The sequence below is a fragment of the Aulonocara stuartgranti genome, assembly GCF_965226115.1.
Source record: "Aulonocara stuartgranti genome assembly, chromosome: 7".
NCBI classification, from domain to species: domain Eukaryota; kingdom Metazoa; phylum Chordata; class Actinopteri; order Cichliformes; family Cichlidae; genus Aulonocara; species Aulonocara stuartgranti.
Window position 1 is genome coordinate 45,855,156 of NC_138945.1, and position 72,089 is coordinate 45,927,244.

Here is a 72,089-nt window from a genome sequence, read left to right on the forward strand (position 1 = left end):
GCTTGTTGGGGAGAGGAGAAAAGTACTGAAAATTTGTCTGGGATGATTAGACGTAGCTCAACAAATGAAAGTCTGTAAAACAGGCAGCTGTCTCTCTGCACTTTCACTCTAGAAGTTTAAAAATGCTTATGTTAACAGCCAATGATTACATATTAAAAGAAGGAACAAGAAAGCAGATCTTGTTCAGATGTATTACAGTCTCGAGGACCTTAAATCTAGTAAATGTGCACAAGTTACTGATGGGTTAAAAGATACACAACCAAAGGCAACAGAGGCAGCAGTGGCTATTCCCAGGCACAAGAATGTTTGATGTAAAAGGAGATCAAATCATCCAAGTCTATATTCTGTTGAGCAGTGTGTAATTTTGCTAACTTTGAAGTGGGCAGAGCAAATGTTTATGAGATACTTTCAGTCAAGGCAATCAAGGAAAACATAGTATTCATGTGGGTGCTAGCTCACAAAACATTCTACTGGTAATCTGTGTAACAAAATAATCAGTGGAGCATGTTTTGATTTGAAGCTTATGCTATGAGGAAGTCATTTGAGCATATTTTGATTTCATGCTTCTGGTATGAGGAAGAAAGAAGGTGGGATACACGTGGTTGGGTTAGAAAATGTCTTAGCAATGCATTCAGGTGTGGCGACCCAACAGATGACAGGAAAGTGTAGGTTTCTGAAAACTACTCGACTATTTCTGAAAATATAGTTACGTTGGACTGTTGAGAAACGTATGATTAGCTAATGTCACAGTTAATACCCAGAGAATATCCAACATTAAGCTTCAATAAACCACAAACCTGCCTTTAATGTATCATGTTACTGTTATCACAGAAGTATGCTACATGAAAGTGTTTTTTGGATTGCATGTTCTGACTTCTCTATATGAAGGAAAATATTTTTCCCTTCCATTTTGTCAATGAATTGCTGATATTTCTGTTTATACATAATTTGCTGAGCCATTGTTTTAAAAAAAAGACTTACAAGGTAAACTTTGGCTGCAAATGGCAAAGAGATTTGTGTTATTCACTTCTTTCATCACTGAGCAGTGACTGAAATGAGGAAGTGTTTCATTCAAATCATTAGTGTGGTAGAACTTTATAATGAATGATTAACGTCTCTCGAATTAACTTATTTTTCCTTTTGGCTTCTTTAATGGGCTTCAGATTATTGTTAAAATGTGAGTGTGATTCTGCACAAATGTTTATCCTTGAAATTTAAGAATATGGCATGGAGAAGCTCAACCCAAAGGTCCACTTACTAATGGCTTACCATGACCCAAAGAGGTCAGTAACCTTAACTGTCTCTACCTCCACAACATTATGTTTTTATATTCACATGAAAAAGAGTTGTCTGTTGGAAATATCAAACAAAAGCCTAGGGCGTGAAGGGGGAAATTGTACAGAGCTATCATCTGCATTTTTTGCACCTCCTAACTAGTTTACAAGCAAAAGATATGAGGCATTGCCTGCCAAAACTTGTATGAAACTTTCCACATGATATCTTTTTGTTCACTATGATGAACATAATCAAGCAGATAAATGTAAGCAATTTATTTCCCCCATTGTAAATTTATTTGAAATAACATGGGTAGTCTTACAGGTCATATTTTCCTCTGCAACAACAACGTCAAAATTGATGAACGATACAGAGTTTTGAAGTTTGAATGGTTGAAAACTTCTGAGGTACAGATGTCATTTTGTTTCTGAAACTGTTTTATGTTTGCTGTGCACTCAAGCTTGTTATTTACACTGACATTTTAAATGCTCTCCTAGAAAACTATTTATCTGTGGCATGTGTGCACCTTGTAAATTCCTTCATTCAGCGTGAACGCAAAAATGTAGCCACTGGTAGTGCTTATCTTTGATTTGATGGATTTCAAATTTTGAAAACTAATGAACTGTGAGTAAGTGGTATTTAGAGGCATTACCTGAGTAAAACAAAACAAGTATTGCTATCAAAATTAAAAAGATTACTGTGAAAAGTGAAATTAATCTCCTAAATATTCACTTTCAAAGCGGAAATTAATGGATTATATCATGACACCCTTTTACTTACTATCCCTTGCTATTTTACACTAATCTTAAAGACCTGTAAATAAATTAAATTATGTTACAGCAGCTTTACACTTTACTTTTGTAGCAGCAAAATCAGGTTTATATGAAAATTGGGATCTTTTCTGATCTTTTGCTTTCTGACATATTCTGTATGCCTCTCGACTAGATACTAGTTACTTGGTTTTATCTGAGACTAGCTCAGATAAAACCAAATTATCATAAAAAATGAAATGGAACTCAAGAAAGTTTATAGAGAATAATTAGCAAATGAGCCTCATTTAGCACATTAATTTGATTTGTATGACACATTTATGCAAAGATTCAGTCTCAGGTTCAGGTACATTAACTCTACAACATGATGACAGTGCAGGACTGTGTGTTTATGTGCTTTTTTCCCCTCATCAATATTAACCAAAAATCAATTAGTACAGTCTCCAGATTGCCCAGCCATTCCACAGAAGACTTCCTGTATTTCATAAATACAGGAAATCCTGTTTCTTGCAACTGTGGATTACATTTATTGACAAATATCCATGAAGTCATGGTATTTCACAGACAGATTACCAAAATAAGCACCTTATGTAATTATGCCTCTCAGACAGCCATTCAACACGAGAAGTAGGCGGGCTGAGTTTGTGGTTATTCAGCAAACAACAATGATTACTGATCCCATCGTATCCTTTTAATCCTCTCTGCTACTCAACATTCTGCATCTAAAAAAGATTTTGAAAGCTGACTGTGAAATATGTCTGCATTCAGTCAGTTCACAGAAGTCTCACACAGGCAGTGAAAGGGCTGAAAACTTTAAATGCGATTCTCAAGAACTGTCAGATTCTCCAGAACTGTCAAACCAGTTTGTTTATCCCTGAAGGCAGTCACCACACCTCCGACAGACTGACAGAAGTCCGTGTGCTTCAATTAGACCTTTCTCACTATGCACAATAAATATAATTTGTCACACCAGCTCGTTTAAAGATAAAATTGTCTTAACTTTTGCTTATCGTCAGAAGTGACCATATTTGGATGAAAGGGTAAAAGCTAAATTTTGGAGCTTGTATATGTGTTTATATGCTGTAAGAGTGCAGTACATGAACACTGATACTTGTTAGTTCCACCTAAAACTAGATTTGTTTTCTTCTGTTTTCTTTTGGTCCAGGAATAACCAACGGTAGCTTTTATAGACTGCAAACATTTATCGTATGAAGTAGGGCATTTTAAACATAGGAGTCTGTGGGACTTGATTCATTTTCTGGGCTCATCTTAAGTGGCCATTAGAGGAAGAGCAGTTTTTCACATGTCCACACTGGCTTAAAACATAGCTGCCTGGGCCTCCCTTTCCTCCAACAGAGCCCTTCCATGGGGCTAGCAAGGATTTTCCAGGCCAACCAGGAGACATAATCTCCCCAGGGTATCTTTTTTACATCCCATTTAAATCACAATTATTTTGGAAAAACGTTGTGCCTGCATTTGCCCCAGGGTCTTCCCTGTCTTTGTCATGCAGCATCTCTCCACATAGACATTCTGGCACACGTTTAGATGAACGTATTTAAGGAAAATGCAGTGCAACCTAAACAGACTGTTAGTGTTAGCCAAAATGTTAAGAATGAAGGCTCGAACTGATTTACCAGAGCACAGTTTTCCTCACCTCTCCAAATACCCTTCCTTTTCATTTGATTTTTTTTAAGCAATGCATTTCCACTGCAGAAAAAAACAACTGGGGAAATATTTTAAAATAAGAAGTACATATTTTTAACTGATATTTTCTTAAGTAAATTTCTCTGAAATGAGATGTCCTGGAGGGCACCACAGTGGACATGTGTCCAGTCTTTTTTTTAGAATACTTTTGTTTTTAATTAGGCAACTGATTTCAACTTTTAAAACAACCTGTGTCTTATTGTTTTATGTACTTTCTTGTCTGTCACCATGTAGGTCTAATTTTAATTACTCTGGTGTTTTTTTTTTAACTGGTTTTGGCACTTTACTTTTGGCAAGGACATAGCTCGACTGGCCATCGGGCATACCGAGCATTTGCCCGGTGGGCCGCTGGCGATTTTTTGTTTTTATGGGCCGATGATTTTAAGCAATCACGTGATTTTCGCGCATTGCATGCCGGGAACTAGTGGCAAAACAATCCAAGTACCGCATCAAATGCAAGCATTTGCAGCACCGCAAAACGTTCATTCTCCGGTTCCAATACCTTCTTGTTTTTCTTTGCCGCACAAAAAAGGAATGTACAAAACAAAAGGAGAACAATGCCGGTCCGTACAAAGACAGACTCGACGAAAAGACAAAGAAAAGATACGAGGAAAAATCAAAGGAGTGAAAGGGTCAGACCTTTACGAGCACACAGAGTGGACCAAAGACGTTAGCGTGCTGCCCAACTTTCACCACGCTCAGATTTATAATTATATGGTTCTTGGAGTGAGTGCATGCACTCATGAAGTTTAGTAACTTCAGGTCACTGCAACAAGCCCAGGTACAGTTTACCGAGGGATGGGTACAGGACCTTGAAATGCACCGTGTAGAAAGTAAAGACCATCGTACGAACAAAGGTAAGTTTACCAGTCTAGTTCACCAGTCTACCAATTAGTGATACAAAACAACTGTTTTATCCTGTGAATAAAAGTATATGGTTTCTTTTTATCGCTGTGTAACTGAGTTCAATTGAAAGCCTGCGTGCGCTAGCTAGTACCTCTTGCCACAAGTTCCCAGAATCCTTTGCGGTTTTACCCCTGAATGGGTCGTTCTAAAATCACACTTAAAACAATGTAAGTAACTTTGCAAAAGATCCCACCCTTGCTAATTACACAACCAATTGTACACATAAGTTTCTTATCAGACAAATCTATGTAACAAAAGCTAGACTTTCAGTTTGACTCACTGATAAATCTCTACACAGCCATTTGGCTATTGACATTTTGATAGGCATGGCAGATAAAGAAACATACTCTAACAAAGCTTTGCTTTAAAGTACCAGCAGTAACTATTTAGAATTCCATCCTCAGTGTCATAAACATGTCATACTAAAACCAAGTGAAAGCTGCAATGCCCTAATTGCTCACTCTGTTGATTGCTTGAGAAAATACTTTTTTTTGGCACAGTCCAGTGACAATATTCCAGAGAACCCATGACAAACACTTTGACTCATTCTTGAACTGAGTCACTCCACTCATCACAGAAGGGAGAAGACTGAATTAATATGTCAAAGAGATTTTTTTTTGTTACAACGCCCATGCTTTCACTTTACAGTCTAACAGTCTGATTGATTAAACGTGTGTCTGCTACATATAACGATGCGACGTCTGCATAGCATATGACATAGTCGAGAGCAGGAGGTAGGCTTAAGTAATAAAACCGCATAGAAAAAAACGTATTAAAGCTTTCCAATAATAATTACTATTGCCATTATATTATCAACACTGAACAGGCCAAGCACGGCTTCAAGCGTAAAAATAATTGCCATTTAGTACTCAAGAAACGCACTATTAGGAAAACACCTTACAGAAGCGCCGAGACTGTTTTCATAGCAGATATGTTTAAAGTGGCAGTAGTGGTTTGGAGAGCACCTCTTCACACTGTAACTCGTCAGAGGGCGGCTCTTGGACTGTTTTTTTTACGTATCATTATAAAGGCTTAACTCCCTCCCTCTGCGCGTTGTCCCGCTCCTGTGCTGCAAGCGCTCAGTGTCTGGATCTATGTTGTAGATAGCTGGGCTATATGCCACACATTATTAGCCTAGAGGCTGCACATTTTAAAAGTTAAATATCACGTTTTTTTGCCGATCTTCTCCTTTTGGGCTTTTCCTTTTCTCCTCCACTTGGATACTGCTGACTTGGGCATTGGATATGTGCACACAGGATGATGACAACCCCTTTCCTCCCCGTAGAAGTAAAATAAAATAGGCTTTCGGACACACTGGATTTGCTCCTGTCATTCCATATGAAGAAGTCAAAAGTAAGTAGATGTTTTTGTTTGTCTGTTCGTTGGTTTTGCGGAATAAATAGTTTAATCTGCGGCTTACGCAGCGGGACTTGTTTCTCCTGCTCTCGAGTAACCGGAAAACCGTATAGATCGGGCACGATTTTTATTTTTAACAAGTTTGCGTTGTATTTGAATAAACCGACGGGACATGTTTCCGACTAATTACAGGATATAAGTGACAGCGGGATCAAGTCGTCTGGGTCCCGCTTCCTTCCTTCCTTTGACGCTGTGATGTGGCTTGATTTGGTTGCCAAATGGCAAACCTGATTTCCTCCTTAAAGTTATGTTTGCTAAAAATGTTCCACCTGTGCACACTGTATGATGACTGTGGCACATTTGCGTCTTCCTTATTTCGCTGGAGGAGCAGCGTCCTCACTGCACCCCGATTAGTAAGTTTAACCACGCCGCCCTGTCACTTCAGCCTTCACTTCTGAGAACGGTTTGCGCCGTGCGTAACTATTCAGCGCTAATTGTTAAAATGATTGCACTTATGCGTGAAGCGCATGGTGGTTAAGTAATTTTCAACCTGTAGGTTAGAGTTTATGATTGCTGCATGCACACCTTCGTAAATGGACGGTGTTTCCGTTTGAGTTGTAGTTTAAAGAGTAAAACTACTTTACTCAGTGAGAATGGTGATGCTTGCAGAATTACACGGCTTGATGTTGAGGCCATATTTTATCCACCTCGCCAGGCTGACACAAATCACTAGTAGGTAAATTAAGCCCAGGTTATTAAGGTGCAGTGTAGGACAGCGTGTCACTGTATTTCTTTATGTGTGCATATGTCAGTGGCTCTTTGTTTGTTTTCTGGTAATTGATATGCTCTTTTATCTGCCGTTTTTCCATGTACTGCAGGTTATTCATCAGCCTGCTTTATGTGCGCTGCAGGTCCACTTCGAGCTCCGTCTGTGAGCCTTGACACTGTAATCTCTGACCTATGACCTGGCTGATTGAAAACTGTAGGCTACAAGCAGAAGACTAAATGCACAGTTTAACATCACCATTACTTTTGGCAAATCAGTGAATTTCTATTTAATTTTGGCATTTTACCAATCTGTCATTTTTATTCCCGCCATGAAAGATTTGAGCCTCCAAATCTATACCGGCAGGTCCTCATCTGAGCACAAGCAACTGCTTTATACAAAATTTTAACATTTCATCTAAATTGAAGCCCGTTTACATTGTTAGAAACCATGACTATATCTTGATGTTAGGAAGTCTGCTGCATGAAATGGAAAGCATTTAGTTTGGGTATCTGCGTGCTGCGCCTGTTGGCTAAACTAAACATAGGAAGGTTTAAACTAAATCTCATCTCCAGGCTGTGTAACTGAACCCTGTGCATTTCAGGTTTTTGACTAATCTCAGCCTCACTCTGCTTGGCAGTTTAAGCCCATATTAATGACTAAATCAGATTAAAAAATAAATAAATCAAAGGACATGAAACATGTCAATATGGATATACCAGGGTGTGTACGTGTATGTCCATGCATAAGGGACGTCTTTGAAGTTTCGCAGACTAAGGCTGGGCATGTCTGCCACAGTTAATCTCATTCTGAGCAGTTTCCTTTATTCTTTTTTTTTAATGAAGTTATACAGTAAGTTGTGCTGTGTGGTTGGACACCTTCCATCTTTTCTTCATGCACTGATATTGCAGCAGTTTGAGGTGTGCTCCTCTGTTATCAGAAGTAGAAAATAAAATAAACATTTTATTTATTTTATTTATATGTATCAAATCTGTTGAAAAAACTGAAATATTTCTGGTATTCCTTGGCGATGGAGAGCTCCTTGTTTATTCCTCTCATAATTTTTACGAATGTTAGGGCATGTAGCAGTAGATTAGTATATGTTTCAAATGCACTTTAATAAAGGTGTCATTTGTCAGAGAGTTTTGAATAAACTCGAGCATTCATAAAAACAAGCTATGGCACACAAATGTGGGGAAACAAGCATGAGTACTGGCTTGTTGCATCACACCACAGAACATTTGGCACCAGTAGGGAGCGCTAGTTTTCTGATGCTAGCCACGCGGGGCTTTGAGCTGTGTGAGGTTTAGAGAGACATTGTGTATCTGGTCTCCTGTGCCCTTCCTGACACACTAAGGAATTTAGCTTTTTATTGTTAATTCAGCAGAAAGATTGAAAGATTAAAGCCAAATATTCAGACAGCTAACATTTCGACAAGTCATCTTGTCAGCTCCAGATAAGATAAGATAAGATAAGATAGAACTTTATTAATCCCTCGGGTGGGTTCCTCTGGGAAATTCGATTTCCAAAAAAGCACAGCACCGACAGAAGTTACAGAGTTATACACACACACATATATATAAATACAGAGACAATATAAATAAAATATACGAAGGGGATAAATAGAATAAATAGGAATAAAAATAAAAATACAAGTGAATTGCACATTTCAAGTATTGAGTCTATTGCACCGTTGACTATTTACAAAAGTATTGCACAAAAGGTATTGCACAGTAGCTCCCTGCTCCTCCAAAGATCCCTGCGATGTTTTACAGTCTCCTCCTGTATACTGACTGTGTTGTTTGCCCAGATTAAACATTTCAATCCAAATAAAGTGACACAAGGCAGGTGAAGAGGCACTGGAGTATTTCAGCACCAGGATAATTTAGACGCACACATGGTTTGGCTTTTGGAGCCAAGTCCAGCACAGGCTGTAAATCCAAAGGCCCACAGCTCACATAATCCAGGCTCAGTTTCCTTCTACTTTATTGTTGTGGCCTCTGGCCTGCTGAGGACCAGCATGCAATCGAATCCCTCAAGTAAACTAAATTTCTCTATCTCTATCTTTGTTTTTTTTTGTTTTTTTTGATGTGCAGGAAATATAAACTTGAAGGTTCTGACTTGAAGACAAATCACAAAATCGAATGACAGGCCTCTGAATAATTAGATTTACTGTGTCATGTTCCAGAAGGCATGCTGCAGGTAGGCGTTGTAGCAAAGTGGGTGTTAATGTGTCAGAATTACACTCTCCAGTAATCACAGCTGAATGAATTAGTTAACAATGAGATTATATTAGCAGCAGGAAAGGAAACACAAAGCATTAAATTAGAGCCCGCATGCTGGGCTGTGTGAAATCCATTCAATGCATAACGAGGTGTTGCTGCTGTTGCATGACATATTTAGTGCTTTGAGATGCTTATGGCTTTTTAGAAACCGCACCAGACTATATTAAAGTCAACACTAGTTTCCACTGGCTCTTTCACATTCATTAACATCAGCAGCCCAAGGGAATTTATGCCACCTATGAAGATAAAGCATTAAATCACTGAAATTCCCAGGTAGGCTGCCAGTTATGTTAGCTAATGTCTTGTTTAACACATGAGTAGCTCACGCTACTGATGAGTGTCTGTTTGTCAGTGCTGCATATCAAGTCGACCCTATGACTCACATTTTAATCACAGCCCATGCATCACTGCATATCTATCCACATATTATTTGCTTTGTTGTGAATGACACTCATCACTGCTGAACTTTTGTTTGGCATTTTAACTGAACGTATCTAAATGCTTGCATAGTTTTTCAGATAGTCGTCCTGTCAGGTTTATTTTTTAACTGTTGCGCCATTACATTGATTAGATTTATCGTCAATCATTTCCCACCTGCTCTTCTGTAACACAATCTGAATGCCTTTAAGTTTAGAATAAAGTTCTGTGTGCTGTGGTTTATTTGACAGCAAGAATTAACTAGTTTATGAGCACGCTGGTCTCTGCAGTAACTTGTGATGATTGAGCCACCTAACTCGAGGTTGCATGGGATTGGAGAGGTTTATTTATCTTAAGGATCACATGTTATTGATGAAAATGAAAATGAATCCGCTTTGGTTGTTATTTTGTTTTTAGGCCCTGTGGGAAATGCTTGAATAATTGACTCTGAGTATAACTGAAATTGCTTCATATCAGAGTATTAGTGGTTAAAGACTGATATTGCAAACATGTTTAATCTCATCATAGCCCAATGAAGTGAAACCTCAATCAGGGGACATTCATAGAACTGAAGGACCAATTTGAAGGTCTTTTGTGAAGAAGATGAAATAGCCAAAAGCAATGTTTTAGCAGACAAAGCTTGCACAGTTCAGCAACTGTGAAAATTAAAGAAGACAGAGCTGATGTTCAGTTGCAAAATGCTCACCCCATATGCACCATCCAGGTCCAAACAGGAGGAATTCAGTACTTCCTAGAATTTAAGCCTTTTTTCAAGAACCAAAAACTGCTGGAGCCAAAAAAGAAATGCTTGTTCTCTCAAAATGATTTTTTCCACCTATAAAAACCATTCAGAACATCAGCAATATTGAAGGGAATGTACAGGAGCTAAACCTACAGCTATTAGATGACTACCAAACCTATGTTTTATTAGCGTGTGAGTGTGTGTGATTTTTCTTTGTTTGCAAAGTGCTATATTTTGCTCTACAGCTCTGTGTAATTATGGTCTTAAATGGTGACTTTGCCCTTGTTGAAAAAGATTTGTAAAGCAACACCATAAAAGCAACGCTGCAAACCTGGATTGATTTACAGGATTTTCTTCTGTCACAGAGCCCAGGCCTCGTGTCTGAGCGTTTGATGTCTTATTTCTGCAGGAACAAGACGTCCTGTCCCAGATTCACCAAAGGCCTTGTTTTTATCCCCTGTCTAACCTAACGCTCCCATGAAGGGCACATGTCTTTGAGTGCAATATTTTGCTAGAAAGGTGCCTGTGTCTATACCTGCTTGAAAATCATTCTTGACTTCAGTGAGGTTTGGGATACAGAACCGCTGAGCTCCTCTCTTCCAGTCATCTTTTATGTGTCAGATGACCTTAAGTATGTTTGTCTTTATGCAAGAGTGTAGAAGACCTTTCACAAGGTGCTCATACAGCCAGCAAGGAGAAAGAAAACATGATTGAAGCAATTCCTGAGAGTTTAAAATCAATGTTTATAGAACTCTGATCCATTAACCACTTCATGCTGAGGTCTGTCAGTTAGGAATTCCTGCAGGCTTTTTCTAACTGATGTGCAAGCCTGAAATGACTGGTTGGATCAGTTCAACGATTTATCAAACCTGGGTTTGGTCTCTATACAAAAGGCGCCGTGACTTGATGTCATGTGAATGCAAACATTATTGGGGAAATTACCGTCACAAGGAAGAGGGTACATGACCAGAGCCAAGCAGATGGGTCTGTTCTGTAGATTGGCAAAATATTTTGAGCAGAAACCATAGGGATCTATTTGTCAGAAGCAATTAGTAGCAGCAATTAGTAGCAGCCCTTTTTCATTTTCCCTCTTTAAAAGTCCAAAAATCTGTCTCAAATGATCCCTTATTTGCTGTTTAGTATAATGTACTGGACTGGTAAGTGTAGACTTGATGCACTGTGTGTGGCCTTGCAGGATTTATTAGTCTCAGAACTTTATTTCTCAACGAGAAGTTGAGTTTAAACAACTGCTTGGAGAGACATTTCTGCATCTCATTTTCTTATTTTAATGACTGCATGACTAATTTATAAACACAACCAATAAAGAGCAAGACAAAAGGTAAACAGTTGCAGCTTCCCAAAGTGGATTTTATGGTTTTTGCTGTGCTTTATCTCATTAAATATGTCAAAGATTTGGTTTTGGAGTGTTTGGAGCAGAGAAATTGCAATTGAAATTTGAAAGTATTCCACAAAGTTTTAAAACAGCAATCGATTTCTTTTGAAATATTAATAAATGATGGAAGCTTCTGCTCTCACCACCACAGACTCTGTAATTCTGTTGAAATGTATGCCTGTTCCCACAGGGCAAAGTGTTTCAGAGTGGTTTCTTCTTTAGCCAAGAGACATATGTGCACAGTGTGAATCAGCTATGGACCCACAGTGCTTCTTAATAAAGGAACCTCTCCTTTCTTCACCTTCTTTAATCTGCTTGTTACAGTCTACAGTCAGGCAAAGTCAAAATCTGGTTGAGCTGGCGCTTTAAAGGTTTACATTTAGGGATTAAGGTTTCTCAAAGAGTATCTATAACATCATTTTAAGTACCTCCATGAGCTTTGGATTTAACTCTTGTGCAATTTCTTTTGAAAGTAGTGAACTCCTGCTGTCAGGTCACAACACCTCACAATTGTGAAGCTTATAATCTGTTGCCTTTAAACTAGAGTTTGTGTGTGGATTTAGTTGTTGCTGCGTCAAAGCAGGATTTTTAGTTAATATGGTTTCTGGGTTGTTTTTTTCTGTTTTGTTTGTTTTTTGTTGTTGTTTTTTTGGAAAAAGCTTTCGCAGAATAAGTGAAAACACATCATCTGTTTTGTGGATTAGTTCATCTTTTCTCTGAAGAAATATCTCATATAATTAACACACTATTCATACTGTGGTTGCACATGTGTGTCCATTCTCTTTTAAGGACCTTCTTTCTTCATTTGAGAATGGCATCTTGCCTTGAACTCTTATAATTCAGTGTCCCTTGTGAATACAGGCCCTTCAGATATTTTTACGAGCGCAAATTATCCCATCACTGAGCATCTGTGGTATACATCTGATTCAGAACAGTTGCTAGGGGGTATTAAGATGATGCTGCTTTTTTCCTCCCTCGTGTTTCCAATCCATTAGCTTGCAAGTTGAAGTTTCCACATGATCAGTTAGGACAACTGTCATAGAATTTAAAGTCAGTGTTAGTCATCTGGGCTGTTTAAGAAACATGAATGAAATGTGTGTGGGTTTTGTCATATCCATTTTACTTTAAGGCTGACATGTTCTGTGGTGAACTTAAATTGTGGTTCAGGGAATGTCACTTTCAATTGCTGTCAGCTTTAATGTGACTAGTTTTATGAATTTAATATTACATCCAGAACCCTTTTAAACCCCAAACTATTTGTAAAATTCCCACTTACCAAAGCTCAGTTTCTTTATTCTAAGGACTAAAATTAACAACCTTGAAAATATACAGTGACACCTAACATTTATACTTCTCCCATAAAATACTGTAAGTTGGAGAATAAAGAAATCTTTTGAAGTCAAAAACCAACTGTTACTGATCCTGCCCTAAAGATCTGCAACTTCAACTCTGTTGAATGTAATCTAACATAAATAAAGTATAAAACTGCTGATATCCATTAAGTGGTAGCTTAAATCTTTAATGAATTAATTTGTCCTATCCTTCCTATCCTATCCTTATCCTTCTCTCCTCATCCCATGGGAGATGGATTCTCCTCCCTTAGCCTAATTCTGCCTGTTTTTCCTGTTAAAAGGGAGTTTTTCCTTCTCACTGTCACCAAGTGCTTGCTCATAGAGGGCAATCTGATTGTTTGTTCTTTCTCTGTATTATTGTAGGATCTTTTCCTTACAATATAAGGCGCCTTGAGGCAACTGTTGTAGTGATTTTGGTTATATAAAATGAATTTAACCAAACTTAATACACCCTCAACGGGTTGCGATTTACCAATACATTCAGTCTGGACCAGGTTCAGCAGCCCCCAAGGAAAACAGTAGCAACAAGATATCGATATGGCAAATATTCTGTTTTGAAGTCCAATTTTTAACTTTAATCTTAACTTTAAAGTTGCATTTCTGGTCATTAAGCATGTAAATAAAAATATCTGGTTTCACCTCTTGTTTAGCAAAATGAGATACAGTTGTGCAATCTCCAAGAAAGTTTATAATTTTTCAAGTTTTTGCCGAAATTTATTTCTGCAATTTCTCTACTATCGGGAAATTCTATGTTCGTACAACACAGACCCTTGCCTCCAGCTCATTTGCATTTGTGGTATTTGCCACTAGATTGCCAGTGCGTTAACACTGAAAGATGCATGAGCAGCCCAATGCAGACGCCCAGCCACAAGGAGATCATTTTTTGGCACGTTGTGTTCAGTGGTTAGCAACAAAACCAAAAGCTAAACTACACTGGAATTTTTTTTAAAAAACAAAAGGAGGCAACATACTTTCCCACTTTCCCAAACAATAAAGTAAGAGTAAACTACAATTGGAAACCTAAATCTTTTGTTAAAAATCTATTTCTTTTAATTGAAGAATTGTATACTGTCTGTAATTCATACTGTCAGCTGAACATTTCTGTCTGTGCAGTTCAGTATGCAACAGAAAATGATTTTTGATGTCTGAGGAGAGAGCATTTGTTATCTTTTAGTCACTGGAAAATATGTCTGTACCTCTATCTCAGTCAGGGTTGAATTCTCTGCTTCACACTGTAATCAAATTATACTTCCTTGTTCCTGTTAGACTGCTTTTTAACAGCATCAAGTACAGGGCGCCCTTCAACGAAGCTGTTGATCTACTTGTCTGAAAGTATCTGAAAGTATATGAATCTGATAAACTGATCTACTATAAACCGGTTACCATAAAACTGACAACTATGGACCACCAATTCACATATTCGAGAATGAATCACAAGTTCAAAATATTATGATTGTTTTTGTTATGAGGAAAATGTTGTACAAATTTAGTCAAGCTTTTGGTGAGAAGGTGTAAAATATATCACCTACATCTGTAAGATGATCTGAAAAAATGCACAGTTGCACAACTCAAGATTCCTTGTTGGCCAGGAAAAATTCCCCTTCTTCAGTAAGTGCATATTAACCAGATCTGTCTAACCCCTTATTTGTTGATAAGCGGCTATATAAAGGGATTGTAAGAGTATCATAAAACACATTTTTTCCCACTCTTTTCCTTTCCAACAAAAACATTGTAGAGTACACAGCACCATTTTATCCTTTTCCTCCCTTTTTGAATTTTTTTTCACAGTAGCAAGATGCGATTTCCTGCTGTACACAAACGGTGCACTATAATTGCAATTAAAAGTATGCATTGTTTAGTTCAACATCTCCTCTATTAAGGATGTAGCATTCAAGGGATGTCCTATTTGGTCAAATAACAAGCTTGTTTTGACATTTAAAATTATAGCTTTGACTGTAAAATAAATAAACAATAAATAAATTGTGTGCTCAGTAAGTTACCATAATGGGAGCCTTAATTCTTCATGCACATGCTCATATGTTTGGACAAGTCTTAGCGACAGTAGTCTGATTTGACCACTGCTCTGTCGTGTCATACAGCAATAAGTCTGGATTGACTTTTGCCCTAAAGATGACATTAACAGCAGACACTTCACTGTCTCCAAAAGACACCTGCAGATTGGCTTCTTCTCTGTATTACCCTTTAATTTCCTAGCAAGATCATTATTTGTGTTTTCATCATTAAAGCCTTTAATCTGCTCCAGATCAATCATACGTTGATGCTATTTGGTTAAAAGGACTGAAACATTTGGTGCTCTCTCATCTCTGAAACCTATTGTTTTACGCAGCAGGGGTTGTCTAACTTCTACCTAAATGTTGGCAAGGTCTGATCTCATTAGGTTTGTTTGTTTCCTGTTTTTCTCAACAACATATGCTTAATGGCACACACACAACAAAACGAATTGTTTTCATCATTTATTAAATGAGCGATTTCTCTGAAAATCTGTCATTAGCTATCACTACTTGTGGCCATAGTAGTTTAATTGATCTCAGCTGCTGGTAATAAATTGGCCTCTGGAGACCACCTTTCTGTGTGACGTTATTGTACGTTTTTAATTAAAAAGTAAGCCATCAGACCTAGTTAACAGATCAAGTAATTTTTATCTTCTAAGCCATTCAAAGTATTTAACTGTTAGCTGTTAGCTGTTTATTTGTAGGGCTACACCAGTCGGTTCAAGCCAACTGGGTTAATAGCCCCATATAACAAATTAGGTTTGTTATAGATCCACATTAAATCAACCTCAATGAAATTCACTGTTTACTCAACAAGTTATGTCTCTTCGTTTATAGGATACAGTTTAATTTTGTGACAAAATAGCTATACTTTTTTTAGCGGATTGTGCACTTGCTATAATCTTTGATATATTTTTCTTTTTCTTTTTAAATTTAATCTTTAAATCGTTCTGCTTCTCATTTCAACAGTGTAGCTGATATGTAATTATAGGAAAAGAGTTTATCTGAATGGGTACTGAGACAAAATTGTAGAGTACTTTGGGCTGTCAAGTTGAACAGGAAGCAAAATATTCCCCGAAACCCAGATGTCTGACAGTTATCATCTCAAGACAAATGTCGCTTGTAAATGTGTCAGACATAGTTGAGGAAATGGTTTTTACGGTTTATACCTTAAGGTAAATTTATAAAATTATTATTTCCATTTGTACAGCAGTTAGAATTTCTCAATCAGTCTCTAAAGTCTTATCTGTTTTTTGAGGTAAAAAAAAAAAAAAAAAACAGAGCTCCAGAATAAAAATTTGACTACACTACTTCCTGATGAGTTGAATCAGGAAGAGAACGAGCTGGTAGTAATTAACATATTCTTTGACAAAAAGAAAAGAAAAAAAACACAAAACACATTTAAAGGTTTTAAAAAAATTCCAGGGTATTCATTGGAAACCCTCGGATAACTTGAACCTGAATCAACTCAAGAACATCTAGACAGAAACGGCAGCCTGGTGTTTTCCCTCCCCATCTTTCATCATCTGGTCTGTTTTAATCCTCATTTCAAAACATGGGAACTAATGACTAATGGCAAAATTCAAAACAGTGATGTAGGCAAAAGATTATGAGAAATGTCCATCTATCTGACACAACAGGCTGCATGTTGCCATGGTAGACTAATGTCATGCAAGGTACTGTGCTCTGCTTTTATGAGATTACGTGGATAACAGGGCCACGAGCCCAGCAGTCTGGAGAGCCTGTTCAGCTAATTAGGCATCGGGTTCAAAGTGGTGATGGAAAATCAGACGGGATAATCATTATCTGCATCATTATAATGAAAACAGAAAACAGGCTTTCAGCAGGCCTCAAGAACTGTGATGCACCTGATGATGGAGAACAGGGCTTTATTTTGGAGGCTTGTGAATTAATATTCAATGATTTTGGTTCTGATAATACTACTATTACTACTACTACTTCTGATACTGTTAAAACAAAAAGTGGTTGTAAAGTGTCCGACAGAAAAATGCAATTTTGTGCATGGGAGATACTTTCATCTCCTGTTAGTGCAGCTGTGTCTTCTGTCTGAAAGTCAATCAGAAAGCATCAGGGAAATGTTCAGATGACCGAGTTCAAGTAAGTCAAAGTGCTGTCGGTACTGAAGCCTTGTTGTTTATTGATATGTTTGGCCTGAGCTGTGTTGGGAATTCCGGAGCCTTTCTGGAACTTTTAGAAACAAGATCTGTTTGTTTTTTCGGTGTGTATTATTTTAACAAGATAGTTCCCATATATTTTTATTGTTGAAATTAGACCGCTCACGATAAGATACAGTTGTGTAAAAATATGGTGTATATGCTATGGACTACGTGACAATATGATACTATTACATTTTACATGTATGTCAGATTACACTGATAGTCTTAGGAATGGTTCCACTATCGTGCACTGTAAAAATAACTTTTGGTCAGAGTGCATAAATTACAGTCACTCTCTTTGCAAATTGTACATTTAGAGGACTTAGATTTCCATGACCGTACCGTCTTCAAGTAAAATAGAACTTATTGCAGCAGTATCGTGCACCAACTGATTTCTACACACAGCTTTACAAATTCCCAGTATCTTTATATTATTTTCTTCAAAGTAGCCACATAGTAGCAATAGTTGTTGCAATGTTGTCCCACACAGTTGCTACTTGGTGAAATAAATTGTTTTACAAAACAAGGTTTTAACAGTGAAAATTGTTGAAAAGTGAAGCTAAATCTCAGTGTTGTTCTTGTTGCACAGCATTTCTTCAACAGTGTTTTTTTTTTTAACATTGTGTCCTTGCGTAAGTCTGTACCTCCTTCCTATGTTGCCAACACACAAAAGTAAGTCAACAGCTGTTTTGATCCAACAGCAGAAATTTAAGCAGGTTTGCGTCCGTTGTTATTTTTTGTTTGAAATGTTTAATGGTAGGTCTGCTCTTAAACCTCTGCTGAATAAAAATCAAAATGATAGAGAGTTGTACTATAAATATGAATGGGAATTGTAAACTACAATTTGGGTTATTTTTTTCTTCTGTCAGCACATAAGTAACACATGAATGGTTTTCCTAATCCAGGAAGACAGCTCAGCCTTGGAGCAAAGAAACAATTAATTATACTTTGGTAGTAATCCAGATCTAGGAGTCCTACCATTTGATTTTTTTCTTCTTTTTTTTCTTTTTTCCTTTTAACCAATTACATAATCTGATTTTATTGACTCGGGCAATAAAAGAAAACGTTAAATTATGTTTTGTTTTAATACTTAAATTCTGTATTTTCTGGTCACTCTCAAAAGGCCATCATCATATTCTATTTCAAGTATTCAATTTCCATTTTAAGTAAACCTTTTCATAGAATAATATGATGTAAAACTAAAAACCTCTTGGATAGTGATAGGATCTGCATTAATTATACAGAAATGTCAGGTCTCTACCACCATCATAATTGAAGCAGTTGTCCTAGTCCCCTCATCAGCCCAATCTAACCATAAATCTTATGAAGATTTGTTTCAGAAAGACACTTAACTTTCCAGCACCAAGAGGTTAATCGAGTTCTTTAACATGTTACACCCAGTCTAACATTCGTTGATTGGTTGTGCTTAGCTAATTTATTTCATGGGTTATGAATCTGTCTCATAAGGATCCTGGAATGGTGACTACATCCCCACCTGATGTGTTTGCTGATGTTTTGTTTGTTTGTTTTCTTTTTGTTGTTGTTGTATTTATTTATTTATTATTATTTAGTTTTATTTGTTAGTATATTTACATTTGCAAACATTCAGAAATTATAATGTTGATAATAGCAAACCAGTCACAGGAGGTCCACATGTGCACAACAGTTAGCTGTTTACTAGCTTGATAGTGAAATGATAACATGTCTTCTGAATGTCCTTAATGACCAAACATAATTAGCAAATTTTTCTTAATAATCTTTTCACTGACTTAAATTTGATGGGATGCTTTCTAGTCTGTGTGAAGTTTTAGGGTTTTTTTTTTATTACAGCATGAGCAACAACTGCACACTTGACACACTGAATCATCTTTTAAAAAAAATGTTTCTATATAGTGAGCATGTCCATTAAGCTATGTAAGCTTAAGCTATGTAAGAAATGTAAACAGATGGATATTGTGGCTTGAAGAGGAATTTTAAGGATTCTAGCCTGCTGAATTCACTATAAGCCTGTAACTCCATACACTCAGGTACTGTAGCAAGTTTCTGCATGTAATCCATACTAAAGAAATTACGGGCAGCCTGGACACTGGACATTAACCTAAAGGAGACAACAGATACACTTGTTTCTCGTTCATGAGCATCACTGTGCACACATTCTGTACAGACAGTATGTTAAAGACAAAAAACAAGAGTATTGGAGTGGTTTGAGATGTTGTGTGATAAACATCAGGTTTTGCTTTGCTGAAAAATCCCAACATTGTACTTTAGTTGTAGATAGGGAACTCTGTTTTTATTATCCCTCATTTGTTATACAAATATGGTTAGAGGTTAAAGATTGAGGCATAACTCATGAATTTAAGTGTCCAACAAACTTGCTTGTTTTTCAACCCCGACTTCCATTTAAAGACAATAGTTGGATGATACAAGCTACAAGGAATTGAATTACATTCCGTCTTTTCCTTTAGCATTTCCTGATGTAGATGGATCATTGTTCCACTGGCTTCCTGTTGTGGCTTATTGTGACTTACATATAGCAACAGGAGGAACACTGGTGGGTTTGAAGATTTGAAAATTACTGATCTCACCCCCAGGCTGGCAGGGAAATGTAGATGGTCCAGGTCTGTGCCGCAGTTAGTTGTTGCAAAATAGTATGATCATCATTAACAATAGAACAAAATCTTGTTATAAAGGTTGCCAGATTAGATGTGGCATAGTTCCCTTTGTGAAACACTTAAAATTTTATCCACCAAACAGCAAGTTCACATTGAAGGTTACTAATGTGTTTTTGGGCTCTCCTTCTTTTTGGCCCCATCTTTACTGAGAGGAGAATTAGGGATCCATTGCATAAGAAGCAGGTCAGCCAAAAGACTGCAAGCTGTCTCTTCATGAGCCTGAGAGTAACTTTAAGAAGCTATGTTTACATTATTGTTCTTACTGCGAGACATATGTTTTTAAGAACAAATATCTCATTTAAATGGCAGCACTCTGTTTCCAATCACTTTAACACTTGGCAAGTAGCAATATTACAAAAAGGGATATTATCCAAAGGATGTAAATTTTAAAAGGTTAACGTTTGGCATCTGATATCTTCTATTTAAGTACACAAATTTAAAATAATTAATCACAGTCGGACCTGATATAAGTATGCTGATACTTGATGGGGTTTTTTGGGTTGTGTGTGTAAAACTTCAAGACTTTTAAAGTAGCTCTTTCTCTCTTTTCTGGCTACCCATATGATCTACCCCGACCTGACAAGACCATAAAAACATTAAAACATGTAAGACAATGACAACAAAAATCCCTTGTCATTGAAAAATAAAAATAACATCTAGTACTGTGTCATTACCCAACTCTGTTCCAGCATGGCAGAGAATCTATTTCTTTTTTCACTTCGCTAGAAGTTAAAGAAGAGCCAGGAACTAAAATACTATTATAACTAAAGCAACTGCCAGTTAAAACAGAAGGCAAGTGAAAATTGAAAGCAGTCCTCTGAGTAAGAATTCTGTTAGTCATCTTATCAGACTCTTTATTGCATTCTTTAAGACCTTTGCATAGATTTAAGACATAACTTGAATTGGTTTTCCAGAACAAAGACAGTAATTTATCCAACATTGCAGGTGTGACATTACACGTCCTTGTAAAATGCTTTGATGTGTCTCCACCATAAAGACTAGCCAGTAAGAATAGTACTCAACACAGCATTGGCAATACACATTTATTATATGGCTGTAAAATTGTCATATTTCATTGCCAATTGTATTTCTTGGTGACTTCTATAAGAGAAAACACATCTTTGTGCAAGTAATGGCCAAAGGCTTGGGAGGCCGAGTTGTTAAGCATGGAAACACCAACAACTCTAAATCTTGGAAAGTTGCAGGAACAGCTGCAAAACCCACTCTTTTTGTTCTTAATCTGATTTAGTGTGACTTTTTTTGCTTTTGCTTTTTAGGTACAGTGAAACTCTAATCTAATGTCTCACATGAGATTCTGATCATAAATGGCTTTTTATGTTGAAGATGTAACTAATTGCCAAAACATGTTTGTCCCTTCTGACCTGCAGAGTTGGATACACGTCTGTGTCCATTTCCTGCTGTTCATTACGCTTGGGGTGCATTCAGATAGACTTAACGTCAACCCAGTGACCAATGACATCGCTAAACTCTCCACTTTGGTAAGAGAAACACTCCAATTAAATTGTATTTGAGAAATTCTAAACTAAATGTCTATTCTGGTATGTTATACATGGCAGGCTACCACTGAACAATCTAAAGCTATTATAGCTATTAAAATATAGTCAAATGAACACACAAAGCACAATGCAAAGGCATTAGAACTGTATTCAAACCAGTGGCAGATCTTGAAAGTCTTTGGTCAAACAGCTGCAAACACTGTATTTCTCCAGAGAACCATATTTGATCACTGCCATCACTTAACCGTGTAATGTAAAAACTACCTGTTTATCTTTCTAGAATATATATTTTAAATAACTACTCGTCAACAGAGGAGAAAAAAGAAAGTTAGCACCTGAACAGGAACAGGAACAAAAAAGAAAGCTGTGTAGTTGTTTCACCAAGTCTTTGTGTTCATGGTTTCAATAATAGTAAATTCACAAATTTTCAAACTGAATGAAAATTCATGTTTTTATGATGTTGCCTGCAGTTTAATGTTAATGTACTTTCTTTTTTTTACAGAGACAAAATATTCCTAAAGATTACCTAATTCCTCTAGAGTACATTCCTAAAGAAGAGGTAAGATATTGTGACATCTTTCAATGAACAGGCAGTAACCAAATTTATGACAAATCTAGCAAATTGATAAGCACAAAAAAAATGCTTTAATTGTCCTTGCATTTGACGTTGTTACTTCAAAGAGGTGAACCAGGTTTATGGCCACTCTGAGTCATTTGGCATATTTGGATTGATTTGGGTGTGTCAGGATGGTAATAAATCAGCAATAAGATGAAACCAGTCTGCTACCAATTTGCAATTGGATTGGTTCAAATTGTTAATAACATAGAATCTGTTGTGATAATACAGCAATTAACTTTTATAGGTGAACAAAAGTGCAAAGTCAAGTCCCCTATTGCCACAGACTGCACTCAACGCCACACATAGACTCAGACTAATTGCAGTGCGTTAACAATCTGTGTTTATAAATTAGGCAGCAATTATTGGCAAACCTTCAACAGTCTGTCTGAGAATGATTCGAGTCAGTTGGACCACAAATGTTTTGACACTGGTTGCTTCTTACCTATGTAATTACCTTGCCTTTGAAAGTGGTTACTCAGAGATTGAACGTGACGCATGCTCAACCTCTGGGTGACCAGCTGGTCACCGCAACTGCCACTTTTCCCTAGTTCCAAGGCTGCCATTTACTCTAGTATGACTGAGCCATAAGACGATGAACTCACTGACAATGATTACCTTTTTTGAGCTACATCCCCATGTCAAACTATCAGTAAACACATCAGCTATGCTGCTATCTTATACCATGTATGTATCACACAGTTCATACATCTCATGTTACATATGTGTTCCTTTTTTTCCAGGCTGGGATGTGTTGGATGAAATTAAATATCTTCTATTTGGAGGAAAGCTTAGTAAGGTTATCAGAAAAGTTTGGAAACGTTTCATCCAATAAAGAGAACATTAGCATATTCATTCAGATTCTCCAAGAACAAAGGGTCCATATGCAGGATCTGGTAAGTTCATTGTTTACTGGTTATCTTTTACCGCTTTTATTACAGATCCAGCATCCACGACAAACAGTGTTGAAATGTGCATTATATATAATTGGATAATGTATATGAAAAACACATAATCAAAATATATAGTGGCCTAATTATTTAAATTGAATGATTTTGGATGAAGTTTTTTTGGACTGCAAAAAAAAAAGAAAGAACGAAAGCATGCAAGCTTCAGGTATGCATTTAGTCACATGATTTTCATTTAATATGGGTAGAAATGGGTTTTCAACATTTTGAAAGAGTTACCCATTCTCACAAGTATTACGCAGCATATAGTCTGTTTCAAATACATGGTCGCTACTGGTTTAGGTTCAGAAAGTAGGAGTCATGATGCTTACTCTGTTAATTCACAAGTTATTCTCACACCAGCTTTGCAAGCGAGACATGAAAGGCTGCAGAACACTGAATGTCTGAAATACATGAAGCATTTGCACAGTCATGCATTTTCATGTGATAATATGTAGAAAAGCGCAAGATTGCATGTGTGTAGAAAAATTAGAGATTTTTTTGGAAGGAAAAAAGAAATGAAATAAATGTATTTAATGAAAATTGTGTCTCTGTATTTCCAGAATGACATCATGCTTGATTTTGAGTGCCACTATAGGGAAGAGAGGTTTGACACCAACCAATACTTTGACTTCATCGAAGATTTACTCAGAGCTGCACAGAATAAAGAAGATGCACACGACTGTGATGTTCCTCCCTGTCCCACCTCACCATACCCACCATTAATAGACGAGTATTCAGAAGGTGAGTACTCTATATAACACTTTTATGTTGTTAGACATGTTTGTGTAATTTCATTAGTTTAATAAATGAAGAAAAACTAAATGGTTAATTGAGGTGTGAGATTTGTTGCTTTATTGCTGAATTCGTGTGCAAAGTTTGTATTGATTGCAGCATGTTTGTAGCTACTGTGCACTGGGTTTTGCAGAAAATTTACTATAAGGCCATTTGTGATATATAAATGTTTGCTCATTTGTGTTTGCCTTTAATTCATGTTACAAAAAAAGGGTAGATCTTTTTTTGAGCCAGTGGTCAAATGCTAAGTCAGCATTTCCTCTTACAGATTCTTATTGATTAAAATAAAACAAAGGATAAAAAAAAAGCACTGGGTCGAACTATTTGAACTAATATATCTCAGGTGTTTCTGCAAAAGTTCAGTTGTAACGCCTCCACAACAAGCTGCATGTTGCACACTCGTGTTCACTCCATCTGGAGTGTGATGCTTTAAGCCAAAGCACACTACAATAAATGACAAGACTGGCAAAATATCTATCAGTCAGTCCAGCTTTTCTTGGACGAAGCTGATGTTTTTAAGGTAGTCTGGATTTCGCAATCTGAATTTGAATTCATCTTTTTTCATTCTGCATGAAAAGAGTCAGCAAGGAAACAAAAAACAAAAAAATGTCAGAAGAGGATAATCATATTTTTCACATTTTAGTTTCACAGTTAAGATCACTTTGTAATGCACCTGATATTCTACATGTGCCCTTAAAGATATGAATTTAAGATTTGCACAACATTTTTCATTTTATGAAGTTACCACTTTCTCTGTATCAACAATTTGCATTCATTAATGTTGAGAAAAATTGAAGAAGGTATAATCACTTGAAAGTAAAGAACACTGTTTAGTACTCATAAGTCAGATAACAATAATAAAGAATAACTGAATAGGATTACTTTTAATGATGATCAGTAACAAGCAGAAAGATTGTTTAATCACATTTTCATATGTGATATATTACAGTATATCATGATATAATTTGAAGTCAGTTTAATACTTAGCAACCAAAGGGCTACACAGCACGAGCGCGTCTAATACCTAATACCAGATTACCCAGAGAAGTTTGCACAAAATTAAAACTAAGCCTTGTCAAAACCACAGTTGGAAAGGAAACTTTAAAACTCAGAGAAATGTATAATCCCCCCAAAAAAAAATGTTATAACTATACTAACAAGAATATAAATTTGCAAAAGAATCTAAACTAAGGACTGAGAACAATAAAACACACAAACCCGAGGCATAAGTTAAAGGTGTGGGAAAGCAGGCAGCGTTCAGAAACTAACCTTAACTCTTGAAAACGCCCTCCCAAAAAATAAATTTAAACCCTGAACATTTCCGTCACAAGTTCATTCCTGCTTGTAAAACTACAGCCACCCTCTTAGGAATATAGTGAAAAGGCTTTATTTAGGACAGACCTCTTGTGGCTGTTTGGAGAAGCTTTTAATCCACAAACCATTATTTCTTCACAAGAACTTTGCAAGATAAGAGCTGAAAAATGTTCTCAGCGGTCAGATGGCCCATAGAGACACGGCTGAGTCACAGGACCGAGGGAAGATGTCCCAAGGTAGCACATGTGAAAAGGAAGAAAAGAGCCGAAACCTGATTGTCTACACGTTGAATACAGAGCAATCTTCCCAAGCGCTTGGCTTTTCTTTTGCGGAGTGGTTGGATGAGCTCTATTGTGCGTGTTTGAGGGGAGAGTAGAAAAAGTGGTGTTGAGGTGCCTTTTTAACACCTGACAATAAAATGTTGACACTCCTCTCTTCCCTTAATTTCCATCCCTTTATGTCACTTTTTCATTTGTCTTGTTGTGTTTTCTGGTAACTCTGAATCCATCTCTTTTGTGTTTTTCTGTTTATCCTTCAGAGTCCCCCACTACCAGCCCACCGTGTCCAAATGACTGCAACACAAGTAAGTCTGTGGATATTTGCAAGAAAAAAAAAAGAGCTGCAAAACCAGTCCAGCTGGTGTACCAAATGGGCAGCAGTGTTTTTCCACTTTTGATATCAAGTAAGCCAGTGCCCTCAGAATGCTGTCACTGATGAGCAGTGCTCTTCGGGGCAAATTCCTCATCATGTGCCTCGCCTTGTCCTTTTAAGTGTTTACCTGCCTACTCAGTTAAAACCCCTGCAGGGCTTTGCATCTTCACAAGTTGTCAGTGTTTTGATTAACTGCACGTGGAAATGCAGACAGAATGTACATTTCATTAAATACTGATTCATAAACATTTGTTACAGTGTGAAGTGTAAGTGCGTTGCAGAGTGGTTGTAGTAACACAACAGAAACACTGAAGGGGGAGATCAAGAACATGGTGATATAATAAGTTTCTTTTTGTTTACTGTTGCTTTCCTGATAACCACATTAACCTCCAGAGAGATTAAATTTCAGTATTTTATTTGAATGGATGCCAAGAAAATCTTTGCACATTATCAGTAGTTTGTGCCGCAAAATGCTCTTTATGTTAAAGAGAGTAAGAACTAAGAAATAAGGTACGGTATAATATTTATTTGGTGATGCTCTTTACTTTTCACGGTAAAAACAAAGAAAATTTAATTATTAAAAAAACAGAAATCACTGAAGAAAAAGTTTATTTATTAATATTTAATCATAGTTTAAGTAATTTTTAAGAGAATTTGTCCTTTTAATCCTAGGTGAGCAACAAAGACTCCTGCCTGAGGTGGTGGAGAGAAGCCTTCTCTCCTTACTCTTCATTCCACTTTTAGCCATCGTGTTCTTGCTTGTATGGAAGGTGAGCCAACCTTTGACCTCAAACACTAAGCTGAAGTACCTAAGAGATTTGAAAATGTCGAGAGATACAGTCGTGCTTTGTTCCATTGAATTTATGAGAGCTGGCGGCAGCCTTTCAACTTTGTGCCATTGTTCTACACACCTCGTTGATCCTTGTGGTGAACTTTGGAATTAAGAGGAATTTTCTAACCTGGCACAGGTCAGATCACGGAGGAACCAGGACGATGTTCAACAGAATCCTGCAGAAGAAGGACTCACAGGAACAGAAGGGACTGCACCTCCACTAGATACTGAAATATCAGAAAAGTGAGCTTTTTTTGTTTGTTTGTTTTTAATTTACAGGCAATGCAAATTTGCAGCAGTAAAATAATGCTCTGACTTCTTACTGCAGCTGGATTAGTTGCTTAAAACTGATTGAGCAAGCAGTCTGTTAATTATGTACTATTTATTCACAAAAAATATAAACAGAGATCAAAGGTATTACTTCAGGCATGAAAACTCTAAAATAGCAAATTTGCAGTGAAATATTGGAGGTGTGGGTTTTGTTAAAATTGTGAATTTAGTAGTAGAAAATGTTTTGTGTGTTTATTATTACACTATTTTTAGGCCTAGGCTTTGGACTCGTATCAAATTCTGCTGCTACTTTACTTTTTACATTTCCTTCATATTCACTCTTTTGTAAGTCCCCTGATTTCATAGAAATATTTCATAGAATATCATCACTGTGTAGTCAAGACTCTTTAAAGAAGGTCAATAGCCTAACTGTTGCACAATGGCAAGAAACAAAAAATAATAAGTCATTATTTTAAATTAAAAAGTATATGCACAAAATAAATAAAAAAATAAATAAAAAGGTAATTTTTCACCTAACTGTAGGGTGTCGCTCATATATATAACCCTCATATTGCCACCCATATTAAAAAGTTTAGGAGACACCTCTGTGCTAGTCCATCACAACAATGTACTAAACATTCCACAGAGATTTTGGCTGAAGATAGCACTGACATGACTGACACAGCACTGTTACTGCAAATATCCTGATTGCAATCCCATGATGAAAATCTCCACATCTCAAAGGTGCTCTATTGGATTGAGATCTGGTGGATATTGAGGCCATTTGAGTGCACTGAACTCAGTTTCATGTTCATGCAACCAGCTTGAGACAATCTGAGCTTTGTGACATGGCGCATTATCCTGTTGGAAGCAAGCATCACAAGATGGGCACACTGTGGTTATAAAGGGTTGAACATGGTCGCCAACAACACTCATTTAGGCCGTTGTGTTTGAACAATGCTTAGTTGATACTAAGGGGCTCAAAGTGTGACAAGGAAATATGCTCCACACCAGCAGTCCCCAACCTTTTTTGCGCGACGAACCGGTTTATGTCAATATTTTGGCGGCCTTTAAGGTATCAGGGATAAATACAACAAAATAAAACCAGTACCGGTACCAAAATAAAGATTTATTCATAATACACAGGAAAAGACCCAGGGAAACCGAGTTAACGATAAAAATGATTTTTAAAAAATCAATAAAAATTAATAAGACCCCCAAAAACCATAAATTTCACACCCAAGCCTCAACTCTTGCGACCCGGTTCAAACGACTCCGGTACGGGTCCGTGACCTGGGGTTTGGGGACCGCTCGCTGCTCCGCACCATTGCACCGACACTCTGAAATGCTCATACAAAGTCGGATGGATGCACACTTTTATGGTGATGAACCCAACTTCTGACTCTACCATCTGATTGTCTTATTGCCAAACCATCAGACAAAGAAACAATTTTCCTTGCGCTTTCCGGTTTCTGCCAGTGTGAATTGCAACAGTTTGTTGTTCTTATCTGACAGAAGATACGATCTTTGCGGGCCTCTACTGCTGTAGCCATCTTCTTCAAATATGATGCTTCCTTGTTGTAACCTACCAAGCAACTGAATGCAATCAGACCAATCTCCTCTGACTTCAACAAAACATTTTAACCAAGAGGACTGCCACTCACTGCATATTTTCTTTTCTCTTATTTTTGGACCATTTTCTGTAAACCCTAGAAGTGGTGGTTGTGTGGGGAAAATCCCAGCCAGCATGGCACCAACAAACATTCCACTTTCAAACTCATTTAAATCACCTTTTATTCTTATGCTTGGTTTAAATTTCAGCAGGTCACCGTGACTGTGTCTAAATGCTTAAATGCATTAATTTGCTTCCATGTGATTGATTAATTTCCATTAGTTAATTTTGCCTGATAAAGTAGCTAGGAGGGGTATATATTCACATCATAGAAAAAGGTTTGAAGATATATATTTACTGCCAGGACTAGTAAAAAAAAAATGACAAAAGTAGTTTTCCTACACTTTTCAAGCGTCTTGACTGCATTGCTCACGTTGTCCTACTGTACCAACCTTGACTCCTGTCATGTGAAAGCCATCTCTGTTGTTCTTGATGTCTTTTCTTGTTTGTTCTTCTGCTTCTTCTTTTTCTTTCACTGAAAGATAATGTCTGTCTGTTCAACTGCAGGAACATGCTGAACGTCATTGAAATAGTGTAAGGCTTCTGCATTTGGTGTTCTTCGGTGTATTTGGTAAGATTTTTGACATTGCTGTAAATAAGAGCAAATACATTTCAAAAAGCTCTAAAACCTCATCTCACTCTCCTTTCTCACAGGGTTCTACCCTTTTCTTCTGTTGGTGTCTAAGGGTGAAAAGAAAACACGAAGCTGAATTCCATTGTGAGACCGTAGAGGCGAAAGGCCTGTTCATGACTGCTCTCCAGATTCACGATGGCATATTACATCACCGAGACTGTTCTGGTTTAATCACACACTTATATCATGCGGATAAGCTTGCCTTTCTTCTAAGACTGCATGCTTTTGAGAAAAAAAAGTGAGATATTTGCTGTTATAAACTCCTGTTCCACACTCATCCTGGGACTCTATGACTCCGACTAATCATTCATCAGAATCTGCTGGATCGACAGATCTTTGGGGGAAAGCTATGTCTTTTTACCAGCGTGTCATTCAGTCTGGCTGTGTTTTTGGGCCTGCCGCTTCATTTTCAAGGAACATACCACAAGGTGACCAGTGTTATGCTGGTTATGTCTTGTATGAACTTAAGCCTGAATTACTACCTCCGGTGACCCTCATGTTAACCACACCTTCAGCAGCTCCACAGTTTCCTCTGCCTCCAAGGTTTCCTTAAGATTAATAATGTTAATCTTTGTTGTTCCAAGATGTAGTCACATTATCTGCTTTAAGTACAGTATGTACCCAATGGGGATATATGATGTATTTATTTATTGGTGGCAGCACTCAGTGGCTGCTGTTCATGCAACTATAATGTCTGAAGTTAAGTCATTTAACAGCACCATTACTAAAGGGCCACACATTTAAAAAAAAAAAAAGAAGAAGAAGAAAAAAAGGTTCTGTATACTAACACATCGCAAACCCCAAAACATATTCCTCCTAAACAAGTGTCATTTTCTTATTGGTGTTGTTGTTGTTGTGCGTATATGTAATTCGGGTGATTTAGAATGTGTGAGAACACATGTATACAGAATATGCTGCTTTGACTAACTTAGATCTAGACTGTTAAAATCTGCAATGACATTCTGCTAACAAGTATCAGGGATGACGTCTGTGGATTCATATCTTTTTTATTTTATTTTATTTTATTTAAAGGTGAGTTTTTCAGAACATAGAAGACAGGCACATATAAGACAGCAACCGGCTTCCCTTAGCAAATGTTTTAGTTCGACAATGCCTTTATTTTTTACTTTACACACATCTATGTTTGCAAGGCAAAAACTGTTACATAAGAGATTTCTTGATGGCCATTCCTCAAAGGAAAAAACACTAAATTGTTTGAGACAGAAACAGAAATATTCAACAAAGACCTTAGCATTTAGATTTTTATGATAAACTATCTTTCTTTTAAACTGTTTGTTCAAAAACCAAATGTAATCGTAAATCAGGCTCATCAAGTGTAGACTGTTCACTCATAAGGTTTCGTCTGTTCTTGCTTACTTTGCCTTTCAATACTGCCAGAATTAGTGTTGCACAGGAAAAGCACTCGTAGAAAATCTGATGAAATAGTAAGTGCATTTATCAAAATTAAAATGCTAATAAAGGTCAACAGATGATATGAGTTTTTAAAAATTGACAAAAATGCCCCTTACCTTTATAATCCACAAAGTTCTCCACATATTGAATTTTTTGCCTTAAAGTTGCGCCAACTTATCACAGTATTGAGGAAACGGGCAGCAGGGTTAAACTATTTAAAAAGGAAACTAATCTTCACAGCCTTGCCCAAAGACAAAGTAGGGAATCCAATAAATTATGATGGGTTGTAGTCAAGTAATTATGAATATTTTTAATGACAATCAAGAGGTAGCAGTGTGATTAGGACACACTGACTGTGACCTTTCCCATCAGACACATACCTGACAATGACATAACTGGCAGGACACAAACATCAGTATCTATATCTAGTTTGAGTGTTTCTCTTACATATGTGGTCTTACATTGTACCATGTCCATTCATGTTTTTGTGCCTTGTTTAGTTGGTGTGAGTGACTCGTGTGGAAATGTAAAAGCCCTTCCATGTTTCCGTGTTTTAGCAGAGTGGCGAGATCATTACAGGGCAGACAAAAATAACAGACAGGAGTTCCAGTCTCTCTTCTTCTTTTATTTTTAACTGAGAGTTAAGTTCGTTTGACTTGTGCCCAGTAAAGATTTGGATCTAGTAAAGCAGTGTTTCAGAATGTGAAAACTAAAATGGCTGAACAAACTGCAGTGGTTTTAACTTTTCTGTCCACGTTACATTTTCTCCTTTATATCCTATAGGAAACTTTTAATCTGGTAACTGCTTGTTTCCTGTGTATTTGGGACTATATGTTGGGAATTTTTTCATATAGGAGTAAAGAGTATATTGTGCAAAATTAAATATATGTTTTGTTTTGCTTTTTTTGTTTTTGTTTTTTTATGTATACCACATTGGTGTTCATATAGTTCAGATCAACTTTACCTTTCAGCATCAATAGCTGGAATTTTTTCGTGTGGTATTGTTTTTAGTGTTGAACTGCAAGAAAATGTTCAAAAATGCATTTTTGAGGAACGCTTTTGATCATGACAAATTTCCTGTGACATGTTCTTTATGGCGAGCCGAGTCTGTGTTAGGAAAAAGTATAACACTTTGTTGTCCGTGTAGTCTACACCAACAGTACTTTTAGAGGAAATATCTAAACGTGTGGTATGACAAAGTATTGCAATTTCAAAGTTTTCAGTCAGTTGCTTCCTTTCAAGGATGCATTTTTGAACCGTATTGAAGTATAATATCTATGGCAGTTAAGACCTGAGACTTTCTCTACAGTTACCTTTAGGTTGTGCTTCTCCACATGAAGACTATTACACGCAGTTTCCAATATTCTGACAGAGATACGGGCTTCTCTAGCCACAAATGAGCAAACAAGGTATACTATGTCAAAAGTTGCTTTTATACATGGTCTTTGAATATAATGAGCTGCAACAGGTCTAAGCTGTGAACAAAAAAATAGAAAAAAAAAACATGGTCTCCCATTTTCCTGTCTATGCAAGAGCCATAAGCAGCAGTATGTCTAATGCGGGGAAGCCAGAAAGTAAGCAATTTCTTGCATTAGTCAAGAGAATGACTGCCCTTTAATACTGTTCCTATGTGAGTCGTAATGTGTTCTGATGCATCCTGAACAGTGCTTTTGAGTGTGCGAGTCATTCAGTCCATCTATCTTCAGTGAGTGAGTCAAATGGCTCTAGGCAGGAAATAAGTCTGGGTGCCAAAAAGCAAATGTTATTAATGCCTGGTTGGTATTCTGGGTGAAAACTCTACTGTATTCTGTATTTTTGTATAATTGTAAACAAACATATATGAAATATGAATAAAGTACATGTACCCAGCTGTTATCTGTTGTTTGTTCAAGAATTTTAATTTAGAATCTGCTTGATTAGGAATCCACATGTCATGTGAATCCACACATCACATTTTGAGTACTTGCGTGAAAGAGCTTTAGGTACTTTGGAAGAAAGTACATTTTTCTAAAATTTCTAAAATATTCTTGAAGAAAAGCTTGGACAATTAGATTTTTATGGCAATTTTCTATACTTCCATACTGTTTGCATTTGTGTTATTATGCTGTAAAATGTTATTGTCTGATTTAAACTGTGTTCCAATGATAACTTGAGAAAAAGCCTACAATAATGTGTTATGAATCCAGCTGATAAGATAAAACAAACTATGTCCTCACTTAAAACCTAGTAAATCACCTCTCTTGTCTTGCAAGACATTTCTCCCAGAAGACTACAAGCATAAAATAGTTAAACACATTTTTTTCCTGCTCCTTTTCTCCATATTCTATTTCATTAACGCAATTACACAAGAGGGAGTACTTGGCCTTCAGCCTTCTGTCTATATATATGCTTCAGTGTTCCAATATCTCGTGGTTTAACATGGTCTTGAGAACATTCACTGTAGCACACTCCACAGAGACAAACATGACAGCTTTCCTTTGATAGTCTGTTTTCGCTATTAAAGAGAGATTATTTGTGTTGCACCCTCAGAGAGACATGACTCCATTCTCCTTTTTCTTGCAACTTTATTCTCCTCAGTTCAGGTTTGGAGTTTACAGGCAGAATAGCGTATCATCAGCAAAACATCGCTCCCTCACGTCTCAGACACTGTTTTTTTTCTGCCCTTACTGATGACATCACACATCTGAACTCTGACCTCCTGGAGCCAGTAAACTACAAAAATTAACTAGAAATGTGTCCAAAAACAAAACACAATTAAATAAGAATAGTCTTTAAAGATTTTCCCCACAATTCAGAAAAATTTAAGTTTTATAACTACTTTTAGAGCGCAACATTTGCACATTCATAAAAGTACAAATGTCAAAATGCTTTTCTAAGTCTAATCTACTTAAACCATGTGATTTGCAAAATTACTTCTCAATTAATTAATTAATTATAAAAAAAGAGTGCATATCAGGAAAAGAACTTCAGAAAGAATGATTCTACTTTCTGATATAAAGTGGTATTATTCAGTGTATCACACAGTGAAACATGATGATGGAAATATTTAAGTCTTAGAGTGTTTTACCAACTTCAGAGGTAGATGCCGTCATCAAATCAACATTTTCCTGGTGTTATGCAGGTTTTCTCCATCGTACCATGTGAGTTTAAGGTCTACCACTATAGCAAATGACTTGTTCACATAATACTTCGATTTCTGTGACTGCATTTTGTTTGCAAACTTCAAGTTTTTCCCATGTCTGATTGCTGATTCTGATTAGGATTTGAACTACTTTCAAGTACAGACAAGCAATGTTCCCTCTAATTTTTCATGTGTCTGAGCAAACACACAAACTCTCTGAGCGATCCCTTGGACCTCTGTGAGCGACAGCAGACGTGTGTACTGTGGTCACGCCGGCATCGAATCCATCCAAGTTACATGGTTTATTAAAATAATCAAATTACAGCATTTACATTTATGTCAGACTACTTTTAATTAACCGCTTTAGCCCACTTACAGTGAAAATTTAAAAAATCTTGTTCATGACCTGTGTAGTACGTTAACACTATTGGAAGTAAAAATAACTTGAACTCCAATTTTGGAAACACAACTTTCTTTTTTCTTTTTCTTCTTTTTTTTTATAAGGCTCTGACTGATATTATGAGTCTGTGGTCTGGGAGAGAGTCCTGTAACTCTCTGTCTGCAAAATACAGTATATAATGACCAATGTTGGGTAATTAATTATATAGTCACTTCTTCAAAAAAGTAACTAAGTTATGCAAACAACAAAGTTTTTTGCAGCTGTTTACCTAAAAATGCAGTCAAGGCAGTTTTTTAAATAAACATTTCAAATCAATCAGCTGTTCTGCATCAAATTTGATGCCACACAAATTATTTGTGCCACTCAAAAAATAAATTTCTATCCACTATGAGATAAAGGAGAACAACAGCCTGATACCTGCAGGCCTGACAACAGGAGATGTATCACTCCTGTAACACCTGTAACATTCAGCAGTTGCCTCATTGTTCTGACACACACGACTACACTACACACTAACTACACAAGATTTGTGCTAAACGTCGCAAATCTCTCACATCTCAAAACATCGCACTCACTCCTAAAACTTCCCCATTCCTAAACAACTAAATACCATGTTGCCATATCATTTTTTGATCGGTCGACATGGTACATTTTTCGGGGGGACAAGAATTTTTGATGACATTTGTGATTAAATGAATGTCGGTGTCCAGAATATGCTTGTGCAATATTTTAATACTTGGTACTACTGGGTTGACTTACCAGAATGCATGTTTCTTTTTTTCTTTTACTTTGAGGTGCTGTTTAGTCAACTTCCTGCATGTCTGACCAGGCATTATCTGACTATGCACTTTGCTCCCTCTGTCCTCTTTCACATCAACAATAAACATCATGCCAGTGAATGCACTATCAGATTCAAGATTCAAGAACTTTATTGTCAGTACAACAGTATTGTTAGGATGCCTGGGTCGTTGACCCAGGGTTTTTGAGTTTACGATATTATTTATACTGTCTAGTTTTTGGTTTCTTTGAGTTCTGTCTTATGGCTTATGTCTCTGTCTTCTTTAGTTGCTCTGTCTCCCCTATCACCTGCATCCCCTTGTCTAGTTCGCGTCTATGTGTATCTTAAGTTCCTATATCCCCGTGTTCAGTCAGTGTTTGTGTCTGCCCTGTTCCCACGTCTCTGTTCCCTCTGTAGTGCCTGCATGTGAGTCTGTCTTTGTTCAGTCTGTGTTATGTGTTTCCTGTTTTACTTTGAAGGTCTCTGTCTTTTCTCAGTGTGTTCAGTTTACGCTTCTTTGGTCTCGTCAGTTCTGATTTGTCCCAGCTGTGTTTCCCTCCTGTTACTCATTCCCTGATTGCTCCCTCTGTGTATTTAAGCCCTGTGTTTCTCTGTGTCCGTGTCGCGATCTACCGTTTTCTTAGCTGTGTGTTCTGTCATTCCTCTGGTTTAAGTTTGTTTTGAGTTTTTTCAGTTATGTTATATTTTTGAGTACCTAATTAAAGCCTTTTTGAGTTCACGTCTGTCTCCGGAGTCTGCACCTTGGGTCCTATTCCTGCCTGCACACAGCCACACCCAACAAGTATACACAGTATACAGAGTACCAAAATGCTGTTTCACCCCAGACCCCCATGGTGCATTTATAAGAATATAAAAGATATATCTCCAAGAGATATAAAACTAGGAGTTACAAATAAATAACTTTGGGTAAAATTAAGGGATAAAAAGGCACTAATTACTAACTATACAATACTATAATAATAACTATACAATACCAGCTGTACAATAAAGAAAGACAGGACAGAGACAATATGAAGTGGATTGTGTTGTAGGTATTGAATACCAGGTTAAAGTTATGATCAGGATTTTGTGGACAAGACAGAACGAAGACGTGCAAGATGCAAAATGTGCAAATATAGTATAAATACAGTATAATTTTGATGTGTGTTCAATAACTATGTGACTGAGTGTGCAAATAAGCATATTGTTCCCAGGTCCGGTTTGTAGTGGGTTTGTGGCCGTTTTTGTTGTTTTTGAGTCTTTTGGTGAGTATTGTAAGGTGCTAGTAAAAGTGTTTGTGCATATCAGCCTTTTATGTTGCACCCCAAAAACATGTGTTTTAGAGGTGGCATATTTCTGTGGTGTATTGCAAGTGATTTCAAGCCCATTTTACACATCTTTGTCATCATACCCCATTCTGGTGGCTCTTAGTTGAATCTGTCAGAGCAGACATATAAACATACTTTGTCTTATGAAGTTTTCACTTTATAGTAGATATAAGAATGTCTACCTGCTAAATGTGTTGAAAAGATATAAGGAGAGGAGCTCAAGTATGTAGAAATTAAAAGCAAGACTTTTTACTTGATTCATTGCTCAGTTCTGGTAAAAGAATTGCTCTAAGCAAATTAAATGTCCATGTAGATCTCGGAAGTCTTTGAGATCTTGACAGCCTCAAAAATTCATTTCATTTTTTATTAGACTAAGTTAGCTTCTCTAAAAAAAAGTAACCACAGTTTAATACTCTGAGTCTTGTCCTGACATAGAGCATAGAAACTGAACATTTAACAGTATTTCCTCTTTTGTCAGACTTTTTTATTACATTTAATTGTACGGTAGTTGATTACAGATCACTGATTACTGTAGGTCCTCTGAAACAGGAGGCAGCAAATTAGAGGCATAACGCTATGACATTTACTTCAAAGCAGATAGCATGTAATGAAAATAAAATGGCGGTGCAGCCATTAAGCAGATCTGCATTTGGTCTGGAAAGAGAGTTTGTTACTCTGTACAAAAAGCTCTTTTGAAATCTATGGCATCTTTCTACTGCATTCAGCACACACAAAGGAAAACAGGAACAACCCCAGATTTCTTTTCAGTACTGTAACCAGGCTTACAAAGAGTCAGAGCTCAGTTGAGACGTATTTCTTTAACCATAACTAATAATGACTTTGTGAATTTTTCACAAGTAAATTTCTAACTATTAGAGAAAAGAATAGCTACCCCAGTTAATCCCAAACATTGTCCAAGCTTTTCTTCTCAGCCCTCCCACAGATGTGCTATAGAGCACTGCAGCATCTCTGATCTTCAGTATTTTCTTCCTCCAAACCATTAATGTGCCTTTTAAACCCCATTCTAAGAATCCTTCACTTTTAAATGAGATTAAGCAATCTTTGCTGGTGGGCTATGTGAATTTTAAAAGTGGCACTATGTGACCTTAGGCAATGCATACATTTTTATTACTCTGCAGATGATGCCCAGTTTTATTCATCCAATTGACAGAAATCTGCAGGCATTTTGAAAAGATGTTAAGGCCTAAATAAACTCTAATTTTCTAGTTCTAAGTAAAAAAAGAGGTTCCTAAAGTTGTAGAAACATGTCTAACTAGATAGTTACTCTATATTACATTACTCTGGCCTCACAGTAACACTGTGAGGAATATTTAAGTCATTTTTGATCAGGGTATGTCATTCAGTTAGTACATTAAACAAATGTGTGGGATTACCTTTAGTCATTTGCGCAGTATCACTAAAATGAGAAACATCCTGTCTCAGAGTGCTGCTGAGTTCATGCATTTATTACTTCTAGGAGGTTTTTTACTGTGAAAAGCAAAATGTTCCTTCCCAGAGTCATCAAATGCTAGCTCATAGGGGGTTATGTTATTTGTTTCTTTCTAAAATGTAGCTTCTTTTCATTACAATTGAAAGCATCTTGTGACAACTGTTGTTGTAAATCAGTGCTATATAAATTGAATTGAACTGGACCACAGGCTTCTGTTACAGAATATACTTCCTCTTCACAATCATCCAATTTACTGACTCCTCTGCAACACTCACTAGTGAAGCTGCTTTGGCCTGCACAAGTCTGACTGGTTACAGGATGTTTGTTTTGAGAGTGTTGATAAAGAAGTACAGAGAAGGGCAAAAGGAGTTGCATTGTGTCCTTGTAGATTGAGAGAAAGCATACGATAGAGTGCCAAGAGAAGAACTGTGATGCTGCATGACGAAGCAAAGAGTGGCAGAGAAGTATGTGAGGCTTGTGCAGGACATGTACAAGAGCACCGAGACAGTGGTAGGTGTACAGTAGGAGTCACCCCTCCCTCAGCCAGGTGGGAGGGTGTCCATCTGCCAGGACTGGTTAGGGTTAGGGGAGGAAGACAGGACAAAAGACACACCGTGGAACAGATAGTGGTGAAGAGGTAATGACTAATAAGCAAGATGGAAGAGTAAAAGGGAAAGTTTGCTAGATAGTTGTGAGACCGGCTACTGTGATGTATGGTATGGAATGGTGAGTCTGACAAAAAGGCAGACTGAGCTGTACAGAGGGCATATTGAATACAGAGCTGCCAGGCAGGAGGAAAATAGGAAGACAGCAGAGAATATTCCTGGATATAGTGACAGTGGACATGCAGATGGTTGGTGTGAGATTCCTAGGAATAGGCTGAGACGCAGGCAGATGATCTGTGGCAGCCACTTAAAGGGAGCAGCTGAAAGAAGAAGTGTCTACCTCCTGCAGAGTGTTCGGCACTTGGTTAGATATTGTGAAAGGATTTTCTCTAACATGGGAAGGGTTCTGCGAACATACACTATTTTGCCATCAATGGACTTGGCTGGGTCTTTCATTTTCACTTTTTCCCTTCCGAAGTCCATTGTGGTGGCTCACAGAGCCCAGTATATGAAAATTGTGTCACTGTTGGAATTTCTGGGTCGACTTGTAAAGACTGAGGCCAATGCTTCCATGAAGAAAATAAACTTATTCCACAGACGACTCCTGTGAAAATAGTTTTCCCATTTCTCAACACTAGCTTTCATAACCTCACTGATTTCTGCCTCACTGCCAGGAGCTTCCGCTTTCCCATCCTTCCACTTAGATGACTCCCAGATGCACGAATGGAAGAAGGAAGTGCATTTAGCAATGAGAACTTTTCTTTTTTTTTTTCTTTTGTGACTGTAAGCCAGCTGAACTTGGACCACAGTGTGCTGGCTCTTTGTGTGAGCACACTTGATGGATCAGTCCCTTATGCACCCTTCAATGGGACTTGGATACATGTTCAATTTTTTTATTTTTATTTATTTTTGTCTTCGGTTGTGTTTGGTCTCAGGAAAAGATAGATGTGAGTCAGTGTTTCTCCACAAGTTCTGGTTTAATAACAGTTCTGAAAAACAACTGAGCGCAAATGACTATGACGAACAGCGTTTAAGTGGATGCACTTTGGAGAGGGCTATAGCTGTGGGACTTATCCAAAAATAACAGTGCTTGCAACTGTACTGTGGTAGCAACAGCTTGAAACCCTTCACAGCCAACACTCTGAGCCAGTGCAGAGTAAACACAATAAAAACATCATGCTGTTCAGCTTCGGCTCAAATACACAGTAGATGTGTTCCTGGAATACTCACATGATATCAAAGTGATTACTGAGTAAAAGGATTTATATGACAAAATGACAAAATCTGGGATAATATGTTACAGTCTGTCAGTATTTGTCTGTGTGATTTTTATATTGAGTGGCTATGAAAGTCACATGAGTCTTTTTCAGACTTGAAAACTTGTCACTTAAATCCAGAGTCTAGCACAATTGGATGGGTAATCATTCAAAACTGAACAAAACAAACCCACATGGGTTTAGCAAAGAATTCATTCAGTGTAAATAAATGTTTTGTTTAAGAGCAATTATTCCCATTTAGCCATGAAATAGCCATGATGTGAGGACAAAGTTATATATTTCAAGTATTTTTTTCCCAGGACTTTAAGATTTGTGCCACAATGCAGTAACAGTACAATCCTACAAATTATTATGCTTCTTTTGAACAGTATAAAAGTTCATTAAATTCTACCAAAGAAAACAAATCTAACTTACACTTAGTAAGTTAGATTTTTTTTCTTTGCACTAAATAGTTCTTGCTTGGTATAAATCTTTCTGGATATCTGCCACCTAAAGTAAATTCATTTGACAAGGTAAGGTTAAAAATATTTAAACAAGCTTGACAGGCTACGACATGCCACTAAAAGGAACTTGTGATGCGGTTACAGGTTTAACATGTTCACTTTTGGGAACGCTTTTTCAAAAGTCACACAAAAGATATAGCTTTCTTTTTGATTAGGAACAAACATGATTATCATCAATCTTTATGTGTAAGGTCACCAAACAGACAAATCTGATATGAGTAAATATCAGGCATACCGACCGCCGAGCCTCACCAAAATCTCCCTGACAGGATTATTCAAAGTTATTTGATGTAAGACAGTGTGATTTGTCATATGTGTTCTTCAGTCGAGAAAAAATGCAAAGTAAATATGTGAAGAGCTAGGAAGGTTTTCTTTTATTCTGATTGCATGTTGGCTTCCTGGCATTTTCTTTCTATTTTCCAACATGTACATTTTTGTCCCCATGAAGCATTCTGGTGAGGGTGGTATGTGTGTTTGTGTGTGAGTCCAGGTATGTGGAGGCACAGGAAAGAGCATGGGTGGGAGGACACAACTGAATCCCTGTAGTCATTAAGGTAATTTTGTGAATGCTTTGCCCATAGCTCTCCATATATTTGTGAAAATAAAGCATATTTTTTCAAAATAAAGCATGTTTTCTGTGCATGTCCTCTCCCTGTGAGTGTGTGTGTGGGAATCAGCACAGGCCTCTAGTCACAAGTCAGACGCTCTAATGTTACTAATAACCCACACCAATAGACTTGTGATTCACATCTTGCCCTTTATGGCGCTCTTCCCTGTGGCCAGAGCAGAATGCCTTCCCCCCAGGTGGGAAGCACAGGCCTGGCAAGCCCCGTCCCGAGAGGACGTAACACGAGGCTTATCAGAGTGCTGGGCTGTGCTGTAATACTCCTGTGAAAGGTCTTTCAGACCGCCTCCCAATATTGATTTTTTCTGGGCAGGAGGGAAACTGAGAAGGCCCCCCTCAGTCGCGCTGGACCTGGGGAGGAGGAAGAGGAGACAGGTAGAGATAGAAGGTTAGGAATGGCAGGGTCAGCACACCCATGCATCACCTATGCTAATGTGTCATTCACATCCGTTTACATAAAGGAAGTACTTACATAACCTTTTCACCACAGACTGTGTTGAACTAGTTGCAGGTGGCAGATTAAAAAACAGTCTCATCAGTTTCATGATTTACAAACACTGAGTAGTTACTGCTCGTGTGGTCTGAATTTTTTTATGTCTATTTTTTTGTCCAGGCAACACCCGCTGTGTTTTAAACTTCAGTGTCCTGAAACTGGATCTTATTGTTCCCATAAATGAACCAGACTGAAATGTTTCCTCACTACCTCAGACAGAGTTCTTTATAGCTGGAATGTTATTTGGAAAAAACATATGAAAATAGAAAAATATATACAACGAATAGATAGAAAATATATAAATTGCATATGAATGAAAAAAGGGAAAACGTGATTTTTTTCACCAAAGACTTTTTGAAAAGGGCTGCAAGCCACTCTTTCAAAAAGTTTTGTGTGTTTTGCAACCAGTCAGGAAAAAAGTATATTTTTATGTAGCACTAACCCACCCAAATCAGTGAGCTGTGACATTGACGATTCAGGTTAACTACCCTATGGCCTACACACCACACACCAACATTAGTGACTTGTTTCGAGTAAGTGTAATGAATTCAAAAGCAGGAAACGACATATTTGCCAGTCGGTCAGGTCACGCACACTTTGTCTTATTTATCTGTCATCTTCTTCTTTTTGGCTAGTTCCTTTAGAGGCAGACACAGCGGCCACACCAAGCCTCTGCATCTCCTCCTTCAGTGCAACCATGAATCTAATCCTAGTTTCCTCTCCTCCCCCTTTCCTCGTGTCAGACAGCTCCATATTCGGCATCTCTTGCCCAGTATATCCTCTTCGCATGTCCAAACCCTCTAAACTGTGCCTCTCTGACTTCTCCAAAAATGACTGTCCCTTTGATATTTTTATTTTTATTCTTGTCCATCCAGGTCAATTACAATGAAAATCTTAACATCTTGACCTCTACCACCTCCAGCTTTGCCTCCTGTCACAGGGGCACCACAGGGGACTGTCCTCTCCCCCTTCCTCTTCACCCTCTACACCACAGACTTCAGCCACTGCACAGAGACCTGCCATCTTCAGAAGTTTTCTGATGACTCTGCGGTGGTTGGATGCATCAGCAGGGATGATGAGACAGAGTACCGGGCTGTGGTCGACTCCTTTGTCACGTGGTGTGAGCAGAATCATCTGCAGCTCAACGTGGCAAAGACCAAGGAACTGATCGTGGACTTCAGGAAGACCAGGAAACACTTGACCCCTGTTTCAATCCAGGGGGTCAGTGTTGACATTGTGGAGGACTATAAATACCTTGGAGTACACACTGACAATAAACTGGACTGGGCTAAAAACACCACAGCACTTTACAGAAAGGGCCAGAGTCGTCTCTATTTTTTGAGGCGACTGAGGTCCTTCAACATCTGCCAGAAAATGCTGAGGATTTTCTATGAGTCTGTTGTGGCCAGTGCGATCCTCTATGCTGTTGCATGCTGGGGGAGCAGGCTGAGGGTCGCAGATGCCAACAGACTTAATAAACTGATCCGTAAGGCCAGCAATGTTGTGGGGATGGAGCTGGACTCCCTCAAGGTGGTGTCGGAGAGGCGGATGCTGTCCAAGATAAAGACAATGTTGGATAACACCTCCCACCCACTCCATGACATGTTGGTCAGTCACAGGAGCTCGTTCAGTGAGAGACTGAGATTACCGAAAAGCACCACTGAACGACACAGGAAATCATTCCTGCCTGTGGCCATCTCCCTGTACAACGCATCCACTTAACACACTGTTTGCTGCTACAACTACACATGTTTCTTTTCCAAATATTTATTTATAAGTGACTTATGTATGTATGTATGTATATATATGTATATATTGTACTATTCTTAGTTAGCGTATTGTCTGTCTTGTCTTAATGTTGGTTTAAAATGGAGCACTGTAACAAAAAATAATTTCCCCCAGGGATCAATAAAGTATTCTGATTCTGATTCTGATTCTGTCTTTTTGTTAGTCACACCATCTTGTGAACATTCCCTTTCATTCCTGCTACATTCAGACTAGCATACAAACAGATCACAATGTCCTCTGCGGACATCACATAGTACACTGGTGTGTGATCCCCTTGTGTTAGATTTATATTTGACAAGCTAAAATATAGTTTCGTCAAAACTGGTTATACCGGACCAAGTAAGCTTCTGTTGGAAAACCCCTTTGACCTAACTGAACTGGGGGAAGGTAATTTTAATTAAATGTGACTTTAATGTTTTTGTTTGTGTCTGTGTTATTCATTAAGGTATAAAGGAAGTTATAAAGTTTCTTATATAAGTATATAAGCAGCTCCCGTGTCTTGTTGAAGTATTAAAGCCATGCAAAAGTGACACTGCCAATGTACTTTCTATTTGGCATCAGCCAACAGAATGTCTTTGTCTTAGTTTCTATTGTAAATAGGGGTAGCTGCCATTCAATCCTAAGATTTGATTCAGAAAGAGATGCTGGTAAACAAAGGGCGGGCCACAATTTCACATGGAAATTTAAAACTTAAATTTAGAAGAAAAAAAACAGCTTTATGTTGAAATTTAATGGAATAAGTGTGCCGTTTTAGTCTTAAAGCCGTAGGTAAGGGTACAAAAAAGGGTTTTTTTTGTTTTTAATATTGACCACATGATAACAAGGGATAAGAAGTCAAAAAATTAGCCTGCAGTGTCTGATCATGATGTTCATTCTATCTGTGGCTGTCTATTGATTTTGTGTCAGAAACATTTGACCCCATCCTCTTTGTGTTGTTCCAGTGCTCCCCAACAGTTGATGTTTTTGTGGTGTTATTGTTTATTCATAGTCTAGGTCTTCTGTAGTTTGGATTGTCCCAACTCTTTATGACCTAATGATTTATTTAAGCTGGATGTGTCTGAAAACTGACAGAATTATTTGTTCAGTTATTTGTTATTGTTGTATGAAGACTGCATAACAGTGGAGAGCGATTTGTAACACATTGTATGTCTAAGAGTACAGTGATGCCAGAAAAATGTCAGTTAAATGTAAGCTGAATGAATCTAATGACAGGACAGAGAGAGCAAGAGCAAAAGGTGAGCCCGACAGTGATGAAGGGAGCTGGATCACCTCTGTGGGACGAAGCATCAGAGGAGAGATGGGGGCGTGCATGCAGATGAATCGGAGACCTTGAGAGCACTTGTTCAGTGTCACCTTAGTGCAGAGTGAGGGTGTGCAACAACTCAAACCCCTGTCATCTGATCTAAGATTACCTCTCCGCACACTGTGACTCAGTGGCTCCTGAATGCTTCTTTCAGGCCTGCTTTCAGGGCCAGCTCTCACTTGATGATGAATCACTTAACTTCAGCCTTTTATTTCTGGAGAGGATCTCGTTACTAGGCACCCATGTTTCCACTCCACAGAGAACATTGGTCAGCATCTCACCCCCACACGAGAGCTGCTGTAGGTTTCATCAGACCATCTGGAGAGCAGTTATTTTAATCAGAGTCAGATAAATGAACCATGCTGTGCTACAATATGCTGTGAGCTGGCTTTTTCCTGTTTCCCCTTATAAAAGCATCTTTGGTATGTTATGTCAGTCTATTTAAAAAAAACACACAGGCACAACTCTATTTTCTAAGTAATTAATTAATACTGGCAAGTCTCCCTTGAGGCTGTTTATTTGCAAATGCATCAACAAAAGAAGTTGAATGGGTGTTGCCTTATTGTCTACACCTGAATAACGCACCGCTTCCCTATTGAGTCTTCCTTTTGACTGATTTCAAAGGGGAAACATGATAATTTTGAAAGCTAGCTGACATTAAATGCAAACAAAAGCCGTCTCCCACTTTTAGTATTATGACATGAAATACACCTGTTCTTTCTCTGATGTGGCACAGAAAATATGTAATGAATACTCCAGATAGGTACGTTTCCTGGCAGATGGACGTAGACATGTTAACGTCTACAATACAGAACATTCAGCCTCTATAGGATCCAAGGCGATACAACATTTGTTATCAACCAATTCAACTTAACCCTTTCTAACCCACATAAAGAGTGGGTCCTCGTCTGTTTCTCATGTCCCAAGCTGCATACGTTTAATTCCATATTGGAGCATCATTTTAAAGCAATGTCAGTTAAATGACCTACAGCACACCTAAAACAAGTGGATCAACACATGAATGCAAAGAATGTTATCTCAAGAGTTCTCCACTTGCCACGATTCATATATTCCAGCTGTGTCACATTCTCTTTTATAAACTTAAGGTAAAAACATTTCTGCAAAGGAGCACTTGATTACAACTCCTTCAGGTCTCTTCTCATGTCTGTCCTCCATGCATTTTCGGAACTGAGACATCCTTTCTTCATAGTATGCTGAGCACATTTCTAGGTCACAGGCAGGAGTACATGGTCCTCACAGCCTGGGTTTGTTTTTCTTCCTCTCTCTTTTCTGTCTCTCGCTCTATCCTCTGAGGTGGAGCAGTGAATTGTTCTTGAGGCATGCTTGCCTGCAGTTTCCTGAACCCTGTACTACAAAGCAGGTTCAACATACTTGGGGTATCTTTTCATTATCTGCATTCGCTTACCCCAATACTGACAATCAGGATAAGCCACTGCATATGAAACTGGCAACATCTGGGTGTACCAGCAGCTGAGCAACAAATTTTAGCAAATTTTAGCAACATAATACAGAATGGAAGTAAATTAGTAATATAACAGGAAATGCTCTGTATAGTAGATTAATGTTAAAAAGTGCCATATGCCACTTGTTTTGCACATATTCAACTCTGTATATTTTATATATTTTATTATTATTATTATTATTATTATTATTATTATATATTTTTATTTTATTTTATTTTTTTTACTATTTAATTTGTAAAAATGTGTATACACACACACACACACACACACACACACACACACACACACGTAGGAAAATATTTAGTATACACATCCAGAAATGCATACACTATTATATATTGTACATATATTTATTAGTTTCAGGTTGGCCATTCTTGTATTTTGCTCGTTTGTGTTGTTGTGTTTGCACATCTCTGTTGCTTGTGGGGCTCGCACACAAGAATTTCACTCGCATGTGCTGTGCCAGTGTGCCTGCACATGTGATGTGACAATAAAAAGTGATTTGATTTGATTTGATTTGAACATGTGTACACTGTAAATATTTTGGTCAGTAAGACATGAAAAGAGCTATATACATCAAGTGTAGCCTATTTAAGAGCAGGAAGAAAAGCTGCAAAAAAAATGCTGATTGTGTAAATGTGACTTAGCACTGTCATTAAGACACTGGACAATATAATGGATCGAGCTTCCATGGTGTTTAGTAGCCTGAGAGATTTTCCAGAGAACTGATTGGTCAATAAGTGGTGATTATACACTTGCAGATCTCTAATCTAATCTGCTCCGACGCAGGTTCGGTTACCAGTTACATTAACAATTTTACAAGGGTAAGAGATCAACCACCTTTTTAGTACAGGAAAACCCAGGTTAACCCTAAAGCTACCTAGAATGAAATCCTGCTTGACAGTTCAACTCTGTGGGCTCTAGTCATCATACCTGTTTTTTATCAGCTCATCAAACCTCCATCCATCTATAGCCTTCCGCTTACCCGGGACCGGGTCGCGGGGCAGCAGCCCAAGCAGAGAGGCCCAGACCTCCCTTTCCCCAGCCACCTCCTCCAGCTTGTCCGGGGTAACACCCAGGCGTTCCCAGGCCAGCCGGGAGATATAATCTCTCCAGCGTGTCTTGGGTCAGTCCCAGGGCCTCCTCCCGGTGGGACATGCCCGAACCACCTCAACTGGCTCCTTTCAATGTGGAGGAGCAGCAGCTCTACTCTGAGTCCCTCCCGAATGGCAGTACTTCTCACCCATCTCTAAGGGAGAGGCCAGCCACCCTTACTTAAATTCCTCCACTCCTCCAGAAACTTAAACTCCTCCACTTGGGGCAGGAACTCGTCTCTGACCCAGAGTGGGCACTCCACCCTTTTCCGGCTAAGGACCATGGCCTCAGATTTGGAGGTGATGATTCTCATTCCCACCGCTTAACACTCGGCTGTAAACTGTTCCAAGGTTAGCTGGAGGCCATCACCCGATGAAGCCAACAGAACCACATCATCCACAAAAAGCAGACATGAGATCCTGAGACCCCAAGTGAAAGCCTTCCACCACTTGGCTAGACCTAGAAATTCTGTCCATAAAAATTATGAACAAAATCGTTGACAAAGGGCAGCCCTGTTCCCATCACCCACCGGGAAGTAGTCCAACTTATTGTCGGCTATCCGGATCAAGCTCTTGCAACGGTGGTATAGGGACTGAATGACCAGTAGCAATGGGCCAGACACCCCATAATTCCAGAGCACCCCGACAGGACCCCCTGAGGGACACGGTCGAATGCCTTTTCCAAGTCCACAAAACACATGTAGACTGGTTGGGCAAACTCCCATGCACCCTTGAGTATCCTTGAGAGGATGAAGAGCTGATCCAGTGTTCCACGACTAGGACGAAAACCAAATTGTTCCTCTTGTATTCGAATTTCGACTAACGGACGGACTCTCCTCTCCAGCACCCTGGACTTTCATTGACTTTCCCAGGGAGGCTGAGGAGTGTGATTCCCCTGTGGCTGGAACACACCCTCCGGTCCCCTTTCTTAAAGATGGGAACCACCCCCCTGGTCTGCCAATCCAGGGGTACTGCCCCTGATCTCCACGCAACATTGTAGAGGCGTGTCAACCAAGACAGCTCTACAACATCCAGAGCCTTCAGGAACTCAGGGCGGACCTCATCCACCCCAGGGGCTCTGCCACCAAGGAGCCGTTTATTGCCTCGGTGACCGTGGCCCCTCCGAACACCTCCCACACCCGAGTTTTTTCTTCAGCCACCGGCCGCGCTGCCTGTCGGTAGCTATCAGCTGCCTCTGGAGTCCCATAGGATAACCAAGCCCGGTAGGACTCCTTCTTCAGCTTGGTGGCTCCTCTCACCTCTGGTGTCCACCATTTGGTTCGGGGATCACCACCACAACAGGCACCAACTACCTTGCGGCCACAGCTCAGTGCAGCGGCTTCGGCAATGGAGATGCTGAACATGGTCCATTTAGACTCAGTGTCCCCAGTCTCCCTCGGGAAAGCTCTGCCGGAGGAGTGAGTTGAAGATCTCGCGGACCAGGGGCCTGGCTAGACGTCCCCAGCATACCCTCACTGTATGTTTAGGTGGGTCAGGTCTGTCCAGCGTCCGCCCAGGTGGTGATCAATTGACAGCTCAGCCCCTTTCTTTACCCGAGTGGCCAAAACATATGGTCTGGTGATATGATTACAAAATCGATCATCAACCTGTGGCCTAGAGTGTCCTGGTGGACACTCTTATGTTCGAATGTGGTGTTCATTATGGCCAAACTGTGGTTTGCACATGTAACGCTTCCAGCTCTTCATAAATCACAGACGCTCAGAAAGGTTGGCTTTTCACGGTTTATTATGAAGATGGCGCCGGTGAGGTCGGCTGCCGTCACAACTGCTCCGACCACTTTTTCTTTGTCTTTGTTTTTTAAGTTAGTTTTCAGCATTTCTAAATCGGCAAAATCATCACCATTGGGTACATTAGGTATGACAGTGACACTCTTGTTTCTATTGGTATACAATGTACTCACAATTCGAAGTTTTTAACTCCGGATCCGAGCTGGCCGAGTGAGATCTTGAGGGAGAACAAAGGGAAGCGGCGGCGGCCTAGAGGGAAGCGAGCCTCCGGCATCAGGAACAGGCTGAGAGCTCGTGAACACCGCACACCTCTGCCTAGCATCCTGCTCGCCAATGTCCAGTCACTGGAGAACAAGCTTGATGACCTCAGGGCCAGGATAAAGTTCCAGAGAGACATTCGGACCACGCCATCCAGCCGGCCGAGTTCTTCTCGGTTCACTGCATGGACAGGACACGAGACTCGGGGAAGTCAAGGGGACGCGGCGTGTGTTTAATGGTGAACAACAACTGGTGCAACAGTGCGAACATTGTTCCTCTCACACGCTCCTGCACACCAAATCTGGAACTACTGTCCATCATGTGTCGTCCTTTTTATCTACCTCGGGAATTTACATCGGTCATTATAAGTGCCGTTTATATTCCACCACAAGCGGACACGGTCACCGCCTTATGCGAGCTGCATGAGGCACTCACACAGCACCAGACACAACACCGGGACGCTGCGCTTATTGTGACGGGGGACTTTAATAGCGCCAACCTCAAACGCGCAGCGCCAAACTTTTATCAACACATCACCTGCCCCACCAGAGGTGAAAGGACACTGGACCACTGCTACACTACGGTCAAGGACGGCTACAAGGCACAATCTCGCCCTCCGTTTGGCAAATCTGATCACGCCGCCATCTTCCTCATGCCAAAATACAAACAAAGGCTGAAACAGGAAGTTCCGGTTCAGAGGAAGGTCGCGCGCTGGACGGATCAATCGGTGGCCGTGTTACAGGACGCACTCGATGACGCAGACTGGGACATGTTCAGAAACATCTCCGATGATGATGTCAACGTGTTTACGGATGCGGTTGTGGGATTCATCGGAAAACTAGCGGATGATACCGTGGAGACAAAGACTATCCCACCGTTTCCCAACCAGAAGCCGTAGGTGGATAAAACCATCCGCGACGCTCTGAGATCCCGCACCGCTGCCTACAACACGGGACTCACGACGGGGGACATGGACCCGTACAAAGCCGCGTCATATAACGTGCGGAGGGCGGTGAAAGAGGCGAAGCAGCGCTACGGGAGGAAACTAGAGTCACAACTCCAACAGAGTGACTCTAGGAGCCTGTGGCGGGGACTAAGGAAGATAACGGACTATAAAGCACCAACAACCGGTATGACGAACGTGGCCGTGACTCTGGCAGACGAGCTGAACACTTTCTATGCTCGCTTCGAGGCTGCAGCTAAGGACTCCAACAATGCTAGTGCTAGCGGCGCTAACGGCTGCAGACAGGAAGATACTGCCAGCACCGGGAAAGGTTCTCGTCATCTCCGAGCATGAAGTAAGGAGAGCCTTCAAGTGAGTGAACACCAGGAAAGCAGCAGGACCAGACGGCATCCCAGGTCGTATCCTCAGAGACTGTGCATACCAGCTAGCTCCTGTGTTCACTGAGATATTCAACATCTCTTTATCTCAGTCGGTGATCCCCACATGCTTCAAAGAGTCCATCATTGTTCCTGTCCCGAAGAAACCCCACCCTGCTTCTCTCAATGACTACCGCCCTGTAGCCCTCACCTCAGTAGTGATGAAGTGCTTTGAACGCCTGGTCAGAGACTTCATCATTTCTTCACTACCAGACACACTGGACCCACTACAGTTCACTTACCGTCCAAATCGTTCCACAGACGATGCCATCTCTCATCTCCTCCACACATCACTCACTCACTTGGACACTAGAAGGGGGAATTATGTTAAAATGCTCTTCATAGACTACAGCTCTGCATTTAATACCATAATTCCCTCCACACTCACCACCAAGCTGGAGCATCTGGGACTCAGCTCATCTATGTGTCTGTGGATCTCCAACTTCCTAACTGGCAGACCACAGGCAGTAAGGATGGGCGGACATGTCTCAGCCTCCACCACTCTCAGCACTGGAGCCCCCCAGGGGTGTGTCCTGAGCCCCCTGCTGTACTCTTTGTACACATATGACTGTGTGGCCACTACCAGCTCCACCACATCATCAAGTTTGCTGACGACACCGTCGTGGTGGGCCTGATCTCTGATAACAACGAGATGGCCTACCTGAAGGAGATTAGGAATCTGGAGAACTGGTGCCAGAGGAACAACTTCCTTCTAAACGTCAGTAAGACAAAGGAGCTGATAGTGGACTTCAGCACTAAGCAGGAGAGGAACTACCAGACCCCTGTCATCAACGAGTGCCCAGTGGAGAGAGTGGACAGCTTCAAATACCTCGGAGTTCACATCACGCAGGAACTGTCATGGTCCTGTCACATCAACACCGTGGTGAAAAAGGCCCGTCAGCGTCTCTACCACCTCAGACGTTTGAGAGACTTCCAACTGCCCTCCAAGGTGGTCAGGAACTTTTACTCGTGCACCATAGAGAGCATCCTGGCGGGAAACATCTTAACCTGGTTCGGGAACAGCACCATGCAGGACAGACGAGCTCTACAGAGGGTTGTGCGATCAGCTGAGCGCACCATCTGCTCCGAGCTCCCTGACCTGCACTCAATCTACAGCAGGCGATGCTGGACCAAGGCCAGGAAGATCGTGAAGGACCTCAGCCATCCCAACAACAGACTGTTCTCTCTGTTGAGGTCAGGAAAGCGATTCCACTCCCTGAAGACCAACACAGAGAGACTGAGGAGGAGCTTCTTCCCGCAGGCGATACGGTCTCTCAATCACACCACCACACAGTACTGACCCACATATAGTTCTTACACACACACTGGACATTCTGGACATTGTTTTCACTTCATCACTTAAATCACTTTAAGCATATTTGCACTGCACAAGACATAATGTGGATTGCACAACACTGGTCACTATAGTCTTCATTTCCAGTTAATACTTGTACAGCTGTTGTTATTGTGTATATATTTATTTATTTATATTTCTTCATACATTCTTATATAGTTCTATACTGTGTATTGTGTATTTTGTTGTACAGTTATTTTATTTTCAACTTTAATTTATATATTTTATCTTATTCTTTCTCAGTTAAATTTACCCTTCATTCTAAATTGTGTTGTACAGTTATTTCTTTTTTAACCTTAATTTATATTTTATTCTTTCCTAGTTAAATTTACCCTTTTTAATTTTTCATATTTATTTCCTATCTTATTCATAGCCTTTTTTTTTAGGTCACGAGCAGTTGTCTAAGCATTTCACTGCATATCGTACTGTGTATGACTGTGTACGTGACAAATAAAATTTGAATTTGAATTTATTCCGCAGAAGACATAAAACACACTCAACAGGTGTATTCTGGTGGTACCTGCAATTGTAGATCTCTCAAATTGCAAGCGCGCCTTGTCTTGACAGACTTACAATCTACTTCTTAACAAAGAAATGATGGAAAATAATCATTAGTTCAATTTTACAGTCTGTCACACTGAACTTGTATACAAAGAGAAATCTTATGACTTATAAAAATACATTTCACAACCGTATAAAACAAAATAACAGGGTACAGAAGTCTCAGTAAACAGTATCACCGGCTAAACATTGCCCTCTATTGGACAAATTAACGGAAGCGCACTACATTTTCACTTGCTTGTGCTTTACAGACAAAATGACTGTTAACAAGCTCGCGTACCTGCAGAAGACATAAAACACACTCAACAGGTGTCTTCTGGTGGTACCCGCAATTGTAGCTCCTACAATGTAAAACAACGTCACAAAAAGCACAGAAAAACAGTAAGTCCAAACACATTTCCTGCTATGCGCAGCAACCACTAGGGGGCCGACAAAAGCTTACTGTCAAAGAGCATAAGTACGGCAGAAACACTGTTTAACAGCAACCAGCCTTTGTTTCGGTTACACGGTAACATTCTAACATCAATACAAACCTGTATACATCGACATGTACAACTTATGTAACAACATTCACACCAGAAACCATAAAAATGCCAGAGCCTTTCATTACAGAACTTAGCCCACAGTGCAAGCGTGCCTTGTGAGGAGCGGAAGCCTTAGCAGCTTCTAAACGCTAGTGTGAGATCCGGTTTCTGGGTTTTCAAAATAAAATACAACAAAAATGATAAAATTCACACTTAAAATAATAATTAAGACCAGGTGAGTGCATGTTTTTCAGATGTATTTTTAACTCCGTTACACACAGAAGTCCAATAACAAAACACCACTTGGGTTCAGATCCAGGAGGCCGTTCCTTCCAATCACGCCCCTCCAGGTCTCGCTGTCATTGCCCACGTGAGCATTGCAGTCTCCCAGTAGGACAACAGAGTCACCAGGAGGAGCACCCTCCAGTACCCCACCCAGGGAGTCCAAGAAGGCTGGGTACTCTGAACTGGCGCTCGGCACATAAGCACAGACGAAAGTCAGGACCCATTCCCAGAGTCAGAGGTGAAGGGAACAAACCTCTCGCCCATTGAGAGAAAGCCCAACATACCAGCAGCAAGCCGAGGGGATACCAAAATATCCACCCGGTCGGAGTGGGTACACTCTGTTTTGCGTAATTATTTTTAAATCTCTGTAGAACTGGAACCACGTAAGGTAGTGCAATAATTTCTTTTGCATATGAAACCAGAGGAGTTGTACTTACATGTTATGCTATTAGCTTGTCCTAGGTCATGGTTTTCTTCCACATAAAGCTTTGCAAAAATTGTATAAAAAGCGCTTACAGCAACAAAAACATTATATTCCAGAAACACACTTTGCCGATCTGATCAGCTGTTCGCAACACTTCCTACGTTGGAATAGACGTCAGCACAAACTATTGTATGTCCGCCATTGCCTGGCGGAACCAGAAGTGATGTCATTTTCGCGGAAAATGTAGTTTTTTACCTTCAGGGCCTTATAAGCCTATACTGGTGTTTTTAAAAGTCATATTTGGCTTTATGCTTTTCTGTATAGTTTCTAGGATGCTTAGAACTCAAATTACACTGCTGGAAATAGTTTATTTTGATGCACATGCTGGGTTTTTTGGCAAATTTGCATTATAATATTTATTTTTGTTTTTCGTGCAGTATATAAAAATTGGTGTATCTCAAAAATGAAACTATGAAGACACTCAAAATAAATTTCCTGTGGTTGGAAACTATTTTGTGCAACTTTTTTTATATTTACAGTTTTGAGCAATAAAGGTCTTAAATTTCTCTAACTAGAAATATATGTAAAAATAAATAAATAAATAAATTTTCTTTTGTAGTTTATTGCACTTTTTTGCAATTTATGTAGTTTCTATGGACTTAATGCATACATATTGTTAAAATTTGGGCTATAACGGTTGTATTGATGTATAGTAACTTGAAATTATCCCAAAAGTGGCACTACAGCATGTAGAAATATAAAGATAAGCTTTGGCGGACTTGGTTCTATGGTAGGTCTTAAAGGGTTAAAGACCAGCTTGAGACTCACAACACTCCACTAGATTTTGGCCTGCTCAGTGGTGATAATTGTCAGGGTTTCTGGGTCGTTGACCCAGTATTTTCAGTTCACGTTCACTGTTTATCTACTGCCTGTTCCACTTCCTGTTTTATTGTGTTAGCCTTGGTCTGTGTGCATTATGTTCAGTCCTCTTCCCATTTATCATTAGTTCATTATGTTCAGCTGTTCACTCACCTGTCTCCAATCGTTGTCATTGTTAGTCATTTATTTAAGCCCTCTCTTCCCTTCAAATAGATGCAAGTAAAACACAGCAGAAAATAAATAAAGTCAAAGACTCAGCGGTCCTGTTACTCTATTTTCACCTGTAAAGCAGGACTGCGGTAGGCGGAGGTTTACCCTGGTGCAGGTGTGCCACGGTCAGTTGAAGAATCCGCGAGTTTCTCTGTGAGTTTCCCATTACGTCGTTGCGCACTCGGTGCTTGCTTGGAAGTTTAGGGGTTTTTTTGCTGTAAAAAGAAGTTTTCTTCCCACGCACAACGGACGCTAATGTTTTTGTCACTTTTTATGGAATCAAACTCAAAGTAAGGTCAATCCTTCCACGCTTTAAACGCTGCACGCTCATACTCTCTCTCACAATCGATATGTGATCCATTGTTGATCTGCACACAGCTGTTGTCACTAACGGCGCACTCGCTTACGTCACTGTCGTGAGACATTCTCGCAAAAAATCACGGTTTTAGTAATGCAGTAACACAGCGTTCCTAACAGTAATCTAATTACCGTTTTTGCAATAGTAATCCCTTACTCACCTACCTGCGAGTCCTGCGTTTGGGTTCCTTCTTCCTCGCCTCCACACAACGCCTGACAATAATTAGGTTACTACTCATCTTTCAACTCTTCTAACTCTGATTTCTTGAGTGTTCCCTCGCTGCAAATGCTTGCCTGGAAAAAGGCTCAGTTTGACTCCTTAAGTCCAACTCATCTATATCCTTGAGCCAATCTACTTCTGCGTAAAGAAACACCAATGCTCACCTACCCAATTAGTCTTTACTTGAACTTCCACTCTTGATTTCTCCAGCCTGTGTGCCTTCCTCCCTACAGCCTGATAAAACAAAGTAAACGGGTAAGGAACCAAACAAAAACTCAAAACGATCTCAAATAGTAAGGTTGGGCGATTGGATGAATATATTGACTATCAATGATAGGCTGAGGCTTACACTGATTGTTTTTACAAGAGTGATTTATTTATGTATTTATTTATTTGCCCATGAAAACATTTGCTAATAATATTGGTCGAAGCAGTCAAATGAATAATAATAGTGCTATTTTAATTGCACCCTTTTCCAGCTGTTAACAAATGCAGCCTCCTCAGAGTGCACCTGCGATAGGAGATATATTCATGCAGGCGCAGGATTTTTTATGGGCGGAGCAATGTAATCATGCTTGGGCAGATTTGCGCATTTAGAGTATATATGTTTTGATTGACGATTGTCGGTTGGAAAGTTTTTACATATCGCCCACCTTATCAAATAGTCCCACTTATCCTGCCACCCTGCCTGTTTCAGTTTTCTTTTCAGTGTAGAAGATAAGATAAGATAAGATAAGATAGCTCTTTATTGTCACTGTTAGAACAATGAAACGCAGTTTGTCATCTCTTCATTTGCAGCTGTAGGTTTTTACATTCAACGTTCTTTGGACAAGATGGTAATGCACTTGTTATATACAGAAACAAAATATCTAAATATATCTACAGGTACAGTGTAAGGAGTAGGATGCAGTGCAGTATAAGGTGCAATGTGATTGGTACTGCACATTAAGTAAGGGGTAGGAATGCTGGTTGCTACTGTACAGTTATATAAATAGAGGTAGGAATGTTGGTTGTATTGTACTGTAATGAGTACTGTTTACAAATAAATACTGTAATGAATACCGTTTATAGATAAGTACAGTGCAAGTGTCCATGAGTGTTAGCAGCACAGTTAACCTTCAATCAGCTACATTGATAGATAATATATTCACAAATAAAATTGACCATGAAATAGTAGGTGGACTTCTTATAACTGATATAAGCGATCATCTTCCTGTTTTTGCAATTTTTCAAAATTATTTTGGGATTAAAACTAAACAAAAGAATCAAATATTTGATATGATACGACATAGAACAACAAGAGCCATTGCTGCCCTCCAGGTGGACTTAAAGGAACACAGAACACAATTGGAATGAGGTTTTTGCAAATGAAGATTCAAATAGTGCATATGATGCATTCTTATCAACTGTAATTTCACTATATGAAAAACATTGTCCTTTAATGAAGGTCACTAGAAAGCATCACAGGTCAAATAAGCCATGGATCACAAAGGGGATAGAAGATGCATGTAAAAAGAAAAATAATCTATATAAGAGATTCATAAAACAGAGGACAAAAGATGCTGAAATAAATTATATAAAAATAGATTAGTAAATATTATAAGAACAAGTAAGAAAGAATATTACCACAAATTATTGGAGCAACGTAGAAGTAACACACAAGAAACATGGAGGATATTAAACAGTATAATCAAAAAGGGCTCAAAAAATAAGAATTATCCAGATTATTTTAAAAAAGATAAAGATATTGTGCTTGATAAAACTAAAGACATTGCAAATGAATTTAATGATTTCTTTGTAAATGTTGGCTTTAATTTAGCAAAAGAAATTCCAGAGTCAAGAAATAATAACGACCTAAATAAACATATTACTCAGAATGTGTCCTCCATGTTTATTGGTGCTGTAACTCATAGAGAAATAATTAACATTGTGAAGACATTTAAAAATAAAAAGTCCACTGACTGTTTTGGTATTGACATGATATTAGTTAAAAGTATTATAGAATATATAGTGCAACCTTTTGCATACATTTGTAATCTGTCCTTTCAAACTGGTGTGTTTCCCTCACAAATGAAAATAGCAAAAGTTATTCTAATCCATAAAAACGGAGAGAGATGTCAGTTTACCAATTATAGGCCAATATCACTACTCCCACAGTTCTCAAAAATCTTAGAGAAGTTATTTGTTAATAGACTTGATAAATATATTGATAATCTCCTAAGTGATAACCAATATGGCTTTAGAGTGAAAAGGTCCACTTCGATGGCAGTGATGGAACTTGTTGAAGGGATATCTAATGCTATAGATAATAAGGAATATACTGTTGGTGTTTTTATAGACTTAAAAAAGGCGTTTGATACAATTGATCATTCTATATTAATGAATAAACTAGAGAGATATGGCATAAGAGGGTTAGCATACAAGTGGATGAAAAGTTACCTGGATGAAAGATATCAATATGTCGAATTCAATAATGTAAAATCTAAGCAGTTGGAGGTAACTTGTGGTGTTCCTCAGGGCTCTGTGCTGGGCCCTAAATTATTTATATTATATATAAATGACATATGTAATGTTTCCAAACTGTTAAAATGTGTATTGTTTGCTGATGATACCACTCTGTACTGCTCAGGTAAAAACCTAGAACAGCTTCTGACTACAGCGGAAAAGGAGTTAAATATATTAAAAAACTGGTTTGATGTAAATAAGTTATCATTAAATATAAAGAAAACAAAATTGATTATTTTTGGCACTAGACAAATGAAAAATGTATCTAAAATAAGGGTTAATGGAATTGAAATTGAAAGAGTGTACGAAAATGAATTTCTTGGAGTGATAATTGATGATAAGCTGAGTTGGAAGTGTCATATAAACCATGTGAAGACAAAAATGTCAAAAACCATTGCTATTCTCTATAAAACAAAGCATGTCCTGAACAAAAAATCATTATACACACTTTATTGTTCTCTGTTGCTTCCTATTTTCAAGTTACAAAAAAGAGCTATAAGAATTATAAACCAATCAAACTATATAGAACCAACTAACATTTTGTTTATTAATCTGAATACACTGAAATTTTATGATTTAGTTGAATATAAAATGGCACAGATAATGTATAAAGCACAAAATAACTTGCTTTGCTCCAGTACTCAGAAGCTGTTCAAAGTCAGAGAGAGTCAATATGACTTAAGGGGAACAGATTTCTTTAAAAAAAAAAAAGATGAGGACAAATATAAAGCAGAGATGTGTTTCTGTTAGAGGAGTTAACCTGTGGAATAGTTATGACAGTGATTTAAAAAGGCGTAGTTCATTTTCCTTGTTTAAAAATATGTTTAAAAATAGAGTATTAGAAAAATATATAAATCAAGAATGAAAAGAGCAAAAAAAAAAACCCTCTTGATTCTTTTGCTTTGATGTAGTTACTTATCTAAGGTGGAAAGTTTTTTTTTCTTGTTTGTTTGTTTGTTTGTTTGTTTGTTTGGTTGGTTGTTTGGTTGGTTGGTTGGTTGGTTGGTTGGTTGGTTTTTGCTTTGTTTTATTATTTGCTTCGAGCACTGTGTACAGGAGCTGCATGCAAAAAAATATTTTGTGAAAAGGGTTGGCGTAATAAGCAAATGCTTCAGCCAATACCTTTTGATTAGCCTTGTCTCATGCTTTCTTGCTTTGTGGTAGATCTTTGTTCTGTTTTCACTGAGATATTTGAATGCTAATCAATAAAAATCAAAATCAAAATCAATCAGGGTGGAGGTAGGGCATGTTTGACAGCCTGTGGGTAAAAGCTTCTATTGAGTCTGTTTGTCTTTGACCTGATGGACCTGTTACCAGAGAATCAGACTGTAAATAAACTGTTAAACTGCTCTCTGAGTCCTACATTTATTCTCTAACAATATAACAAGAACAGAGAAGACAAGCACATAAAAATTTAGAGAAATGAGAAAAAATTCTATCTGCTTTTCTATCCCAGCGTTCTCACTCTAAGAAATTATTCTAAAGTCAGTTAAATATAAGCCCCTGTTCACAGACCTCATGTCTTGTTTGTTCCCTTTATCAGTTTAGCTCATGTCACAGCCTCTTGGTAGATATGCTGTGAATTGTGCTTTAATTTGTTTTGAAGTTGTAAATTAGCAATAGATTTTTTTTTTTCAGGCATTTCCTGAACTAAAGGTTCATTTTTTCCCCCACGCAAAATGTGTTTTGTGGTACAGATGGAAACAAAACTCCAACACCAATGGTACAAGTTTGTGTACAATAAGGCTATTGAATGGCAACTGTTGAGTTATGACAAGAAAAGTTACACAACTTGTGTTAACACATCAAAAATACTTTTATTACATATGTTGCCACAGACTTCATAAGATTATCAATTAATGAGTTTGACAAAGCCTTCTTTCAGTTCTGTGACAACTATTTCTTGAGATCTTCAAAACTGAATTGTTTGCTGTGCACATGTAGAGATGCTTTCTAAAGTCGCACCGTGGCCGCAGGATTTGTTAGTTAATCTTGATACTGCAGGACGCAGTTAAAGTTCAAAGCTCTTATACTTAATATAAGAAGACATAAAATGCTGCTTTTTGATGTCTTACCTACTCCATTATTTATTTTTTCCAATAATTATTTTTTATTGAAGTGCTTGAAATCTTGTCCCAGAGCACAGATGGCATTGGGGGAAAAATCCCACTCAACAAGAAGTTTCCCTCAGATACAGTTTTCATTTAATAGTATGTATGCTCACGCTTGTTTAAGAATGAATCTCCACTTCTTAAGTTCTTAAACCAAGGGCACACTAAACAATAAAATTCCTCTGGTGAAATGTTGATGGAAAAACAACCTATCATCCTATTAAAATACCCCAAAGTAATTTACTTCTTTGCAGGATGCCACAGAAGCTCTTTTACTTCTCTTTTCTTCTTTTATTCTCAGAAGATCAGCCCAAATGTCAGCTATTATTGGAGCTACTAATACTGAGTGAACCTTTACCTAAAAGGGAGGGGTATTCTGCATTGTGAAACAGGCTAATTCAAATCAAATCAAATCACTTTTATTGTCACATCACATGTGCAACACATGCGAGTGAAATTCTTGTGTGCGAGCTTCACAAGCAACAGAGTTGTGCAAAATACAATAACATAAACAGGCAAAATATACGAATGGCTAAATCTGAAACTAATAAATATATGTACAATATATAATAGTATATGCAAAAAAAAAAAATTTCTGGATGTGTATACTAAATGTTTTTCTGTGTGTGTGTGTGTGTGTGTGTGTGTGTGTGTATACACATATTTTACAAATTAAATAGAGTCAACAATAAATAAAATATATAAAATATACAGAGTTGAGACATGTGCAAAACAGTGGCGTTACTGTACAGTATGGAGTGCATAATGTTAAAGTTCCAGTAGTGAAGCTGAGGTGTCTATGACGTGTTCAGCAGTCTGATGGCCTGGTGGAAGAAGCTGTCTCTCAGTCTGCTGGTACGGGACCGGATGCTGCAGAACCTCCTTCCTGATGGAAGTAGTCTGAACAGTTTATGGCTGGGGTGACTGGAGTCCTTGATGATCCTCCCCGCTTTCCTCAGGCAGCGCTTCCTGTAGATGTCTTGGAGGGAGGGAAGCTCACCTCCAATTATCCGTTCAGAGCACCGCACTACTCGCTGGAGAGCTTTGCGGTTGTAGGCGGTGCTGTTGCCGTGCCAGGTGGTGATGCATCCAGTGAGGATGCTCTCAATGGCACAGTGATAGAAGGTCCTGAGGATGTGGGGGTTCATGCCAAATCTTTTCAGTCTCCTGAGAAAGAAGAGGCGCTGCTGCGCCTTCTTCACTGTTTTGTTTATGTGTACTGACCACGTAAGATCCTCAGCCAGATGTACACCAAGGAACCAGAAGCTGCTCACTCTCTCCACAGCAGCGCCGTTGATGGGGGTGTGTACTTCTCTGCAGATACGACATCAGCAAGGTAGAAAAATCTGTTTTGGTTTGTGGTTACAAGAGGAAATCTCCAGCAAACCCAGAAGCTGCAGGACTGTTAATCCTCTTGGTCTCATGTTGTGGTTAGCTCAGCACTAAAGGCAAACAAGAACACCGAAACTGGGGAGAGGGGAGGGGGTTGTTTTTTGTTTTCTTTTTTAATCCAATGGCAGTAATTCTAAAATATGCAATTTTGGCAAGGTCATGGTAAGTGAAACCATGAAATCTTTTAAAGTATCATTAGGCAGCAATTGCATCAGGAAAAAGAAACACTGCAACCCTGTGATGGGAACCAAACTTACCACATAAAAGAAGGCATGGTACATGTCCAACACCAACACATGGTCTGCATTCTCATCTTCTGTTTATTGCATAAAGGCACCAAATTCCCGAGGTGCAGAGTCACTTAGTATTAATAAATATGACATTTCAAAGTTTCTGCATCATTCTGTGGAAATATTTTTGCCCCTGTTTTTCTGGAATATTGTTTGCAAAGCTCTACCTTTAATCTCTACCTTTAAAAATTAATAGAAATTGATTTATATGTTGGCCAGAATCCTCAGTCATGGTCTTTGTTTATATATATTTCTGTTATTTTTGGTACAAAGACTCCTGTGATCTCTCCCTGTGTGTAACACAGACAGAGAAAGACATGCAGGCACAGAAATCTACATAAAGCATTATCCTGTGATTTGCAGGCTTTCAAGTGTTTAAGTGCTAATGATTTTCTACAATCAGAAAGGGGCTTCTGGGAAAACTGGTATTCATGTCAGAGTATCAAGGCTGGAATTTCTGCTCCCAAATAAAAATATGTCAGTGCTTATCTAACCCAACCCTTAGCAAAAATGCTCAACAAGGTGTGGAGTTAATGAGAATTTGTGAAGGGAAAAGTCTGGAATTCAAAAAGAAATTGCAGGTGTCTTTAAAGATTCATTGTTGACATTGCTGCTTTTACATAATATCAAAGCTATGGATTTATTGTAACATATTACAAGTAATGGTCAGCTTCTAGCACTGCCAGTCATCCATGTCCAATCTTAAAACAATACACTTAATACGCTCTAACTTAATTGCAGAGAAAAGCCGGATTCATGACAAAAAAACAAATGCTGGGAAACTACCCTTTTAATACCAGCAATACTACTTGTGTTCTTACTGCTGTGAACATGAAAAATGAAAAAATGAAGTGAAAATAATAAAAAAAAATCCACAGTGCAAAAGTGCAACATGTTGATACTGGAAGGAGGGCTGATTGAAATCAGTAATTGATTATAAGCACTTTTTTAAAGGCTTGCCCTCTTGACATGTTTCCTCCTAACAAATTCTTCAGATTTTCTATGTTTACACATTTTCATGCCTGACATATAAAGCACACAGACTGTGGCAAAGAAAGCTTTTTCACAAAATATGAAGTAGAAAACGCCCTAATCAGGGCAGATCCAGGGATGCAGGGATCCAAAATAATAAAGCATTCTGATGGGCCTGCTTGTCTAAGGAAACACAAGACAAACTGCAGAATGATAACTCCATTTATTAAAAAGCAGAGTGGACACTGACAAAGACTAGAAAGCATCTTTCATAAGAACAGATTTAGTCATTTCATAAGGAAGAAGACACGTCCATCTACAGAGTTTTACGAAATCTCAATCACATTGTATCCAAACACTGCAAAGTCTGCCTTTCTGTTTGCCTCTTCATTCAGTGTAGGTATAATATTAAAAATTTGACAGCACTGAACTATTCAATTATTGCATAGATGCAATAATAATTAGTTGTTCAAACCTGTGAGGAAACTGTGCCATGTAGTTCCATATGCTTTACTGCTAAACTGTAGCATTTAATATTTGACATTCACTTTGTCTTCACCTTATTTCCAGGATTTAAAAAAATTAAACATCAACAGTGTAATTTACATTCCTGTAGAGATGCGTGATGAACAGTAACCCATTTTCTGTGACACTGTTCAACCCCGTATTTCATCTGTGTTGAGATGAAAAATATGACTGATGTTCAGAAAGCTCCATTAAAGCTTCAATTGTTCCATTAGAGCATTGTCACTCAAGTAACTAAGAGCCTAATGGTCAGTAAGAGCTAAAAAGGTTCTAGTAGAGATGGGAGACCCTGCTAGATAGACTGTCGTTTCAGCAGAGCAGAATAGAAACCACTCACACACAGTAAAAGAAACATGGCAGCTCACTTGAACTTTGTCATAAAACATTTAAAGGAGTGCAATTTACTCTATAAAACAGCCTTTAGGTGCACCACTAAAAATGTATATGCACACAAAAGCTAATTTGTACACATTTGCAGACAGTGTTCTCTTTGTAATTCCGATAATATGTGGGGGTGGATTGGCCTTAAATCACACTCTCCACACACTCTTATTCAACTATTAATGTTCATTGCCAAGCACCTGAACTGATGCATAAAGATGTGCTGATGAGTAGGCTTTTATTTTAAATGATTGCATCAGCCTGGAGACATGCGCCATGCCTCAGCGCTTCCAGTGGGGGACAAGGGTACACCTGCACTGTCATCACTGCTGAAAGCCAAACGAATGCACCAGTGTACTCCAACTGTTCAGGACTAAACTGGTGTCTTAACATACAGGGCTTTAGCTTTGGGTCTTATACAAGCCAAGGACATCTATTAACCATACACGTAACTTTGGTCATGGTGCAAAGCGTTTTATTTTTGATAACCCACAACCAGAGATGGGCAGTAATTAGCGCTTTACTGTAATCCGATTCAAGTAACGAGTAAAGTAAGGGATTACTATTGCAAAAAAGTCATTAGATTACTGTTGCTTTCCTGTAAGCATGCTGCATTACTGTGTTACTAAACCATTATTTTGTTTGTGAGAGTGTCTCGTGACAATGACGTACGAGTGTGCAATGTCCATGGCAGCAACATATGCAGAAGAGAGTACAACCATGCAGCAATTAAAGCTGGGAAGTACTGACATTACTTTAAATTTAATTCTGTAAAAAGTGGCAAAAATATTAGTGTCCGCTGTACACTGTGCATGGGAACAAAACTTCTTTCTACAGCAAAAAATTTAACTTTGAATCTGAGCAAACACCTAGCACGCTGCCACGGGAATGTGAAATTCACAGAGAAACCCTCGGATCCCCCCACTGACATGACCCCCGCGGCACCGACACCGCCGAACTCCTGCTAAACAGGTGACAATAGATTTAAGAGACAGAACTTAGTGCCGCTAAGTCTTAGATTTTATTTATTTTTTCCTGTGTTTTACTTGCATCTATTTGAAAGAGTGAGTGTAAACACACACAAAAAATAACTTTTATATGCTCGAATATGTAGAAAATAGGTTTAAACAAACTTCTTCAAATCAAAGAATGTTGCATATAATTACATTTTTGCTTGATGCGATGTGCATAAAGTTAAAAGATTAAAACTAATAAAACAAGTTTTAAAAAGAATGAATAGAATTGGGCTTAAAGGTGATTTGCTTTATAACGTATTCAGGTTGTATATCATGTTTTTAAAAAGTAACTATGTAATAAAGTGCCTATAGTTTTCAAAATTAGTTATCAGTAAAGTAACAGGATTACTTTCTTGGAGAAGTATTTAGTCAGTATTTAGTAACTAATTGCTATTTTCAAGTAACTTGACCAACTTGACCACCTGTAGAGATATACACGCCCTCTCTCAAAACGCTCTCTCTTTTCCTTTCTTCCCTTCTTTTGCTTTTCTTTTGACTGCACTCATGTCATCCCATCAACAGACACCTGGTGATGCTCTCTCTATTTAAACAGATAAACACTTAAAAATGTATTGTCCCTTTAAAGTGCCAGTGCAAACTTTGCACCCGCTCTTTCAGCACTCTCTCTCACTCTCCATTGTGCAGTGTAAAGTTCAGAGTACAAACAGTCAAAACAAGGAATTTCTTGATGCATTCAAGTGCACCTTTTAAACGCAAGAGGTCTGTATTCCACAGTAAGGTTAAAGCCTAAAATCAAGCACTTAAAGGTTTGCACAGGAGACTAATAAGATCTTTATTTTTAGTATTTTATTTTGTCTTGGTATTTTAAACTCATACATGGAAGCATAAGAGCCAGTCTGTCTTTTCTGAACATTTAACACAGTAAAGCCAGGGACTGCTTTGTCTGTTTAAATTTCTTAAAATTCAATTATAAAAAGGTTTTAATGGAATTGACAGAACAAAAGTGTTAAAAATGGGTGCTGCAAATCCTAAAAACTATTGAAATGTATAGCACCATGCACAGATAAGACAGATTTATGTAATGGGAGTGTTGTAAGGTTTAATAACATCAGATTTTCAATTCAACTCACTTTGAGATCTTTGGATTCTCTCTTTTTTTTTTTTTTAGCGACGCATGTTCCATTGCAACACATCCATGCAGGAGATTTTATTTGAATGTAGTATTTGCTCATCTCTCTTAGCCTTGCCTTTCATCCCGTTAGGGTTAACACACTCATTTCCCTTTTGTTTGCTGTAGAGTTGTAGTGCGACAGAGCACATGTTGAACCAGGAAGTCTCCTTCACTTTCACTACCTGAGGCTAAAAAAACATATTTTTAAAATCAGGTTTCTGTGTGAGTCAGTCAATGAGTCAGACTGACTTGACTTTTACCAAGCCGATACACAAACACACAGAAACCAGAAAGTCTTATCCTTTAAATCCATCATCAAGAGATCATATCTTTAATCTGCACAGGATTACACAAGCAAGCCCTGGCAAGAACCCCTTGAAAAAACATTTGGAAGCAGTGGATTATGATGGCAAAACCCCATTTCAGGCACATTACGTAGAAGTTCAGGTATTAATTTCCCAACACTTTATAATACCACCTGCCACTAAGGGCATAATTCCCCTGTAATTACATTAAATTTCAATGCATTGTACTTGACGTTATACAATGTAATTATATTTACCTACAAATACTTCAAAGTGGTTAAACAAGATTAAAGGGGTATTTCTGCTGTGCTATGTCTTACAATTTGGTTAATATACTGTCCACACTGGTGTGGCAGTAAGCACAACTTTAACAATTTAAGACAATTTAAAAAAAAAATATTAACAGTATTCAAGTATTAACCTTTATTACCATACAGCAATATTGTGATACATACATTTAGTTTACAGAATTATGTTGGACCGAAGCTATGACTCCTGACATGCTACAGTGACATGCTGCAGTGCAGTGGAGACACTGTATAAAAATTTCACATTACACCAGAGGCCTGATGTAATGCGAACTGATCCTTTTTGAAGCAGTTAATCTTTAGATGAATGGAGGTACATGTTGAAACACAATACCGAGTTCTTTTACTACAGCCATGAAAATCTCAGCTGACTAGCTTTCTTGTTGCCAAATGGTCTAGAACAAACTCATTGAGCAATGGCGGCTTTCACTACAATGCCCACTTTCTTTGAAATAAATGCCCCTTTGCTGTATGTTGATTCGCTGGTGTCTGCAATGCACCCTGCAATGCACCCTGCAGGCTTCGCCCCTTCTGGCCAGCTGTTCAGCTGGATGAGCTCAGGCTTTCAAATTATCCCACGCCTCTTCTACCAGCATTTGTCCAACATTCTCTGAACTGTGCAATCCACTTCCCCTGAATAAGTATATTGTGATTACGAGTCAATCAGTTGCCTGTTTCATTGTATGCAGATAGCGAACAAGAAGTGAAGGACCCACAAATGCAGACAAAGGCTGACTGGATGTTTTTTTTTTTAAAGTAAGCCAATTTAATTTGATATTGGAAATGTCCAAATACCAAAACATAGTCTGTCATGATCCTGGGTCATGTTGACCCAGCATTCTTAGTTTCCGTGTGTTTTTGTATTTTGTTCTTAATTTATGCCATGGTTACTAGGTTGTTCTGTTAAGATGTTGCTTATTTATATTATTATTTGCCCTCATGACTTTACCCCTGTGTGCCCCCTCTGTGTATCTGTGAGTCCTTGTTTCCCCTCCTTGTTTTATTCCATGTTTTCCCCAGCCCGTTATGTCTGTGCTCTCCCCATGCTCTCTCTCTCCTCTGGTCTGCCTCTGTGTGCTTCCTGTTTTACTTTGATAGTCTCCCGTCAGTGTGCATCAGTGTTGTGTTTGTTCCTGCCGTGTCTCGTTATGGTTATCAGTTTCAGCTGTGTTCACCATGTTCCCCGTGTGCTCCCACTTCCCTCGTTAACCCTCTGTGTATTTATGTCCACGTCTCTCTCAGCTCAGTGTCGCGTCGTCAATGTCTCTTCACTGAACCAGTGTGCCTAACTCTGTGTTCCCTCGGTTCTCAGTTTAGCATTCCCAGTTTAGTTTGGTTTCTTTGTGAAGCCTGCAATAAAGGAGAGATTTTGAGTTCAGCTTTTGTCTCCATGAGTTTTGCATTTGGGTCCTCATCTGCCTGCACACAGCTAGTTCATGACAGTAGTCCAGAGACAGAGGCAAAGGAAAGTCTAACAGAGAACTAAAACCTACAACTATTGGCACATACAACTACAAAATCAGAAGGGACATGTAAACAGATGCTCTGACAAAGATTGCACTAAAAATACAAACAAGTGTGTGTATATATATATCGATATATAGATGTGTAAATAAGCTTAGAAAACTGCTGCTCAAGAAGTGGTGGTTTAGTACTTTTGCACAGTATGGTATGGGCAGTGGCTACATTTTACTGTGTCTCTACTGTAGTGCACTAAATTTTCATTCATTACACTTCGCATGCAATCTGAACACAAAGCCAATCGCTGCAGCTTATCAGTTTTATCTGTTGTTGTTTTGGTTGTTTGTTTTTTTGAAAGGTAACATGTTGTTTTTCCAAAGGGGAATTCCCACTGTGCTAAGAAAAGACACAACAACATGAGGGTAAGAAATTCCAGAGAAAATAGCTGATAGAAAGAATGTAATTTATTGTTGTTTGATACCGACCTTATTAAAAACAGTAGTACTTTGAACCACCACTCATTTCTTTATGAGTTGTTCTTTAGTACTTTTGCACAGTATGGTATGGGCAGTGGCTACATTTTACTGTGTTGAGTTGCTAATGTAGAACAGTATATTTTCACTCTTTACATTTTGCATGCAATCTGAACATAAAGAACATTGTCTTTGACACTGAAGACCAATTACCTGAGGCATCAGGGGACTGAGGCAACAGCTGAGTGCCTCCCATTGTTCGTTTGAGCTGTGTCTGCCATAGTATGAAAATCGCTTGAGTATTAATTAACTTCAGTTCAGAAGAAGCAAACAACTGAAAAAAAATCCTTTCACCTAAAGTATGTAAATAAGTGTTATCTAAGTACCAGTCCATTTACCATTAAGAGAAAAATGTCAGCCTCCCTTAAAAAGAAGCATGCAATTTAACTAAGCCCAGTCGATAGAAATTATATAATAGTATGTTGCCACATACACATGTGTGTTTCTGTGTGTATGCACAGTGAACATATTTTGATATGTGCATGCTTGTGTCCATTTTTATAGTTGATCATATATTTCTTATGATATTTCATTATTACTTATAATATTTTTAGTACTCAGTTTCTAAAGCAAAAACTACGACAACTTTTGTTTGAAACGCAACAATGTGAAAAATTATAATTACTACTGTTGTTATTATTATTGATATAAAATACAACTTAGCGTAAGCTCACATTAAAAACCCTCTAAACCCTGCATGTCCTCCCTCTTAATATTTTCTTTCATATTTTCATTTTCATATTTTCAGACTTTCATAAAGCATATACAACACTAGTGTTAAACAACATTAGTTGACCACTTACTGCCATATAAAGAGAGTCCTTCCTCTGGGTCTAGGGGCTATTGTTGATGGTTGTCATGCTCTGAGTTGGTTTTCTCAAATTAAGTCTGGCAACAACTCAGAGCTGTCAGACCACAGTCTAGAAAATATACTGATGCTATAAAAGTTGGGAAGTCTCCAACTATTTTAAGTATTAGTGCCCCCATGGGTTCTTCTGGAGGCCATTTCTCATCTTTCTCTGTCTGTGTTTTGTTTTTTTGGGGGGGATTTTTTTGTTTTTTGGCCACGAGTGTCTTTATGAACTCCTTACTATGTAACTACTTTACATATATATACTGTACCAGTCAAACCTGTCAACAAAGCAAAGGGTGGCTACTTTCAGGAATCTAAAATATAAGACATATTTAGAGTTATTTATCATTTTTTTCTTTGCTACATAATTCCACATATCTTACTTCATACATTTGATGTCTTCCGTTTGTATCTACAATGTAGAAAATAGTAAGAATAAAGAAAAAATATTAAATGAGAAGGTCCAAACTTTTATTTTTATTCTATTTATTTCAATCTCTTGTTTGTGTGTCAGGTCTCACACAGCTTTCAATATAATCATCAGAATCAGATTCAGAATACTTTATTAATCCCTAAGGAAATGATGTGGTTACAGTTGCTCCAAGACAATAAGAATAATAATAATAACAGACTGAACTAAGTTAAATAATACAATATATTACAAAGTTAAAAACAGGATTTATGAGGTTTAATGGAGTTTGAAGTTAGCAGTAAATTAGCTCACGAGTTTCCAAGTGCAGATGATATACGATGTAATGACTGGGGGATTTTTGAAAAATTAAAACGTACAGCTCTGCTGTCACCTCTGACATAAATGAAGACAGAAAACTAAACAACAGTGACGTTTGTAGGGTTACTGAAGTTGGGCTAGCTGGTATTTAATGATGTCCTACATGGTGGCTGGCTACACAGAATAGTTTGGACCCAGAAGCAGGGTTCATACATCATCGCCTTACAACTGGATTGCAGTGTGTATTGTGCATCAGATGGAGGAGCTGTGCAGGGAGGAGCCACTGGGATCCTGTGTGTGATCCTGTGTCGTTCAGTGGTGTATTTGGGTAATCTCTGTCTCTCACTGAATGTTCTCCTGTGACCGGCCACCACGTCATGTGGCAAATATTGTCCAGCATCGTCCTTATCTTGGACAACATCCGCCTCTTAAGGGAGTTCAGCTCCATCCCCACAACATCATTGGCTTTGGGGATCAGTTTATTGAGTCTCTTGCCATCCGCGATCCTCAACCCGCTCCCCCAGCATGCGACTGGCTACAATGAACTGATAGAAAATCCTGAGCATTTTCCGACAGTTGAAGGACTTCAGCCACCTCAGAAAATTGAGACAACTCTGGCCCTTCCTGTAGAGTGCAGTGGTGTTTTTAACCCAGTCCAGTTTATTTTCTATGTGTACTCCAAGGTATTTATACTCCTCCACAATGTCTACATCAACATTTTGGAGGACTATAAATACCTTGGAGTACACATAGAGTATGCACCACAGTCATTCACTTTCCAATACCTCCAGTTTTTTTTTAATTGTCTTGTTTTCCATGTTGGATGTCATGTTCTGTGTTGTTTCTCTTCCACTGCTGCAAATAAATAAATAAAAAAAGATCCACGTGCATAACCCACTTATCCTAAGGGAGACACAAGCTTTCCAATCTGAACTAAACCACAAACACAATTGTGTGAACAAATACACACATACAGTCAGACACAGAACTGTTTGCCAGATCGAGACATATTAGATTGTTACATTGCAAAGCCTTGGTTTACATTAGCCCTGTGCTGCCATAAGACAATACAACCTAAAGTTCACCTCCAGAGGGTGAATTTTTTGACCTGCAATTCTGAGAAAACAGATTTTATAGGAGGATAATATTTCTGTAATTGCGTTCTATCGACTTTAATGTCCTGCCGTATGACTCACTGATCTTACTTGTACTTTGGTACTTTGTTTCTGTAAAACCGTTTTACCTTGTTTTATTGTGTTTGGAGAGTCTTTCGAAACTCTCTGTTGTGGATAATAAAAATGTTAGCACTGCTTATTTTTTGTCTCATAAAGCAATGCAGTGTGGGTGGCACTTATTGGAATTGCATGATCTGAGCTAAAATACTTCCAATACTTACTTTAAAAAAAAGATGTTATGTTGAAGCAATACAAAAACAAAAGCAAGTATGATTATGTCACTGAAGCTTAACTTTAACAACCATCATCTCACTTCATATAGTCTACCTCTGGTACTGTTTATAATAATGTTTATTCTATATTGTTTATAGTGATTATTGAACGCTAACTTTCTCTTATCATAAATGTAAAACATTGATTTCAGTGTTCTCGCAAATGTAGCTGTTTCCTTCCTCTTTGCATACAATCTTCCATCTTAAAAAGCCAGCAATAAATTAGCTGCTGAAAAAAAATAGGAAAATGTCCAGGACGTCAAATCACTTTGTAGTTTGATTTTGTTTTTTCCATCTATTTTCCATTTTTTAATTATTTTTCTCCATATTTTCTTTGCACTGCCTGGCAAAGTGGAAGAAATAATAAACTGTTCAGACTGAGAAATGTTCTGAACTGTGTCTGGTCTCTCTAACTGTTGACTCCAGCTCTTTGCTGGCTTTATTTTAGGCATCTTGGTTTGTCCAAATGTTCCTAATGCAGTGTTGGGGAGTAACGGAATACATGTACCGCCGTTACGTATTTAAAATACAAAATATGAGTAACTGTATTCCATTACAGTTACCGTTTAAAAAGGTGGTATTTAGAATACAGTTACTTTGTTGAAATAAATGGATTACATGGCAGTACTTTCCTGTTTCATATTGTCGCGGGTCAGGACTGTTTCGGTTTTGTTTGACAGCTACCCAGGTGGCAGCGTTGCGGTTGCCATGGTTACAGGGTGACGCTCTCGCTCTGCGTGTTTCCTGGGTGAGAGAGCGCCTTTTTGTTGTTGTGCTAAGCTAATCCGGTTGTTCAGTCTGACGTCACTAGCCATGTCTGGACCTAAACTCCGCTGCAGGTCCATATATCAAACGATCACTATGGCATTACTGAGAGTTGAAAAACTGTCTAAAGTCTTTCATCTTTAATAAAATGATCAGCATTCTGCTCTACCAGGTGTAACAATTGAGTTTAGCATCCAGGCATCCATGAAAACGGAATTTATGACATTTAACGGAGTTAGAAGTTAGAAGCTAGCAAGCTAACTCCTTGCTATCTAAATACAATATAGCATGTCTTGACTGTGGGGTTTTGGAAACAAATTAAAACTTACAGCTCTGTTATCACTTCCTGTCACGGGGTGCCGAGGCAGGCCGTGTGGATTAATAATGGACCCAAGATGCAGACTGCTTAAGTGGAGGGTGATCTTT

General features: G+C 38.4%; 1 protein-coding gene across 1 annotated transcript; it reads left to right on the forward strand.

Annotated features, from left to right (window-relative positions):
* The first annotated feature begins 5,697 nt into the window (after positions 1 to 5,697).
* On the forward strand, positions 5,698 to 32,363 carry kitlga (kit ligand a). The gene is made up of 10 exons (XM_082539248.1): positions 5,698 to 6,008; positions 21,216 to 21,326; positions 21,847 to 21,903; positions 22,704 to 22,856; positions 23,471 to 23,651; positions 25,555 to 25,599; positions 26,340 to 26,437; positions 26,636 to 26,742; positions 28,949 to 29,012; positions 29,096 to 32,363. The coding sequence occupies exons 1-9, from the start codon at positions 5,994 to 5,996 to the stop codon at positions 28,977 to 28,979; spliced, it is 798 nt and encodes a 265-aa protein (XP_082395374.1). The 5' UTR covers positions 5,698 to 5,993; the 3' UTR covers positions 28,980 to 29,012; positions 29,096 to 32,363.
* Positions 32,364 to 72,089: the final 39,726 nt, after the last annotated feature.

Excerpts from the sequence above, each read along its gene's own strand:
- kitlga (XM_082539248.1), top strand. Across the intron at positions 21,904-22,703 it reads AGTACATTCCTAAAGAAGAG|GCTGGGATGTGTTGGATGAA; the intron begins GTAAGATATTGT and ends CTTTTTTTCCAG. Across the intron at positions 25,600-26,339 it reads TCCAAATGACTGCAACACAA|GTGAGCAACAAAGACTCCTG; the intron begins GTAAGTCTGTGG and ends TTTTAATCCTAG.